We start from the raw sequence: 72,089 nt of genomic DNA, 5'->3' as shown, positions 1-72,089 counted from the left end.
TTGAGAATGGAGGAAGCAGCCGCGGGAGGCGGCTGCTTTTGGTTGACTTTCTCTCTGTCGGGAGGGCACCGTCGCCACCTAGCTGGTCGGTAAAATAGATTATACACATTCAATACTTCCAATATCTCCATAGGAGACGCGGGGGGCATTGATCCACGTAGCACCGTCAAAAAAAAAAAAAAACGATTTTTTTTTGACGTATTAATACGTCAATGGCAGTGAACCGCTGGATTTTTTTTGACGTATTCATACGTCAGTGGCAGTCAACGTGTTAATAATCGATTTTTGACATTTGTGAATCGATGCAGAATCGTGCACGTCCGCATCGCGATGCATCTTATAATCGATTATTTTTGACACCCCTAGTTGAAATAGACTAGGCCTACAGCCTGTGTTGAAATAGACTAGGCCTACAGCCTGTATGCTGAAATAGACTAGGCCTGTAACAGCCTGTGTGTTGAAATAGACTAGGCCTGCAGCCTGTGTGTTGAAATAGACTAGGCCTACAGCCTGTGTGTTGAAATAGACTAGGCCTACAGCCTGTGTGTTGAAATAGACTAGGCCTACAGCCGGTGTGTTGAAATAGACTAGGCCTACAGCCTGTGTGTTGAAATAGACTAGGCTTACAGCCCGTGTGTTGAAATAGACTAGACCTACAGCCTGTGTGTTGAAATAGACTAGGCCGACAGCCTGTGTGTTGAAATAGACTAGGCCTACAGCCTGTGTGTTGAAATAGACTAGGCCTACAGCCTGTGTGTTGAAATAGACTAGGCCGACAGCCTGTGTGTTGAAATAGACTAGGCCGACAGCCTGTGTGTTGAAATAGACTAGGCCTACAGCCTGTGTGTTGAAATAGACTAGGCCTACAGCCTAGTAAGAGGGAGGGGGGGTTGGTATTCGCAAAGAAGAATAAGAAAATATTCCTAGAACTAGGGTTATGCTCGTAACCTCCGTTACTCACTCAGTCCAGGAATTGGCACAGTTCAAGTTTCCACGAGCAGTCCGGGAGTTTGGCACAGTTCCAAGATGTGCGCGGACGGTCCGCAGGTGGCTATGATACAGGCGAGAGGAAAGGCTTGCTTCTTGGTTTACATTAGAGGCCTTGCTTCTGGTAGCTGCTTGGTCAGCACGAAATCCAACGTTGCCAGAGGAAGTTTGAGCATCCACAGGTGGCTCAAACCGCTATCTGGTGTGTCCGACTGTCCGTGAGGATCCTCTGTAGGCAGGCGTAACAGCAGCAGCGTATGTCTGCTGGGTTAACAGAGCGCTCCACGCTGATAGACGTCTTTAGCTAGCTTAGCCAACTAGCTTGCTAACAGTGCATTGACTGGGGAATAACTCTCAGTAACTTCTAGCCGAAGTCTACTATATATCCGCCAGTCTCACTTACAGTTTACACTCCCGATTAGTAGGTCACTAAACTGGTCAACGATAAGACTGTAGGAGGAAAAACGTGCGTTACGTTTTCTAAAAGTTTCTTAGATATTTGGCTGCTAGCAATTCACCATCATCTCATGTTCTCTCTTTTTCCCTCTCTCCCGATCACTTCCTCCTTCCGTTCCACTGAACCATCACCCTCGCTCCGGATTGGCCATTCTTCTTCATGGTAAGTAAACAAACTTTTATCATAACTCATACATATTCTGATAACAATGAATATTTCAACCATTTCAACATAATGCAATATAATACAACTGTTATTTTGGCAACATGAATATATTATTTCAAACGTACAACTGTACCCAAAATAACTTATTAACCCAAAACAATTTTTCAACTGGGTTACACTTACATTTAGCCGCCCGCACAGATAGAAGTGACTAAAAAGCAGAATGTAATGGAATGGGTGGTCAACAAGCGCATCGCTTCTTCTTCTACTAGTTTGTTATGGCGGTTGGCAAACAACGTATGGTGCATCACCGCCACCTTCTGAAATGGAGTGTGGATCAGAATGCACATCACTTCTTCTTCCCCTTCTGCTTCTTTTAGGTTTCATGGCGGCTGGCATCAATGTGTTGCATTACCGCCACCTACTGTATTGAAGCGATCCGCTCCCGGGACCGTTACGGGATGAAGAGAGGAGGCGATACTCGGTGGTACAGGTTCTTTATTCACAGTTAGGTAACTTTACAACTCTTTCGGTTGTCCCGCTCTCTGGTTAGCTACCGGCTTCCTAGCTCATAACACAGTCTCAGGCATGCGCAGTTAGACCGACAGACAGTTCCGGAGTCCCGCACTTATTATCGTTCCCCCCAGAAACCACCCCCCACATCAGTTCCTATCTAAAACCCAGGGTCGCCACATTATCCCCTCTCAACAAGAGCCAGCTTCCACGCTGGCACCCACAACCTACACACATCCCCTGTACCAAAATAACAACACATCAACACTATTTTTTTTTTCACTGCATCAAAATCCATTCCCCAGCAAACAGTCTCTTCCTTTTTTCTTTTAACACACCACTTATTTTCACTTAACATTCTGTACTTTTTTTTTTTTTTTTTTTTGCATTTCCATTACCACCATTTCCATCAACACTCCTCCCGAGTGGCACAGTAACCATGCAAGCCCACAACATCAACCATTACAATTTTTTTTTTTTTTAAACTAGTAAGGCACATAGTCCCGGTCCCGGTCTGGAGGCCTTCTCTGTCTCTGCGGCCTCCTCGACCCTGTGGGCCCACCTTGGAGGGCAGCAGGGAGAGGACTAAAGGGGCTAACACTCTCTGTCCCGGGGGATTCCACCACAACATCTCTCTGCAAGCGTGTTGGGCGGACAGCGTCCGTGGTGGGAAGACAATCCCCCCGGTACGGGGCCAGCCGGTCCCTGTGAAGCACCACCACCCTCCCCCCGAGTGGCATTTGGACCCTGTACACCACCTCCCCCAACCTTTCCAACAGCTTACATGGGCCCACCCAGTGACTGTCCAGCTTGGGACACCGACCCTTCTTCCTCCTAGGGCTATAGACCCAGACCAGCTCCCCTGCCTGGAACTGCCTTCCCCTGGCCCTCACATCATAGTTCCTCTTCTGCCTCCTACCCGCTTTCTCCTGCTGATCCCGGGCAAAGTTGTGGGCGGACTCCAACCGATCTTGGAGTCTCCTTGCGTACTCTCTTCCCGGAGGCGCGTCGGGTGTGTCCGGGGGTTTGCCAAACGCCATTTCCGCTGGCGTCCGCAGTTCCCGTCCCAACATGAGCAGGGCTGGGGTGCAGGAGGTGGACTCTTGAACAGCAGACCTGTAGGCCATGAGGATGAGGGGAAGGTGCGTGTCCCAGTCCTGCTGGTGTTCTTCGGTGAGGATGGCCATTTGTTTTCCCAGAGTCCTATTGAATCTCTCTACGAGGCCGTCACTCTGGGGGTGTAGCGCCGTGGTCCGCGTCTTGTTGATGTTCAGTCGTTCGCACATGGTGGCGAACACGCGTGACTCGAAGTTCCTCCCTTGGTCACTGTGGAGGGTCTCCGGCGCCCCGAACCTGCTGAACATGCCCCCCACCAGTGCGTCGACCACCGTTCCAGCCTCCTGATCTGGCAGCGCGTATGCTTCTGGCCATTTTGTAAAATAGTCCATGGCTGCCAGGACGTATCGATTCCCTTTTTCAGTGCATGGGAACGGTCCCATCACGTCCACCGCCACCCTCTCCATGGGGGCTCCCACCGCTAGTTGTTGGAGCGGGGCGTGAGATTGACCTAGCGGACCCTTGTAGGCCGAGCACAGGTCACAGCGGCGGCAAAAGTCCTCTATGTCCCTCCTCATTCGCCCCCAGTAGAAACCCTGTCGAAGGCGGCGGAGGGTTTTATTGACTCCGAAGTGTCCAGCCCCCGCGGTGCCATGGCAGCTCTTGAACACCTCCTCCCTCAATGTTGTTGGCACCACCTTCCGCCACTTGCTTTCTCCCGTCGCTGGCTCCTTCCAGGACCTCAGCAGCACACCGTCGCTCAGTCGCAGGGCCTCAAACTCCGACCACAGTCCTTTGGTTGTGGCGGTGGCCCCTGCCACCTCTCCCCAGGGCGGCTTCTGGCCGTTCTCTACCCACTGCAGGACTGGCCACAACTCCGCGTCTCGCTCCTGATGGGCTCTCCAATCCGCCGCTTCAGCCATCCTCAGCCCCCTGCACACCGGCCCGTTTCCCGTGTGGTTGGGACATATCCTCGCATCCTCCTGGAGCTCTCTCTCCCTCGCTTCTCTCTTCTCGCAGTACTGACACCCCCCTTCAGTGCAGGGGCGTCGTGACAGGGCGTCTGCGTTGATATGGCGTGCTCCGGCCCTGTGCTCGATGGTGAAGTTGTAGTCCGCTAGCTTTTCCAGCCAGCGACACACCTGCCCCTCTGGTTGTCGGAAGGACCACAGCCACTGCAAAGCTGAGTGGTCAGTCCTGATGGTGAATTGAGGCAGACCCAGGAGGTAGTAACGGAAGTGCTGTAGTGCCTCCACGACGGCGAGGAGCTCCCGGTGGGTGACGCAATAGTTCCGCTCCGCTTTATCAAAGGTTTTGCTAAAGTACGCCACCACTCTCTCTCCGTCTGGCCCCACCTGTGACAGCACGGCTCCCATACCCCCGTTGCTGGCGTCAGTGTCTAGTAGGAACGGCAGGGTGGGGTCTGGTGCTCTGAGCACAGGGGCCTCCGTCAGCGCCTTCTTGAGGGAGTCGAACGCCTGCTGGCATTCCGACGTCCAGTGGAAGTCGGTGTTCTTTTCTTTCAGCCGGAACAGGGGCTCAGCGATCTTAGAAAATCCCTTAACGAATCTCCTATAGTATGAGGCGAGCCCCACGAAGCTCTCGAGCTGTCCCTTGTCCCCGGGGGTGGGCCACTCCACTACCGCCCGTGTCTTCTCCTTTAGTGTACGGGTGCCCCCTGCGCCAATGCCGTGCCCCAGGAACTCCACCTCCCGCTTCATGAAATGGCACTTATCTGGGTGCAATTTCAGCCCCGCCCCCGCGATCTTCTCCAGCACCCTCCGTAACGACCCCAGTGCTGCCCGGAACGAGCTACCGTGTGCCAATATGTCGTCTAAGTACACGACACATTCTCTCTGGGGAATCTCCTCCAGCAGTTTCTCCATCAGTCTTTCAAACGTTGCTGGGGCGTTGCACAGCCCGAAAGCGAGGACTCGAAACTGCCACAGCCCCCTCTCAGTGCAGAAGGCAGTTTTCTGCTTGGCTTCATTACTGAGGGGCACCTGCCAGTAGCCACTGCGCAGGTCTAGTGAGGAGAACCAGGAGGAGTCCCCCACCACATCTAGCAGTTCATCAATGATGGGCATCGGGTACGCGTCTTTCTTCGTCACTTTGTTCAGTGACCTATAGTCCACGCAGAACCTCATTTTTGGGCTCTTTTTCTTTTTTACCATCACCACCCCTGATGCCCACGGGCTGTCGGACGGCTCGATGATCCCCCCTCGCAGCATTTCCTCGATGGCCTCATTCGCTGCTTCCTTATATGCTGCCGGGAGTCGACGGGGATGTGCTCTGATGGGATACGCCCCCTCGGTATCTATCTGGTGCTGCACCAGGTGTGTACGGCCCAGTTCTTCTTCCGAAAGGGCGAAACTCTCCTTAAACTCTAATAGCAACTCTAACAGCTCCTCTTGCTCCTCCGTCTCTAACCCGCTACGGTTGCGTTCCCACATCTCTCTTATCGCCGCCACCCTCTCTTCCCCCCCGCTTGTCTCTATCGAAGGGGGTCCCAGTGGCGTAAAGGGGGCTGCCGTTGCCGACAGGGGCTGGCTAGTGGCCGGGGGAAGGGGCTGATCGTCGGGGGAGGGGTTGAGGGGAAGTGAGGCTGGTGGTTCTTCGGTGACATAGCCCTGTGGGAAGCTAGGGCCGGTGGGGGAGGAGTTATCTCTGATGGACGGGAAAACTGCAGCGTCCCCGCATGTTTCTATAGCTCTCACCGTGAGTGGGTCTGTTCTCGGGGCTTGTGGGAGGGTCATTAACATCGCATCTTTCCCCTTTAACATCACTGTGGGGCCGCCAGGGAAACACAGGGTGTTTTCCCCTAGGTTCATTGTGCAGCGAGTAAACTTAAGAAAGTCTAAACCCAGTATGCAGCGCTCCTGCACTTCCGCTACCCATACCTGGAAACTCACTGACAGTCCCCCCACATTTATCGTGACCCTCGCCCTCCCCTTCATGGGAGCCAACTCACCGGTCACTGTCCGCAGTTCCTTCACTGTAGACTCCAACTGCACTCCCGCCGGAACGAGCTCAGGTCTCAGTATCGTTGCGGTGGACCCGGTGTCCACTAGGGCCTCATGCTGCACCCCCGCCAGGCTGACAGAGACGTAGCAGGACCCTAGAAAATCCCCCACCTTTGTCCACCCCACCACCATGTCCGATTCGGCATTGTTCTCCGCCCCGGGGGACAACGGAGCCTCACTCCCCCAGCTGTGCCATCTGGCTCCTTCTGCCGATGACCGGGCAGCATGGGACATGATGCCGGGGGTCCGCTCCGTCCCTTCTACACGAACCCCCCGTCGTTTCCCCGCCCCCTCCCTCGCCTGCGACATTCTCTTGCCAGATGTCCGGGGCGGTCACACTCCCAACAGCGCCTCACTTCCCGTTGCGGTGGTGTTGCACTGGGCGGAGATTGCAGCGTCACAGCCCGTATCAGCTCGGTCATCTGTTCTGTCAGCTTGTTCGCCCATGCTGGTTCGTCCTGGGCCGGGTTGTACTCCACTGTAGCCCTCACGGTGGGGTTGCCCCCCCCCGCTCTGTCCTCCATGGCCGTCGCCCCCACGATCTCTCTCTCTGATGCCAGCTCCAATGCCTCTGGCAGCGTCCTTGGGTGTGCCAGCTCGGTCTGGGCGCGCAGCCAAGGCGGGGTCAAAGCTCGGACAAACTGATCCCTGGCGAGTGCACTCTGTACCTCTGGTGACATTTCAGCATAAGCCCTTCTTGATAGAGTCTCAATGTCATTAGCCAAAACACGCAGTGACTCGCCAGGCTGTCGGCATCTGTTGTTCAGTTCGGCGCGTTGTATACTCGGCAGCTCACAGCGCCCGAATCTCCTCTGCAGGGCCCCCACCAGTGCTTCATAGTCACCTCTTTCTCTTGGGCTTAGCATTAGCAAGCATGATGAGGCGTCATTCGCTAGGCATCTAGCTAGCTTCATTCCTTTCTCTTGCTGTGTCCAGCCCTCATCAGCCGCTATCAGTTCGAATTGGGCCTGAAACGCCTCCCAACTATGTTCACCGGTGTACCTGTGTCTTGGCGGGGGCCCACCCGCTGGTCCTCGCTGGCGCCGGCTGCCTATGATCTCCTCCGGCCTCTGCTGCTCCACGCACGGGCCCCCATCCGCCCGCGGGGTCCGGCTCGGCGTTGAGTGCTGCCCGCTCGGCCTCCCTCATCCGTCTGTATTCCCTCTTTATCCTCTCCACCGCCTCGTTCCTCCCGGGCACCGGGTTTGCAGCCTCTTCCCTCTTTCTTAATCTTCGGTTTGGCTCCGTTCCCCTCCATCTCTCTTTCCTTTGTTGTTTTTTTTTTTTTTTTTTTTACGTTACCGCACAAGCCAGAGGCAAAGTTCGTAATCCCACTTCTGGACACCAATGAAGCGATCCGCTCCCGGGACCGTTACGGGATGAAGAGAGGAGGCGATACTCGGTGGTACAGGTTCTTTATTCACAGTTAGGTAACTTTACAACTCTTTCGGTTGTCCCGCTCTCTGGTTAGCTACCGGCTTCCTAGCTCATAACACAGTCTCAGGCATGCGCAGTTAGACCGACAGACAGTTCCGGAGTCCCGCACTTATTATCGTTCCCCCCAGAAACCACCCCCCACATCAGTTCCTATCTAAAACCCAGGGTCGCCACAGTATTATAAAAGCGTCACATTTCAAACTACTACAGTATGGCAATACTGTAACAAGAATGCCAGCGTCCAATTTGTCTTTTCATGTTTGGTTAGACCTTTTTCTTGAATCCATGTACGACTGTCTGTAGAGGTCTTGAGTGCTGAGGTACATAGAAAACGTTTGTTTTGCGTGGGTGTCTTGCCTTCAGAAACGGTGGCACAGCTGATTCAAATAACATCCCACTGTGCCACCCTGACTGACAATATATTCACAAACCATTATGGAAAACAACACTGAGTGGATTATTAATGAACGACATCAGCGATCACCTGCCTGTCTTTTCAATTCATGAATGTGATTATAGGAAGAAGAGGGAGTTTAATTAAGGAAAGAAAATACAAGAGAAGCAGAACTGACAAATCTATAGTTGCATTTATATGGAGGAATCTAAACCCACCTGTAGTTATAAAACCAGAGACACGTTGTTGGCTTGTTTCAGCTTGGCCGCAGGATTTATTCTACGATGAGGTCTCCGTGTAGTTTTGATGACCTCTCAAGCGCTAGGCGCCCTCTAGTGACCTAATGAGTTACTTAAGCTAGATGACAGAAAGTACAATGAAATGACATTTCCTTTGCTTATCAAACCAAAAAAACTTAAGGGGTGACTGTTTTTATCATTTTAACTTCACATTCTAATAATGCAGATCAATCTTTTTAAATTCACATTTTAAAAATGCAAATAACATTAACTTTATACTCTATGAATTGTTTGATCTCTTTTTAACCCATTTTATACTATGAGCTATAATTACATTTTTACCCCAAAACTATGAGCTAAACCATTTTATACTATGAGCTATAATTACATTTTTACCCCAAATCTATGAGCTAAACCATTTTATACTATGAGCTATAATTACATTTTTACCCCCATTACATGAACACAGCTTAAGCAGAATGGAATGGAACAAGGGTCAACAAGGCGTGATTTCTAACCCCACATAGGATAAGTGATAACCACGCCCTGTGGCGCCGGGATTGGCCAGGAGCAACACTGGAGGGCACGCAGCCCAGCGATTTCATGAACCAACTGAATAGCTCTTGAGAACAGACAGCGATATTGAGAGCGGACATTGAAATGAATTATGGTCACCTACCTTCCTTAGCATAGTAATAATAATAATAAGCATAATAATTGTAATCTACACAATGTACACAATCTACAAAAACATGCAATAATATAAACGGTGTTGTGTTCACGTTCATAGCTCATATAATATAATGTATCGTTCATTTCAAGCTCAATTCTTACCCAGAGAAAAGGTACAGCACTGAAAATGTAACAAGCAATAGTTTTTTAAACATCTTTATTTTAAAAGATGAAAAACCCCAGGGCCCAGTTGCACGAAGCACCTTAGGTTAAGGTTTCCCTTAGAGTCAGAGTTAAGGTGTCCATAAAATAGAAGGGGTTAGACAAAACACCCTTATATCTTCTCCATAAGGTTAAACATTTTGAGGAAAACATACGCACAAGATTTAAGGGTGTTTTGTGCAGCCGATCCTATTTTATGGACACCTTAACTCTGACTCTAAGGGAAAGGTGCTTTGTGCAACTGGGCCAGGTGCTTTAGTCCCAAACTTCAATGCTCCCGGTGCCACAGGGCGTGGTTATTGCTTATCCTATGTGGGGTTAGAAATCACGCGTCAACAAGCACACCACTTCTTCTTCCCCTTCTGCTTCTTCTTCTTCTTTTAGGTTTTATGGCGGTTGGCATCCATGTGTTGCATTACCGCCACCTACTGTATTATAAAAGCATCACATTTCAAACTACTACAGTATGTCAATACTGTATCAAGAATGCCAGCTTCCAATTTGTGTTTTCATGTTTGGTTAGACCTTTTTCTGTCTGTTGAGGTCTTGAGTGCTGAGGTACATAAAAAACGTTGTTTGTTTTACGTGGGTGTCTTGCCTTCAGAAACGGTGGCACAGCTGATTCAAATAACATCCCACTGTGCCACCCTGACTGACAATATATTCACAAACCATTATGGAAAACAACACTGAGTGGATTATTAATGAACGAAATCAGCGATCACCTGCCTGTCTTTTCAATTCATGAATGTGATTATAGGAAGAAGTTTAATTAAGGAAATAAAATACAAGAGAAGCAGAACTGACAAATCTATAGTTGCATTTAGAAATGATTTAATGATTTATAACGAATGGTGTATGTGAAGAATCTGACTTTGACAAAGGATAATATGCTTTATTTTTAGACATATTCAACACTTTTAGGGATGCACGATATATCGGCAATTATATCGGTATCAGCCGATGTTAGTCATTTTTTAACATATCGGCATTAAATCGGTCCGATGTTGCAATGTTAATATTGGTTATCGGAAGCCAAAATGTTCACATTGAGATTAAACAATGTGGTAAATCTATGAATTATATAATACAAAATTGTATTATCATAGAAATGTGTTATTATACAGATCATATCGACATCGGTAAATATCGGTTAGCGGCCGTAACAGCAATGTCAATATCGGTTATCGGTATCGGCCAAAATGTTCATATCGGTGCATCCCTAAACACTTTATATGAGAAAAACGGTCCATTAAAACAGTAGAGCAACAAGGATATTTACGCACTAGTAGGGACAGCGATATGGAGACAAATGGAGACACTAGTAGGGACAGCGATATGATAGATATGGAGACACTAGTAGGGACAGTGATATGATACATATGGAAAAAACTAGGGACAGTGATATGGAGACACTAGTAGGGACAGCGATATGATACATTTGGAGACACTAGTAGGGACAGTGATATGGAGACATATGGAGACACTAGGACAGTGATATGATACATATGGAGACACTAGTAGGGACAGTGATATGATACATATGGAGACACTAGGACAGTGATATGATACATATGGAGACACTAGTAGGGACAGTGATATGATACATATGGAGACACTAGGACAGTGATATGAGACATATGGAGACACTAGTAGGGACAGTGATATGATACATATGGAGACACTAGTAGGGACAGTGATATGATACATATGGAGACACTAGTAGGGACAGTGATATGATACATATGGAGACACTAGTAGGGACAGTGATATGATACATATGGAGACACTAGTAGGGACAGTGATATGAGACATATGGAGACACTAGTAGGGACAGTGATATGAGACATATGGAGACACTAGTAGGGACAGTGATATGGAGACATATGGAGACACTAGGACAGCGATATGGATACATCTGACCTTAATTATGATCGGTAAGCTGAAATCATTCGGGAAACTACGGGCAGCAAGTTCACCTGTTATTGCTTGGCAACTTCTGGTAGTGCACTAGTCCTAAGGGAACAATTTTTTATTGGCGGAGACAAATAACAGACAGAAAGCATCTGTTGTCTCAAATGACTTTAAAATGTGATTATTTCTTGATGAATAGCTTTGTTTACATCTGTACAACTGTTGTATAAAAGCAATATCACACTTGAGGTCGTGCTGTTTGTACTCTAACATCGTCATGGCTGTGATTATCTTCGGCACTCAGGCTGCGTCCTCGTGCCTACGAACGAATCGTAGCCGTGACGATATCACTGTACAACAGCCCTCCCTCTCGTGTGATAGTGCTTAAAGGGACAACTCACCCTAAAATCCAAAATGACATGTAGTGCTATTTATCCATCAACATCGTTTTGGAGTGAGTTGCTGAGTTTTGGAGATATCAGGCGTAGAGATTTCTGCCTTTTCTACAATACAATGGAACTGGATGGCACTCGGCTTGTGCTGCTCAAAACGGCAAAAACATACATTTGAAAAACTCAACAGCAATGTCTCTTTCCAGAAATCATGACCCGGTTACCCAAGATAACACAGACCTAGTTGTGAGCAGTTTCATGTAGGAACTAGCTAGTAGCTAGTGGGTGTAGTTCGGTCTAAAGAAAATAGTTCCTACATGAAACTGCATACAACAAGGTTTGTGGATTATCTTGAATAACCGGGTCATGATTTCTGGAAAGAGACATATTGCTGTTGAGTTTTTCAAATGTATGTTTTTGTCACTTCGACCACCACAAGCCGAGTGCCATCCAGTTCCATTGTATTTGAGAGAAGGCAGAAATCTTTAGGGTTGATATCTCCAAAACTCAGGCAACTAACACAAAATGATCTAGGTGGATAAATAGCACTACAGGTGAGAGGGAAAATATGTATTTTGGATTTTAGGGTGAGCTGTTCCTTTAAGTGAAGTTTGTCTTACACCCCGTCACACCATTATGGCTTCTCTCCAGTGTGAATGCATGAGGCTAGCCTGAACACTTTCTGTGAATGTGTTGTTGATGTGCTGCTAGGTCACTTGAGAGACTGAAGCTGCCCTCACATTGGTCACAGGAGTACGGCTTCTCTCCAGTGTGAATGCGTTGATGTTTTGTTAGTTGACCTGAGCAACTGAACATTCTCGGACATAGTTCACACCAGTATGGCTTCTCTCCAGTGTGAATGCGTTGATGTGTTTTTAGGTGAGTTAACCGACTGAAGCTCCTCCCACATTGGTCACAGGAGAATGGCTTCTCTCCAGTGTGAATGCGTTGATGTGTTTTTAGGTGACTTGAGTGACTGAAGCTGCTTCCACATTGGTCACAGGAGAATGGCTTCTCTCCAGTGTGAATGTGTTGATGTGTTTTTAGGGCATCTGACCGACTGAAGCTTCTCCCACATTGGTCACAGGAGAATGGCTTCTCTCCAGTGTGAATGCGTTGATGTGTTTTTAGGTGACTTGAGTGGCTGAAGCTGCTTCCACATTGGTCACAGGAGAATGGCTTCTCTCCAGTGTGAATGTGTTGATGTGTTTTTAGGGCATCTGACCGACTGAAGCTTCTCCCACATTGGTCACAGGAGAATGGCTTCTCTCCAGTGTGAATGCGTTGATGTATTTTTAGGTGACTTGAGTGGCTGAAGCTTCTTCCACATTGTTCACAGGAGAATGGCTTCTCTCCAGTGTGAATGTGTTGATGTGTTTTTAGGGCATCTGACCGACTGAAGCTTCTCCCACATTGGTCACAGGAGAATGGCTTCTCTCCAGTGTGAATGCGTTGATGTATTTTTAGGTGACTTGAGTGGCTGAAGCTTCTTCCACATTGTTCACAGGAGAATGGCTTCTCTCCAGTGTGAATGCGTTGATGTGTTTTTAGGTTAGTTAACAGACTGAAGCTCCTCCCACATTGGTCACAGGAGAATGGCTTCTCTCCAGTGTGAATGCGTTGATGTGTTTTTAGGTCACCTGACTGACTGAAAGATGTCCCACACTGCAGAGAGCGGTGGCGTTTTGGTCTGTTGGTGTCTCTCTGTTTCATGGAGAAAGATATAAAGGATATAAGTCATTACTATCTCTGACAAAGTATTTTATGATATGAAAGCATATGCTAACAGACAAACATATCTTGTTGTATGTACTGTGTAACCAGTGTTCGGGGGAAACACATTACAAAAGTAACACATTACAGGTAATAAAATAATATTTAAAAAAAAATATTATTTTATGCATATTGTCCTCCACTGTTGAGCACCAGGACCCTTTTTATTCCAAACCTGGCTGAAGCGCGCTGGACTCTATTACTAACATTACAGGTAATATATTACTTTTAGCAGTAACACAGTAATATAACGGCAATAGGATTTTGGTAATATTATACCAGTTACCGGTATGTCAAGTAATGTGAGTTACAACTTGAAACTGAGCTGCTGTCAGCTCTTCATTAGGGTGCATTGAGTTACATTATGATGCATTCATCTACTCAATAAAGTCAAGTATTGGGTGATGGTAAGTTATAACGTTATAACTTCACAAAAGAATATTAGAGGGAATTATGCCCTGTTTACTGTAACTTCCTACACTATAGTTCTAAGCACTAAGCAGCATATAATAATTAAAACTACCAATGCCAAGACTATTTTTTATTTTGATCAAAGCACATATTTAAATGAAGATATAATAATTTCCTAATCAAATTGTGTTTTTTATGCAAATAACTACTATAGATGACAATAACAAAGTGAAAGGATAACATTTAGAACTGTGGACGATTTACACTGACTTTAGGGTGGTTGACATTCTTTTTCGGGACGGTGGTGTCGTTCTGCGGTTATTTTGGTGAAAGCAACGCAAAAGTAGTGCGATAAGTAACAAGTTACTCTACACAGACAATAATATTGTAAAATAACGAATTACTTTCAAAAGAAAATAACTAGTTGATATCACATGATAAAATAAATGGCAGGTTATTTTATTTGATCCAGACCTGGACAACAGCAGCAGCTTTGCATTGTGAAATATCTCATCATAAATGTAGGAAGAACCAAGCTAACAGGGTAATGTTAGCAAAGTTAGTGAGGGAGAGAGAATACTTAGTAATCATTCAGACATACAGTACAACATCCTATAAATAGGTGAGCTAACAGATTACATTTACCAACAGATTCTAATGTTCTCACCTCTTGTGAAGAAGTCATCTTTGTCTCTTGCTCTCTTCCTCCACCAGATCTCTTCCTGCCAATCAGCTGTGACATAATCAAACAGAGACTGTTGGTAAGACAGGAAACACAATGATGATCATAACAATGCTGTGAAATCAGTGTAGTTGAGTAGAAAGTACAATATTTCCTTCTGAAATTATAAGTAGGAAGTATAAATTGATTTGTGTCCACATTCATGCCCAGGTTAATGTTAGGCCCAGAGCAGCCGCAGAGGAACCAGTCAGGAAGAGGTAGCCAGCCCTATCTGACTTATTTCCTGTGTTGAAATAGACTAGGCCTACAGCCTGTGTGTTGAAATAGACTAGGCCTACAGCCTCTGTGTTGAAATAGACTAGGCCTACAGCCTGTGTGTTGAAATAGACTAGGCCTACAGCCTGTGTGTTGAAATAGACTAGGCCTACAGCCTGTGTGTTGAAATAGACTAGGCCTACAGCCTCTGTGTTGAAATAGACTAGGCCTACAGCCTCTGTGTTGAAATAGACTAGGCCTACAGCCTCTGTGTTGAAATAGACTAGGCCTACAGCCTCTGTGTTGAAATACACAGCCTCTGTGTTGAAATAGACTAGACCTACAGCCTGTGTGTTGAAATAGACTAGGCCTACAGCCTGTGTTGAAATAGACTAGGCCTACAGCCTGTGTTGAAATAGACTAGGCCTACAGCCTGTGTTGAAATAGACTAGGCCTACAGCCTGTGTGTTGAAATAGACTAGGCCTACAGCCTGTGTGTTGAAATTAGGGCTGTGAATCTTCACTGGCCTCACGATTCGATTACGATTCAGAGGGCTACGATTCGATTACGATTATCGATGCATCTCGATGCATCTTAACACATTCACTGCCAGCCGTTTTTTTTTACTGTAGGTAGGTTTTGCCAGAGGGTTTTTTTGAGGATTCTGGCTCATTTTACAAGAGCCGAGGATTCTTTTCTGCTTTGACTTTGTGAACACAAAGTTCACAAAAGTACTAATAGAATGTGTGCTTTCTCTGTCTAAAAGAGTTAGTTTGTAGAGTTAGTAGTTATGTAGATATTAGCCGTTGAGTACAGCATGGTTTCAGCGTCTGAAAATTTATTTTGAGATAAATGGCTTTTTGTGAAATTCGATAGAACAGTCACTTTAACCATTCATTTTTGGCATCAGTAAGACCGTCAGACATCTAAACAATAGTTTTGAACAGTAATTTCCTCCATAACAGCAGGAAACACCCCTCTCCCTTCAAACTCCTCCCTCCGTGTGTCTTCTCCTCCTTCCTCCTGGCTCTGCAGCGGGCGTGTCAAGCGCGTTGCTGCTGCTGCTGCTGCTTGCCTGCCTGCGACGCTCCTTGTGCGAGTCAAGATGGGCCGGGGAATGCGTGGGCGATGGGCAGATGTTGATTCTGGCCTTTCTGCGGTGTTTCAAAGTGTGTTTCACCTATAATCTATTATGCAAATCGCTCTCCGCTCTCTGTGCTGCTGCTGCTGGCGCGGCCGCTCGGGCAAGTCTGGATGACTGTAAAATCGCCAAGCAATTTCCTTGAGAATGGCTTCCTCCCGCCGCTGTTTTTTCTTTGCTTTCGCTCGTCTGGGGGGAGCACTGTCAACACTTAGTCGGTCGGTAAAATAGATTATACACATTCAATACCTCCAATAATTGTATAGGAGACGTAAAAGGGATTGATCAACGCCCCACCGTCAAAAAAAAAAAATCGTGTTAACGTGTTAACACGTCGTTGGCAGTCAACAGCTGGATTCTGAAAACGTGTTAACACGTCATTGGCAGTGAACGTGTTAAAAGGATGCATCACTTTTTTCCACAATACATGATTTATTTTTTCTCACTTTCTTTTTTCTCACTGTGTGGCTACTTTTAAAATAAAAGTGCATTTGGAATTGCATTGTATTATGATCCACAATTAAAATAAACAACTGCATGTACTTCCATTATATTTTATTTGATTATATATATATATATATTTTTTTTATAATCGATTTTTGACATTTGTGAATCGATGCAGAAACGTGCACATCCGCATCGCGATGCATCTTATAATCGATTATTTTTGACACCCCTAGTTGAAATAGACTAGGCCTACAGCCTGTGTGTTGAAATAGACTAGCCCTACAGCCTGTGTGTTGCAATAGACTAGGCCTACAGCCTGTGTGTTGAAATAGACTAGGCCTACAGCCTGTGTTGAAATAGACTAGACCTACAGCCTGTGTGTTGAAATAGACTAGGCCTACAGCCTGTGTGTTGAAATAGACTAGGCCTACAGCCTGTGTTGAAATAGACTAATCCTACAGGCTGTGTGTTGAAATAGACTAGGCCTACAGCCTGTGTTGAAATAGACTAATCCTACAGCCTGTGTGTTGAAATAGACTAGGCCTACAGCCTGTGTTGAAATAGACTAGGCCTACAGCCTGTGAAACACCGACTGTGTTTTGAATTGTAACTTCTCTGATTATAAATTATCTCACATGCTGACATGGCCTCCACTACACTACAGCATGTCCTCTACACTACAGCACAGGGCTGTCACTTTTTCCCAAAATAAAATTCGAACGAACTTTAATTGCCCGAAATTTGTTCGAATATATTCGAAGTTTTTTGGTTAATTACATTTTTTTTTTTTTTTTTTTTTCAGTCCAGCAGCCTGTTGCACCAGCTGAACGTAAGTTCTGTCTTAAGTTAGGGTGTAAAGTCCACACTAACTGCTACGTTCAAACTAGTTAGTTTGACACTAAAGTTGTGTCTTTGTTTGGTTGCACCACGGAGACGTAAGGTACATCTTAACTAGTAGACCCTAAAGTCCATACTAACCAAAATAGTGTCGCAGACAATGACGTGTACAGTATCTGTGACCAATCAGTGAAAAGCACGGTGGAAACGGTGTTCATTTACGGTTGTTTAAGTAAGTGGAGTGAAAACAGGACATGTTGCCCACCGCAAATTAGTGCTTTCATATTTCATCAACACTAATCAAATGAGAACGTTATTGAGTAACGTTCGTTTAGGTTCATATTACTGTTAACGTTTATCTGTGAGCTCTTCATCAGTATTGTAGGCTATACCACCATCCTGCCTCACTAAATTGTTGCGGTTATTTTAATTTGTATGCAGTGCTGCAGCTTGTGGGAAACAAAAGCGTGAGTCATAAATATCAAAGGGTGTAATTTATCACGGAGAGCGCGTTGCGGACGCAAAACAACGATGCGCCACGGTGCCAAGTTGCAATCCGTGCCAACTGCTATTTTACGGAGGACTTTACACCTAGTAAGACGTAGGTGTAAATTTTAAGTTCTAACTTATGCCTACGTTGTAACTATTTCACTTGGTGCAACCCAAATATTTTTAGTAGTGCGTAAACTCGGACTTAGTGAGACTTTACGTTCAAACTAGCTTACGTTTCAACTTACGCACAGCTGGTGCAACCCACTGCAGGCCACCGGGCATCAGCCCGACGTGTTAGCTTGGACGCTCACAGTCACAACACTGCCTCACAAACTTGGCTGCATCCAACTCGAGACAACTTTTCAGACCCTGGAGACAATCTTTCTCAGAAGAGACTAACGCGACAAATCTGGAGACTTTTTCTGACATGGGATTAACATTACCAGCAAGCAGCAGTTGGTTAATTTTGGTTCATAAAAAAAAATAAAAAAAAAATCGAACAGCCAATTTACATATCGAACACGAACCCCTCCCCCACATTCGAAGTTGCATTCGAATTTTGAATGAAAAGTGACAGCCCTACTACAGCATGTCCACTACACTACAGCATGTCCACTACACTACAGCATGTCCTCTACACTACAGCATGTCCACTACACTACAGCATGTCCTCTACACTACAGCATGTCCTCTACACTACAGCATGTTCATATTATAACTCAATGGTCTCAATGCGCACTTCAGGCAAATGGTGCCATGTGAAACTTAACAGCTAACTGTAGCATCTAGCATGTAGCTCAGTACTAAACTCCCAGGTCCACTTAGCTTAGCACATTAGCATGCAGCTCCTGACCAGACGCAAACACAACACAGTCCCCACTACCACTACTTCGACTGGAACTGACAAACTACCAAGACAAGCAACATGCTTAACTACCAAATAACGTTGTGCTTTACATTTATGGAGGAATCTAAACCCACCTGTAGTTATAAAACCAGAGACACGGGCCCCGTTCCAATACCCATACTTGTACTTCTTTCTTGTAGTATGTACTGCCGCTGCCCTCACAAAGTATGGATTGTAGTGTGCAGCATGCATGCAAAATGCATACTATTGGGACACACTACATCTGTCGTCACGTGAGCTTCCTGAACTCCGACCTCTTGCTCACTTCCGCCGACGTCCGCAGCACCACATTTGAGTTTTTATTTTTATTTTTTATTCAATAAACAAAGTCTGGCAGTAACAAACAGTACATTATACAAAAAATTCAGACTAAACATTTACAAAATTGGGACAGACAATCAAATAAACAAAATAAAATAAATAAAGCAAAAACATTAAGTCAGAGATCTAAACAGGAATCAAGATATGCATGTTTTGGTACACACCATGCTTGTTTGGTTTTAACATATTTCAAGGCTTTCTTAAAGTTAATTATCTCATTCATGAACACGCAGCTCAGTCAGTGCGACGTAACTCCAGTAGGTGGCGGTAATGCACAAAAAGTTGTTTGCCAACCGCCATAAAACATTAGAAGAAGAAGAAGAAGACATAACTTCCTGCTGCGCAAAGGATTGTGGGGAAGTTTGGCTGAAGCAGCATGCATCGATGCATACTCCGAAATAGCAGCTGATGTAGTACAACATCCTGGTACTCTTGGCATACTGCATCTGACATACTATGTATTGGGACATACTAAATCTTTTTTTGCCTACTAAATAGTATGGAAGTATGGGTATTGGAACGGGGCCACGTTGTTGGCTTGTTTCAGCTTGGCCGCAGGATTTATTCTACGGTGAGGTCTCCGTGTAGTTTTGATGACCTCTCAAGCGCTAGGCGCCCTCTAGTGACCGAATGAGTTACTTACGCTAGATGACAGAAAGTACAATGAAATGACATTTCCTTTGCTTATCAAACCAAAAAAACTTAAGGGGTGACTGTTTTTATCATTTTAACTTCACATTCTAATAATGCAGATCAATCTTTTTAAAGGGGCCATATTATGCATTTCTTAATTTTGTATCATATATATGTTGTTACAATCTTGGATGGTCATATTAAACATGGGCTAAGCTTCAAATAAATATGTGAAAGTGTTTTAATGTTACCCCCATGAACCCCCCCTCCCGCCCATGAACTCTCGTAGACGAGATGACATGGATTTATGCTGATTTTGTGCGAGAACCATAGTTCTAGTGACGTCAGTAAGGACTTGTTACCATGGTGATGCCAACTTTGCCAAGCTTAGCCCGGGCCCGCGGCGCGAGCGCCCTGCCCCTCCCTTACCTGTTCTGACATTCCAGTAGACTGCCGCGACAGTGTGGGATTTCTGCATTCTGGCCTCATTTCAATCTAGTATTAAACATACTATTGGTTCATGTTGGAATAAAAACACTGCTTTTATCGATAAATATGCACCATTACTACTACAAAATGAAAAAATAATTTTGAAAAAGACCGAAATAACAACTTAAATCGATCTCTGTTTAGAGGGGGGAAATCAGCGTCAGGCTGCTTGGAGGAAAACGGCACACCAAACAAATCGTCACTCCTCGCCTTTGATCTCCAAGGCTGTGAGGAGTGAGGACGCTGTGTCTGCTGCAGCCAAACGTGCAGTGTCCCCTCCGTCTCCCTCTCCCTCTCTCTCCGTCTCTCTCTCTCTCTCTCTCTGCTGTTTTTGTTTGCAGTGGTTCTCAACGTGGGGTCCGGGTCCTCTGTCTGGGCAGAGGTTTGCGCAAACAGATTTTCACCCCGCTGCTCGCCTGGAGTATTTCGGAGGGTGGGGGTTCTTAAAGGGACAGGACCTAAACAGAGCGTTTCAGACAGAGGCTGAACTGAAGCGGGCAGTGAGAGCCAGTACAAGATAAACTGAGTTTTTTAAACTATGAATGATGCAATAAGTTACTCTACTGGAGGTCAACAATAAAATAATAATACATTATGTTAGCAAAATATGGGCCCTTTAAATTCACATTTTAATAATGCAAATAACATTAACTTTATACTCTATGAATTGTTTGATCTCTTTTTAACCCATTTTATACTATGAGCTATAATTACATTTTTACCCGAAAACTATGAGCTAAACCATTTTATACTATGAGCTATAATTACATTTTTACCCCAAAACTATGAGCTAAACCATTTCATACTATGAGCTATAATTACATTTTTACCCCCATTACATGAACACAGCTTAAGCAGAATGGAATGGAACAAGGGTCAACAAGCACACCACTTCTTCTTCCCCTTCTGCTTCTTCTTCTTCTTTTAGGTTTTATGGCGGTTGGCATCCATGTGTTGCATTACCGCCACCTACTGTATTATAAAAGCATCACATTTCAAACTACTACAGTATGTCAATACTGTATCAAGAATGCCAGATTCCAATTTGTGTTTTCATGTTTGGTTAGACCTTTTTCTGTCTGTTGAGGTCTTGAGTGCTGAGGTACATAAAAAACGTTGTTTGTTTTACGTGGGTGTCTTGCCTTCAGAAACGGTGGCACAGCTGATTCAAATAACATCCCACTGTGCCACCCTGACTGACAATATATTCACAAACCATTATGGAAAACAACACTGAGTGGATTATTAATGAACGACATCAGCGATCACCTGCCTGTCTTTTCAATTCATGAATGTGATTATAGGAAGAAGTTTAATTAAGGAAAGAAAATACAAGAGAAGCAGAACTGACAAATCTATAGTTGCATTTAGAAATGATTTAATGATTTATAACGAATGGTGTATGTGAAGAATCTGACTTTGACAAAGGATAATATGCTTTATTTTTAGACATATTCAACACTTTTAGAGATGCACGATATATCGGCAATTATATCGGTATCGGCCGATGTTAGTCATTTTTTAACATATCGGCATTAAATCGGTCCGATGTTGCAATGTTAATATTGGTTATCGGAAGCCAAAATTTTCACATTGAGATTAAACAATGTGGTAAATCTATGAATTATATAATACAAAATTGTATTATCATAGAAATGTGTTATTATACAGATCATATCGACATCGGTAAATATCGGTTAGCGGCCGTAACAGCAATGTCAATATCGGTTATCGGTATCGGCTAGGGGTGTCACGATACACTCAGTTCACGATACGATACGTATCACGATACTGGGTTCACGATAACGATACGATACGATACGATTTTAACAATATTTTTTTAAACTTGAATAATGACAATATATGACTGGAAAAGTAGTATTTTATTTGAAATGCACAAATACAAAACATGCTGTTGTGGGAAATTGTTATTACAATAACAACTAGAAAAAACATGAGATTGGAGATAAGGCTTATCTTGAAATAGAATGAGTTACACCGTCACTTAGATTTACTTTGAACTAAAAGGTTTCTCAGCAGTATAAATTCTCATTATGCATCTTCAGTTTTTCTTCAAACTCAAACAACAAGACTTTTCTTAGTCTATTTTTTATGCTTCAGTTTTTCCTGTCAAGTAAACAGTTTTGCCAGAAACTCAATTGAATGGTTTCTCTCCTGTATAACTTCTCATGTGTCTCTTCAGAGACTTGTTCAACTGAACTACTTTCCACACATTGAACTTCAACAAACAAAGACGTTTCTTAGTCTATTTTTGGAAAAAAAAAAAAAAAAAAAAAAAATTTTTTTTTTTTGGCGATATGAGATTTCATCTCAACGATACATATCGTGACGTTTTACTATCGCGAAATTTCGTGGGACGATATATTGTGACACCCCTAGTATCGGCCAAAATGTTCATATCGGTGCATCCCTAAACACTTTATATGAGAAAAACGGTCCATTAAAACAGTAGAGCAACAAGGATATTTACGCACTAGTAGGGACAGCGATATGGAGACAAATGGAGACACTAGTAGGGACAGCGATATGATAGATATGGAGACACTAGTAGGGACAGTGATATGATACATATGGAAAAAACTAGGGACAGTGATATGGAGACACTAGTAGGGATAGCGATATGATACATTTGGAGACACTAGTAGGGACAGTGATATGGAGACATATGGAGACACTAGTAGGGACAGTGATATGATACATATGGAGACACTAGTAGGGACAGTGATATGATACATATGGAGATACTAGTAGGGACAGTGATATGATACATATGGAGACACTAGTAGGGACAGTGATATGATACATATGGAGACACTAGTAGGGACAGTGATATGATACATATGGAGACACTAGTAGGGACAGTGATATGATACATATGGAGACACTAGTAGGGACAGTGATATGATACATATGGAGACACTAGTAGGGACAGTGATATGATACATATGGAGACACTAGTAGGGACAGTGATATGATACATATGGAGACACTAGTAGGGACAGCGATATGATACATATGGAGACACTAGTAGGGACAGTGATATGGAGACACTAGTAGGGACAGTGATATGATACATATGGAGACACTAGTAGGGACAGTGATATGATACATATGGAGACACTAGTAGGGACAGTGATATGGAGACACTAGTAGGGACAGTGATATGATACATATGGAGACACTAGTAGGGACAGTGATATGATACATATGGAGACACTAGTAGGGACAGTGATATGGAGACACTAGTAGGGACAGTGATATGATACATATGGAGACACTAGTAGGGACAGCGATATGATACATATGGAGACACTAGTAGGGACAGTGATATGGAGACACTAGTAGGGACAGTGATATGATACATATGGAGACACTAGTAGGGACAGTGATATGATACATATGGAGACACTAGTAGGGACAGCGATATGGAGACACTAGTAGGGACAGTGATATGATACATATGGAGACACTAGTAGGGACAGTGATATGATACATATGGAGACACTAGTAGGGACAGTGATATGATACATATGGAGACACTAGTAGGGACAGTGATATGAGACATATGGAGACACTAGTAGGGACAGTGATATGGAGACACTAGGACAGCGATATGGATACATCTGACCTTAATTATGATCGGTAAGCTGAAATCATTCGGAAAACTACGGGCAGCAAGTTCACCTGTTATTGCTTGGCAACTTCTGGTAGTGCACTCCTAAGGGAACTATTTTTTATTGGCGGAGACAAATAACAGACAGAAAGCATCTGTTGTCTCAAATGACTTTAAAATGTGATTATTTCTTGATGAATAGCTTTGTTTACATCTGTACAACTGTTGTATAAAAGCAATATCACACTTGAGGTCGTGCTGTTTGTACTCTAACATCGTCATGGCTGTGATTATCTTCGGCACTCAGGCTGCGTCCTCGTGCCTACGAACGAATCGTAGCCGTGACGATATCACTGTACAACAGCCCTCCCTCTCGTGTGATAGTGCTTAAAGGGACAACTCACCCTAAAATCCAAAATGACATGTAGTGCTATTTATCCATCAACATCGTTTTGGAGTGAGTTGCTGAGTTTTGGAGATATCAGGCGTAGAGATTTCTGCCTTTTCTACAATACAATGGAACTGGATGGCACTCGGCTTGTGGTGCTCAAAACGGCAAAAACATACATTTGAAAAACTCAACAGCAATGTCTCTTTCCAGAAATCATGACCCGGTTACCCAAGATAACACAGACCTAGTTGTGAGCAGTTTCATGTAGGAACTAGCTAGTAGCTAGTGGGTGTAGTTCGGTCTAAAGAAAATAGTTCCTACATGAAACTGCATACAACAAGGTTTGTGGATTATCTTGAATAACCGGGTCATGATTTCTGGAAAGAGACATATTGCTGTTGAGTTTTTCAAATGTATGTTTTTGTCACTTCGACCACCACAAGCCGAGTGCCATCCAGTTCCATTGTATTTGAGAGACGGCAGAAATCTTTAGGGTTGATATCTCCAAAACTCAGGCAACTAACACAAAATGATCTAGGTGGATAAATAGCACTACAGGTGAGAGGGAAAATGTGTATTTTGGATTGTAGGGTGAGCTGTCCCTTTAAGTGAAGTTTGTCTTACACCTCGTCACACCATTATGGCTTCTCTCCAGTGTGAATGCAAGAGGCTAGCCTGAACACTTTCTGTGAATGTGTTGTTGATGTGCTGCTAGGTCACTTGAGAGACTGAAGCTGCCCTCACATTGGTCACAGGAGTACGGCTTCTCTCCAGTGTGAATGCGTTGATGTTTTGTTAGTTGACCTGAGCAACTGAACATTCTCGGACATAGTTCACACCAGTATGGCTTCTCTCCAGTGTGAATGCGTTGATGTGTTTTTAGGTGAGTTAACCGACTGAAGCTCCTCCCACATTGGTCACAGGAGAATGGCTTCTCTCCAGTGTGAATGCGTTGATGTGTTTTTAGGTGACTTGAGTGACTGAAGCTGCTTCCACATTGGTCACAGGAGAATGGCTTCTCTCCAGTGTGAATGTGTTGATGTGTTTTTAGGGCATCTGACCGACTGAAGCTTCTCCCACATTGGTCACAGGAGAATGGCTTCTCTCCAGTGTGAATGCGTTGATGTGTTTTTAGGTGACTTGAGTGGCTGAAGCTGCTTCCACATTGGTCACAGGAGAATGGCTTCTCTCCAGTGTGAATGTGTTGATGTGTTTTTAGGGCATCTGACCGACTGAAGCTTCTCCCACATTGGTCACAGGAGAATGGCTTCTCTCCAGTGTGAATGCGTTGATGTATTTTTAGGTGACTTGAGTGGCTGAAGCTTCTTCCACATTGTTCACAGGAGAATGGCTTCTCTCCAGTGTGAATGTGTTGATGTGTTTTTAGGGCATCTGACCGACTGAAGCTTCTCCCACATTGGTCACAGGAGAATGGCTTCTCTCCAGTGTGAATGCGTTGATGTATTTTTAGGTGACTTGAGTGGCTGAAGCTTCTTCCACATTGTTCACAGGAGAATGGCTTCTCTCCAGTGTGAATGCGTTGATGTGTTTTTAGGTTAGTTAACAGACTGAAGCTCCTCCCACATTGGTCACAGGAGAATGGCTTCTCTCCAGTGTGAATGCGTTGATGTGTTTTTAGGTCACCTGACTGACTGAAAGATGTCCCACACTGCAGAGAGCGGTGGCGTTTTGGTCTGTTGGTGTCTCTCTGTTTCATGGAGAAAGATATAAAGGATATAAGTCATTACTATCTCTGACAAAGTATTTTATGATATGAAAGCATATGCTAACAGACAAACATATCTTGTTGTATGTACTGTGTAACCAGTGTTCGGGGGAAACACATTACAAAAGTAACACATTACAGGTAATAAAATAATATTAAAATTTTTATTTTATTTTATGCATATTGTCCTCCACTGCTGAGCACCAGGACCCTTTTTATTCCAAACCTGGCTGAAGCGCGCTGGACTCTATTACTAACATTACAGGTAATATATTACTTTTAGCAGTAACACAGTAATATAACGGCAATAGGATTTTGGTAATATTATACCAGTTACCGGTACTGTACTATGTCAAGTAATGTGAGTTACAACTTGAAACTGAGCTGCTGTCAGCTCTTCATTAGGGTGCATTGAGTTACATTATGATGCATTCATCTACTCAATAAAGTCAAGTATTGGGTGATGGTAAGTTATAACGTTATAACTTCACAAAAGAATATTAGAGGGAATTATGCCCTGTTTACTGTAACTTCCTACACTATAGTTCTAAGCAGCATATAATAATTAAAACTACCAATGCCAAGACTATTTTTTATTTTGATCAAAGCACATATTTAAATGAAGATATAATAATTTCCTAATCAAATTGTGTTTTTTATGCAAATAACTACTATAGATGACAATAACAAAGTGAAAGGATAACATTTAGAACTGTGGACGATTTACACTGACTTTAGGGTGGTTGACATTCTTTTTCGGGACGGTGGTGTCGTTCTGCGGTTATTTTGGTGAAAGCAACGCAAAAGTAGTGCGATAAGTAACAAGTTACTCTACACAGACAATAATATTGTAAAATAACGTATTACTTTCAAAAGAAAATAACTAGTTGATATCACATGATAAAATAAATGGCAGGTTATTTTATTTGATCCAGACCTGGACAACAGCAGCAGCTTTGCATTGTGAAATATCTCATCATAAATGTAGGAAGAACCACGTCAACAGGCTAATGTTAGCAAAGTTAGCGAGGGAGAGAGAATACTTAGCAATCATTCTGACATACAGTACAACATCCTATAAATAGGTGAGCTAACAGATTACATTTACCAACAGATTCTAATGTTCTCACCTCTTGTGAAGAAGTCATCTTTGTCTCTTGCTCTCTTCCTCCACCAGATCTCTTCCTGCCAATCAGCTGTGACATAATCAAACAGAGACTGTTGGTAAGACAGGAAACACAATGATGATCATAACAATGCTGTGAAATCAGTGTAGTGGAGTAGAAAGTACAATATTTCCTTCTGAAATTATAAGTAGGAAGTATAAATTGATTTGTGTCCACATTCATGCCCAGGTTAATGTTAGGCCCAGAGCAGCCGCAGAGGAACCAGTCAGGAAGAGGTAGCCAGCCCTATCTGACTTATTTCCTGTGTTGAAATAGACTAGGCCTACAGCCTGTGTGTTGAAATAGACTAGGCCTACAGCCTCTGTGTTGAAATAGACTAGGCCTACAGCCTGTGTGTTGAAATAGACTAGGCCTACAGCCTGTGTGTTGAAATAGACTAGGCCTACAGCCTGTGTGTTGAAATAGACTAGGCCTACAGCCTCTGTGTTGAAATAGACTAGGCCTACAGCCTCTGTGTTGAAATAGACTAGGCCTACAGCCTCTGTGTTGAAATAGACTAGGCCTACAGCCTCTGTGTTGAAATACACAGCCTCTGTGTTGAAATAGACTAGACCTACAGTACAGCCTGTGTGTTGAAATAGACTAGGCCTACAGCCTGTGTTGAAATAGACTAGGCCTACAGCCTGTGTTGAAATAGACTAGGCCTACAGCCTGTGTTGAAATAGACTAGGCCTACAGCCTGTGTGTTGAAATAGACTAGGCCTACAGCCTGTGTGTTGAAATAGACTAGGCCTACAGCCTGTGTGTTGAAATTAGGGCTGTGAATCTTCACTGGCCTCACGATTCGATTACGATTCAGAGGGCTACGATTCGATTACGATTATCGATGCATCTCAATGCATCTTAACACATTCACTGCCAGCCGTTTTTTTTTACTGTAGGTAGGTTTTGCCAGAGGGTTTTTTTGAGGATTCTGGCTCATTTTACAAGAGCCGAGGATTCTTTTCTGCTTTGACTTTGTGAACACAAAGTTCACAAAAGTACTAATAGAATGTGTGCTTTCTCTGTCTAAAAGAGTTAGTTTGTAGAGTTAGTAGTTATGTAGATATTAGCCGTTGAGTACAGCATGGTTTCAGCGTCTGAAAATTTATTTTGAGATAAATGGCTTTTTGTGAAATTCGATAGAACAGTCACTTTAACCATTCATTTTTGGCATCAGTAAGACCGTCAGACATCTAAACAATAGTTTTGAACAGTAATTTCCTCCATAACAGCAGGAAACACCCCTCTCCCTTCAAACTCCTCCCTCCGTGTGTCTTCTCCTCCTTCCTCCTGGCTCTGCAGCGGGCGTGTCAAGCGCGTTGCTGCTGCTGCTGCTGCTTGCCTGCCTGCGACGCTCCTTGTGCGAGTCAAGATGGGCCGGGGAATGCGTGGGCGATGGGCAGATGTTGATTCTGGCCTTTCTGCGGTGTTTCAAAGTGTGTTTCACCTATAATCTATTATGCAAATCGCTCTCCGCTCTCTGTGCTGCTGCTGCTGGCGCGGCCGCTCGGGCAAGTCTGGATGACTGTAAAATCGGCAAGCAATTTCCTTGAGAATGGCTTCCTCCCGCCGCTGTTTTTTCTTTGCTTTCGCTCGTCTGGGGGGAGCACTGTCAACACTTAGTCGGTCGGTAAAATAGATTATACACATTCAATACCTCCAATAATTGTATAGGAGACGTAAAAGGGATTGATCAACGCCCCACCGTCAAAAAAAAAAAATCGTGTTAACGTGTTAACACGTCGTTGGCAGTCAACAGCTGGATTCTGAAAACGTGTTAACACGTCATTGGCAGTGAACGTGTTAAAAGGATGCATCACTTTTTTCCACAATACATGATTTATTTTTTCTCACTTTCTTTTTTCTCACTGTGTGGCTACTTTTAAAATAAAAGTGCATTTGGAATTGCATTGTATTATGATCCACAATTAAAATAAACAACTGCATGTACTTCCATTATATTTTATTTGATTATATATATATATTTTTTTTTTTTATAATCGATTTTTGACATTTGTGAATCGATGCAGAAACGTGCACATCCGCATCGCGATGCATCTTATAATCGATTATTTTTGACACCCCTAGTTGAAATAGACTAGGCCTACAGCCTGTGTGTTGAAATAGACTAGCCCTACAGCCTGTGTGTTGCAATAGACTAGGCCTACAGCCTGTGTGTTGAAATAGACTAGGCCTACAGCCTGTGTTGAAATAGACTAGACCTACAGCCTGTGTGTTGAAATAGACTAGGCCTACAGCCTGTGTGTTGAAATAGACTAGGCCTACAGCCTGTGTTGAAATAGACTAATCCTACAGGCTGTGTGTTGAAATAGACTAGGCCTACAGCCTGTGTTGAAATAGACTAATCCTACAGCCTGTGTGTTGAAATAGACTAGGCCTACAGCCTGTGTTGAAATAGACTAGGCCTACAGCCTGTGAAACACCGACTGTGTTTTGAATTGTAACTTCTCTGATTATAAATTATATCACATGCTGACATGGCCTCCACTACACTACAGCATGTCCTCTACACTACAGCACAGGGCTGTCACTTTTTCCCAAAATAAAATTCGAACGAACTTTAATTGCCCGAAATTCGTTCGAATATATTCGAAGTTTTTTGGTTAATTACATTTTTTTTTTTTTTTTTTTTTTTCAGTCCAGCAGCCTGTTGCACCAGCTGAACGTAAGTTCTGTCTTAAGTTAGGGTGTAAAGTCCACACTAACTGCTACGTTCAAACTAGTTAGTTTGACACTAAAGTTGTGTCTTTGTTTGGTTGCACCACGGAGACGTAAGGTACATCTTAACTAGTAGACCCTAAAGTCCATACTAACCAAAATAGTGTCGCAGACAATGACGTGTACAGTATCTGTGACCAATCAGTGAAAAGCACGGTGGAAACGGTGTTCATTTACGGTTGTTTAAGTAAGTGGAGTGAAAACAGGACATGTTGCCCACCGCAAATTAGTGCTTTCATATTTCATCAACACTAATCAAATGAGAACGTTATTGAGTAACGTTCGTTTAGGTTCATATACTGTTAACGTTTATCTGTGAGCTCTTCATCAGTATTGTAGGCTATACCACCATCCTGCCTCACTAAATTGTTGCGGTTATTTTAATTTGTATGCAGTGCTGCAGCTTGTGGGAAACAAAAGCGTGAGTCATAAATATCAAAGGGTGTAATTTATCACGGAGAGCGCGTTGCGGACGCAAAACAACGATGCGCCACGGTGCCAAGTTGCAATCCGTGCCAACTGCTATTTTACGGAGGACTTTACACCTAGTAAGACGTAGGTGTAAATTTTAAGTTCTAACTTATGCCTACGTTGTAACTATTTCACTTGGTGCAACCCAAATATTTTTAGTAGTGCGTAAACTCGGACTTAGTGAGACTTTACGTTCAAACTAGCTTACGTTTCAACTTACGCACAGCTGGTGCAACCCACTGCAGGCCACCGGGCATCAGCCCGACGTGTTAGCTTGGACGCTCACAGTCACAACACTGCCTCACAAACTTGGCTGCATCCAACTCGAGACAACTTTTCAGACCCTGGAGACAATCCTTCTCAGAAGAGACTAACGCGACAAATCTGGAGACTTTTTCTGACATGGGATTAACATTACCAGCAAGCAGCAGTTGGTTAATTTTGGTTCATAAAAAAAAATTATAAAAAAAAAAAAAAAAAATCGAACAGCCAATTTACATATCGAACACGAACCCCTCCCCCACATTCGAAGTTGCATTCGAATTTTGAATGAAAAGTGACAGCCCTACTACAGCATGTCCACTACACTACAGCATGTCCACTACACTACAGCATGTCCTCTACACTACAGCATGTCCTCTACACTACAGCATGTCCACTACACTACAGCATGTTCATATTATAACTCAATGGTCTCAATGCGCACTTCAGGCAAATGGTGCCATGTGAAACTTAACAGCTAACTGTAGCATCTAGCATGTAGCTCAGTACTAAACTCCCAGGTCCACTTAGCTTAGCACATTAGCATGCAGCTCCTGACCAGACGCAAACACAACACAGTCCCCACTACCACTACTTCGACTGGAACTGACAAACTACCAAGACAAGCAACATGCTTAACTACCAAATAACGTTGTGCTTTACATTTATGGAGGAATCTAAACCCACCTGTAGTTATAAAACCAGAGACACGTTGTTGGCTTGTTTCAGCTTGGCCGCAGGATTTATTCTACGGTGAGGTCTCCGTGTAGTTTTGATGACCTCTCAAGCGCTAGGCGCCCTCTAGTGACCGAATGAGTTACTTACGCTAGATGACAGAAAGTACAATGAAATGACATTTCCTTTGCTTATCAAACCAAAAAAACTTAAGGGGTGACTGTTTTTATCATTTTAACTTCACATTCTAATAATGCAGATCAATCTTTTTAAATTCACATTTTAATAATGCAAATACCATTAACTTTATACTCTATGAATTGTTTGATCTCTTTTTAACCCATTTTATACTATGAGCTATAATTACATTTTTACCCGAAAACTATGAGCTAAACCATTTTATACTATGAGCTATAATTACATTTTTACCCCAAAACTATGAGCTAAACCATTTCATACTATGAGCTATAATTACATTTTTACCCCCATTACATGAACACAGCTTAAGCAGAATGGAATGGAACAAGGGTCAACAAGCACACCACTTCTTCTTCCCCTTCTGCTTCTTCTTCTTCTTTTAGGTTTTATGGCGGTTGGCATCCATGTGTTGCATTACCACCACCTACTGTATTATAAAAGCATCACATTTCAAACTACTACAGTATGTCAATACTGTATCAAGAATGCCAGCTTCCAATTTGTGTTTTCATGTTTGGTTAGACCTTTTTCTGTCTGTTGAGGTCTTGAGTGCTGAGGTACATAAAAAACGTTGTTTGTTTTACGTGGGTGTCTTGCCTTCAGAAACGGTGGCACAGCTGATTCAAATAACATCCCACTGTGCCACCCTGACTGACAATATATTCACAAACCATTATGGAAAACAACACTGAGTGGATTATTAATGAACGACATCAGCGATCACCTGCCTGTCTTTTCAATTCATGAATGTGATTATAGGAATTAGTTTATTTAAGGAAAGAAAATACAAGAGAAGCAGAACTGACAAATCTATAGTTACATTTAGAAATGATTTAATGATTTATAACTGGAATGGAGTATGTGAAGAATCTGACTTTGACAAAGGATAATGCTTTATTTTTAGACATATTCAACACTTTTAGGGATGCACGATATATCGGCAATCATATCGGTATCGGCCGATGTTAGTCATTTTTTAACATATCGGCATTAAATCGGTCCGATGTTGCAATGTTAATATTGGTTATCGGTAGCCAAAATTTTCACATTGAGATTAAACAATGTGGTAAATTTATGAATGATGGGCTTTTCCAAATGTTTGGGAAATAAATAAATGCATTCCTTTTTCAAAACCACAGTGTTTACATGTGTTTTTCACTATGTACAAAATTGTATTATCATAGAAATGTGTTATTATACAGATCATATCGACATCGGTAAATATCGGTTAGCGGCCGTAACAGCAATGTCAATATCTGTTATCGGCCAAAATGTTCATATCGGTGCATCCCTAAACACTTTATATGAGAAAAACGGTCCATTAAAACAGTAGAGCAACAAGGATATTTACGCACTAGTAGGGACAGCGATATGGAGACAAATGGAGACACTAGTAGGGAGAGCGATATGATAGATATGGAGACACTAGTAGGGACAGTGATATGATACATATGGGAAAAAACTAGTAGGGACAGTGATATGGAGACACTAGTAGGGACAGCGATATGATACATATGGAGACACTAGTAGGGACAGTGATATGATACATATGGAGACACTAGTAGGGACAGTGATATGATACATATGGAGACACTAGTAGGGACAGTGATATGAAGACATATGGGGACACTAGTAGGGACAGTGATATGATATGGAGACACTAGTAGGGACAGCGATATGATACATATGGAGACACTAGTAGGGACAGTGATATAGAGACATATGGAGACACTAGTAGGGACAGTGATATGAGACATATGGAGACATTAGTAGGGACAGTGATATGATACATATGGAGACACTAGTAGGGACAGTGATATGATACATATGGAGACACTAGTAGGGACAGTGATATGATACATATGGAGACACTAGTAGGGACAGTGATATAGAGACATATGGAGACACTAGTAGGGACAGTGATATGATACATATGGAGACATTAGTAGGGACAGTGATATGATACATATGGAGACACTAGTAGGGACAGTGATATGATACATATGGAGAGACTAGTAGGGACAGCGATATGATACATATGGAGACACTAGTAGGGACAGTGATATGATACATATGGAGACACTAGTAGGGACAGTGATATGATACATATGGAGACACTAGTAGGGACAGTGATATGATACATATGGAGACACTAGTAGGGACAGTGATATGATACATATGGAGACACTAGTAGGGACAGTGATATGATACATATGGAGACACTAGTAGGGACAGTGATATGATACATATGGAGACACTAGTAGGGACAGCGATATGATACATATGGAGACACTAGTAGGGACAGTGATATAGAGACATATGGAGACACTAGTAGGGACAGTGATATGATACATATGGAGACATTAGTAGGGACAGTGATATGATACATATGGAGACACTAGTAGGGACAGTGATATGATACATATGGAGACACTAGTAGGGACAGTGATATGATACATATGGAGACACTAGTAGGGACAGTGATATAGAGACATATGGAGACACTAGTAGGGACAGTGATATGATACATATGGAGACATTAGTAGGGACAGTGATATGATACATATGGAGACACTAGTAGGGACAGTGATATGATACATATGGAGACACTAGTAGGGACAGCGATATGATACATATGGAGACACTAGTAGGGACAGTGATATGATACATATGGAGACACTAGTAGGGACAGTGATATGATACATATGGAGACACTAGTAGGGACAGTGATATGATACATATGGAGACACTAGTAGGGACAGTGATATGATACATATGGAGACACTAGTAGGGACAGTGATATGATACATATGGAGACACTAGTAGGGACAGCGATATGGAGACATATGGAGACACTAGTAGGGAGGGACAGCGATATGATATAGTGAATAGTGCTTAAAGGGACAGCTCACCCTAAAATCCAAAATGACATGTTTTTCCTCTTACATGTAGCGCTATTTATCCATCAACATCGTTTTGGAGATATCAGGCGTAGAGATTTCTGCCTTTTCTACAATACAATGGAACTGGATGGCACTCGGCTTGTGCTGCTCAAAACGGCAAAAACATACATTTGAAAAACTCAACAGCAATGTCTCTTTCCAGAAATAATGACCCGGTAACCCAAGATAACACAGACCTAGTTGTGAGCAGTTTCATGTAGGAACTAACTAGTAGCTAGTGGGTGTAGTTCGGTCTAAAGAAAATAGTTCCTACATGAAACTGCATACAACAAGGTTTGTGGATTATCTTGAATAACCGGGTCATGATTTCTGGAAAGAGACATATTGCTGTTGAGTTTTTCTGAGTGCCATCCAATGCCAAAAATGTATGTTTTTGTCACTTCGACCACCACAAGCCGAGTGCATCCAGTTCCATTGTATTTGAGAGAAGGCAGAAATCTTTAGGGTTGATATCTCCAAAACTCAGGCAACTAACACAAAATGATCTAGGTGGATAAATAGCACTACAGGTGAGAGGGAAAATATGTATTTTGGATTTTAGGGTGAGCTGTCCCTTTAAGTGAAGTTTGTCTTACACCCGTCACACCATTATGGCTTCTCTCCAGTGTGAATGCGTGAGGCTAGCCTGAACACTTTCTGTGAATGTGTTGTTGATGTTCTGCTAGGTCACTTGAGAGACTGAAGCTGCCCTCACATTGGTCACAGGAGTACGGCTTCTCTCCAGTGTGACTTCGTTGATGTGATGTTAGGTCACCTGACAGACTGAAGCTCCTCCCACATTGGTCACAGGAGTACGGCTTCTCTCCAGTGTGAATGCGTTGATGTCTTGTTAGATCAGGTGACTGACTGAAGCTCCTCCCACATTGGTCACAGGAGTACGGCTTCGCTCCAGTGTGAATACGTTGATGTGTTTTCAGGTTAATTGAGCGACTGAAGCTGCTTCCACATTGGTCACAGGAGAATGGCTTCTCTCCAGTGTGAATGATTTGATGTGCTTTTAGGTTAATTGAGCGACTGAAGCTCCTCCCACATTGGTCACAGGAGAATGGCTTCTCTCCAGTGTGAATGCGTTGATGTGTTTTTAGGTTAGTTAACCGACTGAAGCTCCTCCCACATTGGTCACAGGAGAATGGCTTCTCTCCAGTGTGAATGCGTTGATGTGTTGTTAGGTTAGTTAACCGACTGAAGCTCCTCCCACATTGGTCACAGGAGAATGGCTTCTCTCCAGTGTGAATGCGTTGATGTGTTTTTAGGTCACCTGACTGACTGAAAGATGTCCCACACTGCAGAGAGCGGTGGCGTTTTGGTCTGTTGGTGTCTCTCTGTTTCATGGAGAAAGATATAAAGGATATAAGTCATTATTATCTCTGACAAAGTATTTTATGATATGAAAGCATATGCTAACAGACAAACATATCTTGTTGTATGTACTGTGTAACCAGTGTTTGGGGGAAACACATTACAAAAGTAACACATTACAGGTAATATGTTACTTTTAGCAGTAACACAGTAATATAACGCCAATAGGATTTTGCTAATATTATACCAGTTACTGTACTATGTCAAGTAATGTGAGTTACAACTTGAAACTGAGCTGCTGTCAGCTCTTCATTAGGGTGCATTGAGTTACATTATGATGCATTCATCTACTCAATAAAGTAAAGTATTGGGTGAAGGTAAGTTATAACGTTATAACTTCACAAAAGAATATTAGAGGGAATTATGCCCTGTTTACTGTAACTTCCTACACTATAGTTCTAAGCAGCTTATAATAATTAAAACTACCAATGCCAAGACTTTATTTTTTATTTTGATCAAAGCACATATTTAAATGAAGATATAATCATTTCCTAATCAAATTGTGTTTTTTATGCAAATAACTACTATAGATGACAATAACAAAGTGAAAGGATAACATTTAGAACTGTGGACGATTTACATTGACTTTAGGGTGGTTGACATTCTTTTTCGGGACGGTGGTGTCGTTCTGCGGTTATTTTGGTGAAAGCAACGCAAAAGTAGTGTGATAAGTAACAAGTTACTCTACACAGACAATAATATTGTAAAATAACATATTACTTTCAAAAGAAAATAACTAGTATGTACATTTTGAATGTAACTTGCCCAACACTGTGTGTAACATATCAGAAAATGTCACATGATAAAATAAATGGCAGGTTATGTTATTTGATCCAGACCTGGACAACAGCAGCAGCTTTGCATTGTGAAATATCTCATCATAAATGTAGGAAGAACCACGTCAACAGGCTAATGTTAGCAAAGTTAGCGAGGGAGAGAGAATACTTAGCAATCATTCAGACATACAGTACAACATCCTATAAATAGGTGAGCTAACAGATTACATTTACCAACAGATTCTAATGTTCTCACCTCTTGTGAAGAAGTCATCTTTGTCTCTTGCTCTCTTCCTCCACCAGATCTCTTCCTGCCAATCAGCTGTGACATAATCAAACAGAGACTGTTGGTAAGACAGGGAACACAATGATGATCATAACAATGCTGTGAAATCAGTGTAGTGGTGTAGAAAGTACAATATTTCCTTCTGAAATTATAAGTAGGAAGTATAAATTGATTTGTGTCCACATTCATGCCCAGGTTAATGTTAGGCCCAGAGCAGCCGCAGAGGAACGAGCCAGGGAGAAGCCAGCCCTACCTGACTTATTTCCTGTGTTGAAATAGACTAGGCCTACAGCCTGTGTGTTGAAATAGACTAGGCCTACAGCCTGTGTGTTGAAATAGCCTAGGCCTACAGCCGGTGTGTTGAAATAGACTAGGCCTACAGCCTGTGTGTTGAAATAGACTAGGCCTACAGCCTGTGTGTTGAAATAGACTAGGCCTACAGCCTGTGTGTTGAAATAGACTATGCCTACAGCCTGTGTGTTGAAATAGACTAGAATAGAATACTTATCAATCATAGTGACATACAGTACAACATCCTATAAATAGACGACCTAACAGATTAAATTGACCAACAGATTCTAATGTTCTCACCTCTTGTGAAGAAGTCATTAGAGATCAGAAGAGATTAGAGGCGTTGCTTCTGGTAGCTGTTTGGTCAGCACGAAATCCAACGTTGCCAGAGGAAGTTTGAGCATCCACAGGTGGCTCAAACCGCTATCTGGTGTGTCCGACTGTCCGTGATGATCCTCTGTAGGCAGGCGTAGCAGCAGCGTATGTCTGCTGAGTTAACAGAGCGCTCCACGCTGATAGACGTCTTTAGCTAGCTTAGCCAACTAGCTTGCTAACAGTGCATTGACTGGAGAATAACTCTCAGTAACTTCTAGCCGAAGTCTACTTCCGCCAGTCTCACTTACAGTTTACACTCCCGATTAGTAGGTCACTAAACTGGTCAACGATAAGACTGTAGGAGCAAAAACGTGCGTTACGTTTTCTAAAAGTTTCTTAGATATCTGGCTGCTAGCAATTCACCATCATCTCATGTTGTTTTCTTTTTCTCTCTCTCCCGATCACTTCCTCCTTCCGTTCCACTGAACCATCACCCTCGCTCCGGATTGGCCATTCTTCTTCATAGGTAAGTAAACTTTTATCATATTAAACTCATACATATTCTGAATGAATATTTCAACCATTTCAACATAATGCAATATAATACAACTGTTATTTTGGCAACATGAATATATTATTTCAAACGTACAACTGTACCCAAAATAACTTATTAACCCAAATCACTTTTTCAACTGGGTTACACTTACATTTAGCCGCCCGCACAGATAGAAGTGACTAAAAAGCAGAATGGAATGGAATGGGTGGTCAACAAGCGCCAAAGAACTTTTATGGAAAGAAATGACAGCTCCATATTGCCCCATTGCAACATCAGCGCCCAGCAGCCTCCGCCATTTTTTATTTTTGGAAGCGTGACAGCGCCAAAAGAACCTCGCACAGGCTCGCAGTGGTCAGCTGCGGTAGCGCGGGCCCCTATAATCAGCCTCTCTAAACAGTAACTCAACGGGAGAACACTCTAAATTTCGTGGATTCACATCTTTTCTGGGCTACTGCAAATCTTGATTGAAGTGGTGTAGTGCAGGGATGTAAAACAACAACCATATTGTGGAAACTAAGCAAAATTTTTCGTTTTCTTTGTTTAGTTTTTTCAAGATAAATAGCTAATGCGGCTGTCGTCCACTCCGTCAGAAGTGCGTTGCCGTGGTTTTAACCTCGGGTCCTTTGCATTTACTATTTATCTTGAAAAAACTAAAAGAAAAAAAAGAAAAATGTTGCTTAGTTTCCACAATATGGTTGTTGTTTTACATCCCTGCACTACACCACTTCAATCAAGATTTACAGTACGCCCAGAAAAGATGTGAATCCACGAAATTTAGAGTGTTCTCCCGTTGAGTTACTGTTTAGAGAGGCTGATTATAGGGGCCCGCGCTACCGCAGCTGACCACTGCGAGGCGCATTCTGTTTCCAAAAATGGCCGGAGTGTCGTCTCTTTCCTTCCATGCTCTTTGCAAGCGCATGCTTCTTCTTCTTCTACTAGTGTTTTATGGAGGTTGGCAAACACATAGACATATATAAAGGCTAGATGGCTTACCCGCGCTGCCGGTCAATGGAGAGAGACGTCGTCGCATGGTGGCCATCTTGCTACGGCACCACAGCTTTATATATATTTATGGGTTAAAAAAACGCTAACATTTTATTATTATTTTTGGCTCCAAATTACACCAAACTTAAACTGCAGCATCATCATCATGAGATGAATTCACGCACCTAGTTTCATGCAGTTTCATCCATTTTGCTAGGAGCTATGAGCATCTGTTGTTGGGTTAGTATTATCACATCAGATGATCATAACTCCTAGGGAAATGGATGAAACTGCATGAAACTTTGTGCCTGAATCCCTCTCATGGCATAGATGCTTCGGTTTAATTTTGGTGTAATTTGGAGCCCATCAAAAAAATAGTGTTTTTAGTTTTTTTTTTGTTGTTGTTGCCATATCTCGGGAACGGAATATGCTTGTAATAAACCAAACCGTTTGTAAATCCGTCAAGATTTCAGCGAGTTATGAGTATTTTTGTCTGTGCACCCTCCAACAGCTACCATAGAACGTACCAGAAAGCCTGCCGTAGCAAGATGGCAGCGCTTCAACGACGCTGGTGACTCCGCCTTAAGCCATCTAGCCTTATATATGTCTATGGGCAAACAACTTATGGTGCATCACCGCCACCTTCTGAAATGGAGTGTGGATCAGAATATCAGAATGCACATCACTTCTTCTTCCCCTTCTGCTTCCTCTTCTTCTTTTAGGTTTTATGGCGGCTGGCATCCATGTGTTGCATTACCGCCACCTACTGTATTATAAAAGCGTCACATTTCAAACTACTACAGTATGGTAATACTGTAACAAGAATGCCAGCTTCCAATTTGTCTTTTCATGTTTGGTTAGACCTTTTTCTTGAATCCATGTATGACTGTCTGTTTAGGTCTTGAGTGCTGAGGTACATAAAAAACGTTGTTTGTTTTACGTGGGTGTCTTGCCTTCAGAAACGGTGGCACAGCTGATTCAAATAACATCCCACTGTGCCACCCTGACTGACAATATATTCACAAACCATTATGGAAAACAACACTGAGTGGATTATTAATGAACGACATCAGCGATCACCTGCCTGTCTTTTCAATTCATGAATGTGATTATAGGAAGAAGTTTAATTAAGGAAATAAAATACAAGAGAAGCAGAACTGACAAATCTATAGTTACATTTAGAAATGATTTAATGATTTATAACGAATGGTGTATGTGAAGAATCTGACTTTGACAAAGGATAATATGGTTTATTTCTAGACATATCCAACACTTTATATGAGAAAAACTGTCCATTAAAACAGTATAGCAACAAGGATATTTACGCACTAGTAGGGACAGCGATATGATACACATGGAGATACTAGTAGGGACAGTGATATGATACATATGGAGACACTAGTAGGGACAGTGATATGATACATATGGAGACACTAGTAGGGACAGTGATATGAGACAGAGACACTAGTAGGGACAGTGATATGATACATATGGAGACACTAGTAGGGACAGTGATATGAGACAGAGACACTAGTAGGGACAGTGATATGATACATATGGAGACACTAGTAGGGACAGTGATATGATACATATGGAGACACTAGTAGGGACAGTGATATGATACATATGGAGACACTAGTAGGGACAGTGATATGATACATATGGAGACACTAGTAGGGACAGTGATATGATACATATGGAGACACTAGGACAGCGATATGATACATATGGAGACACTAGTAGGGACAGTGATATGGAGACATATGGAGACACTAGGACAGTGATATGATACATATGGAGACACTAGTAGGGACAGTGATATGATACATATGGAGACACTAGTAGGGACAGTGATATGAGACATATGGAGACACTAGGACAGTGATATGGATACATTTGACCTTAATTATGATCGGTAAGCTGAAATCATTCGGGAAACTGCGGGCAGCAAGTTCACCTGTTATTGCTTGGCAACTTCTGGTAGTGCACTCCTAAGGGAACTACTTTTTATTGGCGGAGACAAATAACAGACAGAAAGCATCTGTTGTCTCAAATGACTTTAAAATGTGATTATTTCTTGATGAATAGCTTTGTTTACATCTGTACAACTGTTGTATAAAAGCAATATCACACTCGAGGTCGTGCTGTTTGTACTCTAACATCGTCACGGCTGTGATTATCTTCGGCACTCAGGCTGCGTCCTCGTGCCTACGAACGAATCGTAGCCGTGACGATATCACAGTACAACAGCCCTCCCTCTCGTGTGATAGTGCTTAAAGGGACAGCTCACCCTAAAATCCAAAATTACATGTTTTTCCTCTTACATGTAGTGCTATTTATCCATCGACATCGTTTTAGTGTGAGTTGCTGAGTTTTGGAGATATCAGGCGTAGAGATTTCTGCCTTCTCTCCAATACAATGGAACTGGATGGCACTCGGCTTGTGCTGCTCAAAATGGCAAAAACATACATTTGAAAAACTCAACAGCAATGTCTCTTTCCAGAAATAATGACCCGGTTACCCAAGATAACACAGACCTAGTTGTGAGCAGTTTCATGTAGGAACTAGCTAGCATCTAGTGGGTGTAGTTCGGTCTAAAGAAAATAGTTACTACATGAAACTGCATACAACAAGGTTTGTGGATTATCTTGAATAACCGGCCATGATTTCTGGAAAGAGACATATTGCTGTTGAGTTTTTCAAATGTAGGTTTTTGTCACTTCGACCAGCACAAGCCGAGTGCCATCCAGTTCCATTGTATTTGAGAGAAGGCAGAAATCTTTAGGGTTGATATCTTCAAAACTCAGGCAACTAACACAAAAACGATCTAGGTGGAAAAATAGCACTACAGGTGAGAGGAAAAATATGTATTTTGGATTTTAGGGTGAGCTGTCCCTTTAAGTGAAGTTTGTCTTATACCCCGTCACACCATTATGGCTTCTCTCCAGTGTGAATGCATGAGGCTAGCCTGAACACTTTCTGTGAATGTGTTGTTGATGTTCTGCTAGGTCACTTGAGAGAGTGAAGCTGCCCTCACATTGGTCACAGGAGTACGGCTTCTCTCCAGTGTGAATGTGTTGATGTGATGTTAGGTGACTTGACTGACTGAACATTCTCAGACATAGTTCACACCAGTATGGCTTCTCTCCAGTGTGAATGCGTTGATGTCTTTTTAGGTTCATTGATTGACTGAAGCTCCTCCCACATTGGTCACAGGAGTACAGCTTCTCTCCAGTGTGAATGCGTTTATGTGTTTTTAGGTTCGTTGATTGACTGAAGCTCCTCCCACATTGGTCACAGGAGTACAGCTTCTCTCCAGTGTGAATGCGTTGATGTCTTTTTAGGGTAGTTAACTGACTGAAGCTCCTCCCACATTGGTCACAGGAGTATGGCTTCTCTCCAGTGTGAATGCGTTGATGTCTTTTTAGGTTCATTGATTGACTGAAGCTCCTCCCACATTGGTCACAGGAGTACAGCTTCTCTCCAGTGTGAATGCGTTGATGTGTTTTTAGGGTAGTTAACTGACTGAAGCTCCTCCCACATTGGTCACAGGAGAATGGCTTCTCTCCAGTGTGAATGCGTTGATGTGTTTTTAGGTCACCTGACAGACTGAAGCTTCTCCCACATTGGTCACAGGAGAATGGCTTCTCTCCAGTGTGAATGCGTTGATGTGTTTTTAGGTTAGTTAACCGACTGAAGCTCCTCCCACATTGGTCACAGGAGAATGGCTTCTCTCCAGTGTGAATGCGTTGATGTGTTTTTAGGCCACCTGACTGACTGAAGCTCCTCCCACATTGGTCACAGGAGAATGGCTTCTCTCCAGTGTGAATGCGTTGATGTGTTTTTAGGTCACCTGAACGACTGAAAGATGTCCCACACTGCAGAGAGCGGTTGCGTTTTGGTCTGTTGGTGTCTCTGTTTCATGGAGAAAGATATAAAGGATATAAGTCATTACTATCTCTGACAAAGTATTTTATGATATGAAAGCATATGCTAACAGACAAACATATCTTGTTGTATGTACTGTGGAACCAGTGTTTGGGGGAAACACATTACAAAAGTAACACATTACAGGTAATATATTACTTTTAGCAGTAACACAGTAATATAACGCCAATAGGATTTTGGTAATATTATACCAGTTACTGTACTATGTCAAGTAATGTGAGTTACAACTTGAAACTGAGCTGCTGTCAGCTCTTCATTAGGGTGCATTGAGTTACATTATGATGCATTCATCTACTCAGTAAAGTCAAGTATTGGGTGAAGGTAAATTATAATGTTATGACTTCACAAAAGAATATTAGAGGGAATTATGCCCTGTTTACTGTAACTTCCTACACTATAGTTCTAAGCAGCTTATAATAATTAAAACTACCAATGCCAAGACTTTATTTTTTATTTTGATCAAAGCACATATTTAAATGAAGATATAATAATTTCCTAATCAAATTGTGTTTTTTATGCAAATAACTACTATAGATGACAATAACAAAGTGAAAGGATAACATTTAGAACTGTGGACGATTTACACTGACTTTAGGGTGGTTGACATTCTTTTTCGGGACGGTGGTGTCGTTCTGCGGTTATTTGGGTGAAAGCAACGCAAAAGTAGTGCGATAAGTAACAAGTTACTCTACACAGACAATAATATTGTAAAATAACGTATTACTTTCAAAAGAAAATAACTAGTACCGTAAATTCCGGACTATAAGGCGCACCGGTCTATAAGCCGCACCTTCAAAGGTGACTATTTTTTTCTTCTATAAGCCGCACCGGTCTATAAGCCGCGGGTGTTTTGATGTTTAATTACCATATGTAAGGCTTCGTGCACAGAGGGGATTGTCGGGAAAGAGATGGCTGTTTGGGGAAGCTCCCATTTATTAACATTTCAACAAAACAAAAGTCAGGTCACTAATCCCCAGACAAAATCACACATTGTGAGATGCTTAAAAATCACCATCGGCGGGAGCTGCTGTGCAGCCAAGAACACAAGTGAAATTTGTTCTCTCGTGACCTGTGGTTCTCAACGTGATGGACGATTCACCTTTCTTGTTAACAGTCCTAGTGAGAGGCAGGTCGAACGTCAAAGGCACTTCATCCATATTTATGATCTGCTCCGGTCCGATGGAATATTCCTTGATCTTTCTTTGTGTGAATTCGCCGAAGTTTGTAATTTTCTCCTGGTAGTCGGGAGGGAGTTGCTGACACACAGTCGTCCGCGCCCTGACGGACAGTCCCTTTCGTCTCGGGTTTGTGCATGATCCTTTGCTGCTGCTGCTGTTGTTGTTCCTGTCTCGCTACTGTCTCAGACATGGCTTTCAGGCTCAATCGCCGCCATCGTCGTAACACAGCCAGTTCTCCATCTTTTGAAGCATGATGTTAGATTACAACGAGCTAGTTGTGTGGCTTAGCCTTCCAAAATGTTGCTGTTAGTTTTTTAGAATGTAATACATAGAATTGGGAATGTTACATTCAATTTCATTCAGACTGTCTTTCTGGCTCAATCGCTGCCTTTTTCCCCCCGGAGCGAGGGAGGAGGGAGGGAGGGTGTTTTACCGCAGTGGCTGAGAGAGAGTAGTGGCACAGTGCTCCAATCAGGTCGCGAGGCACATTTTTTGCAACATCATCCAATCAGGGTCTCGCTCTCATAATGTCTGTCTTGCTCTCGTTCTGCCTCATACCAACATCCATAGATTTTGGAGGTTCCCGAGTGGCCGTTTGCTGGAAAAATCCATAGATAAGACGCACCGTTATATAAGCCGCAGGGGGCAAAAAAGGCCAAAAAACGGGAAAAAAGCCGCGGCTTATAGTCCGGAATTTACGGTATGTACATTTTGAATGTAACTTGCCCAACACTGTTTGTAACATATCAGAAAATGTCACATGATAAAATAAATGGCAGGTTATTTTATTTGATCCAGACCTGGACAACAGCAGCAGCTTTGCATTGTGAAATATCTCATCATAAATGTAGGAAGAACCACGTCAACAGGCTAATGTTAGCAAAGTTAGCGAGGGAGAGAGAATACTTAGCAATCATTCAGACATACAGTACAACATCCTATAAATAGGTGAGCTAACAGATTACATTTACCAACAGATTCTAATGTTCTCACCTCTTGTGAAGAAGTCATCTTTGCCTCTTGCTCTCTTCCTCCACCAGATCTCTTCCTGCCAATCAGCTGTGACATAATCAAACAGAGACTGTTGGTAAGACAGGAAACACAATGATGATCATAACAATGCTGTGAAATCAGTGTAGTGGTGTAGAAAGTACAATATTTCCTTCTGAAATTATAAGTAGGAAGTATAAATTGATTTGTGTCCACATTCATGCCCAGGTTAATGTTAGGCCCAGAGCAGCCGCAGAGGAACCAGTCAGGAAGAGCCAGGAGGAAGCCAGCCCTATCTGACTTATTTCCTGTGTTGAAATAGACTAGGCCTACAGCCTGTGTGTTGAAATAGACTAGGCCTACAGCCTGTGTTGAAATAGACTAGGCCTACAGCCTGTGTGTTGAAATAGACTAGGCCTACAGCCTGTGTGTTGAAATAGACTAGGCCTACAGCCTGTGTTGAAATAGACTAGGCCTACAGCCTGTGTGTTGAAATAGACTAGGCCTACAGCCTGTGTGTTGAAATAGACTAGGCCTACAGCCTGTGTGTTGAAATAGACTAGGCCTACAGCCTGTGTGTTGAAATAGACTAGGCCTACAGCCTGTGTGTTGAAATAGACTAGGCCTACAGCCTGTGTGTTGAAATAGACTAGGCCTACAGCCTGTGTGTTGAAATAGACTAGGCCTACAGCCTGTGTGTTGTGTCAAAGACAAAGGAGCTAGTGGTGGACCTGAGGAGGGTCAAGGCTCCGGTGACCCCTGTTTCAATCCACGGGGTCAGTGTTGACATAGTGGAGGATTACAAGTACCTTGGAGTGTACATTGACAATAAACTAGACTGGGCTAAGAACTCTGATGCACTCTACAAGAAGGGGCAAAGCCGTCTCTACTTTCTGAGACGGCTGAGGTCCTTCAACGTCTGCCGGACCATGCTGAGGATGTTCTATGAGTCGGTAGTGGCTAGTGCCTTCCTGTATGCTATTGTGTGCTGGGGCAGCAGGCTGAAGGCAGCGGATGCCAACAGACTCAACAAACTGATCCGTAAGGCCAGGGACATTGTGGGGCTGGATCTGGGCTCTCTGACTGCGGTGTCAGAGAAGAGAATGTTGTCCAGGCTACGCTCCATCATGAACAATGACTCGCACCCACTCCACGGCGTGCTAGTCAAACACAGGAGTACGTTCAGTGAGAGACTGATTCCACCTAGATGCAATACGGAGAGGCACAGGAAATCATTCCTGCCTGTGGCCATTGGTCTATTTAATGCCTCTCTTAAAAGAGCACATCGGAGACGCTCAGTCTCCCTGAGACTGAGCCAGCCGATAGGTTAACTGTGCCTGGCTGAGCCACATGTAACGTATAGGGCAAGCAGACTTAATATAAGTCCAGGGTGCAATAATGATAATTGACACGGAATGTATACCGTAAATTCCGGACTATAAGACGCACCGGTCTATAAGCCGCACCTTCAAAGGAGACTATTTTTTTCTTCTATAAGCCGCACCGGTCTATAAGCCGCGGGTGTTTTGATGTTTAATTACCATATGTAAGGCTTCGTGCACAGAGGGGATTGTCGGGAAAGAGATGGCTGTTTGGGGAAGCTCCCATTTATTAACATTTCAACAAAACAAAAGTCAGGTCACTAATCCCCAGACAAAATCACACATTGTGGTATTTTTTGTTTTTTTTACAGTGCACACAGTGTCCGCGGTGTGGTGAAAAGAGGGCAAGAGAGGAAATTAAAACAGAAGTGGATTTATAGTTAGAAAGAGTGCTAAAGAAGAGAGAATTCCGTTTTTTATTTTTTTATTTTAGTTACTCACAGTACTATTGACCAGTCCAACTCAAAAGATATTCGGCAGTTTCACTTTGAGCTCTTGTTCCGCCGCTGTCCAGCAATGGTTATGACGAGTCTCGCTGGGTACAGTACGCCAAAGCGATATCCATTGACTCGATGATGCTGTTGTATGTTGCGCGTTTCTGTTGCACCAACGCGGAGAGGTCCTGCCGGACGAAAAAGCGCGTACCCTCCCAGGTGAGGGGCTTCTTCCCCGCAGCCTGGAGGATGAGTTGACGGTCGGGCCAGCGGAGTAGGCAGATGAAGATGGCCCTCGGTGGCAGGCCGGGGTCTGGACGTGGCCGAGGCGCCCGGTGTGCCCTGTCCACCTCTGGTGGTTTCTCGCCTTCCTTCAGGTCCAGGATGTAACACAGGATTTTGCCACGAAAGCGTCCATGTCACCAATCTCAGCTCCCTCTTTTACATTGATCAGGCGAATGTTATTTCTTTTACTCCTGCTGATTAAGTCATCAACCTGCGTGTGCAGCGTTTCGATGTTTTTGCATTTTATCCACTTTCGGACTCACTGTGTTGTTTTTGTCCTCCAGTGCGCTGATGCGCTTTTTTTAGAAACTCTGTTCACGGTTGCATTATTTTCTTTAGTGAGTGAGTGGATGGACTTCTGCACGTTTTCAAACTTGTTTTCAAGCTGCTCAAACCTCTGAGCGATGTCGGACTTAATCGATAGTGTTTCACGGAGTAAAAGTTTAGCCCAAGCCGTGAATCTCCAGCCTCCAGCAGGTGAGTCATTTCCTCATTCATGGCGGTGATTGCTTCTTTCTTTCTTTCGTCTTTTTCTTTCTGCTTACCTGTGTTGTGTTATGTTATGTTATGTTATGTTATGTTGTTAAAAGAGGGCAAGAGAGGAAATTAAAACAGAAGTGGATTTATAGTTAGAAAGAGTGCTAAAAAAGAGAGATTTTTTTTTTTTTTGGGAAAAAATCCATAGATAAGACGCACCGTTATATAAGCCGCAGGGGCCAAAAAAGGCCAAAAAACGGGAAAAAAGCCGCGGCTTATAGTCCGGAATTTACGGTACTTACTCTACATATTTTGTATTTTGCTACTTAGACATTCTACTTATTTTTTGCTTCTATCGCATTTACTAGTTATTCTATGCTATGTTGTGTTTTTCTGCTTATTTGCTTAAAGGCCGGCTTTACCGTGGGGAATATGAATATATATTAATTCTTAAAAAATCTTAAATTTCGAATCCGTTGAAATTTTTGAAATTGCTTGTTCACAGCCAGAGAAAAAAATAAATGAAAAAAAAAAAAAAAAAAAAAATTGGGCCAGGTGACGCGTTTCGCGTCGAAACGCGTCACCTGGCCCTTTTTTTTTTTTTTTTTTTTCCCCTCTGGCTGTGAACAAGCAATTTCAAAAATTTCAACGGATTCGAAATTTAAGATTTTTTAAGAATTAATATATATTCATATTCCCCACGGTAAAGCCGGCCTTTAATATTGCATTTACTACTGTTTATTTTATGCCATGTGTGTTCTGTGAGCGAGCTACTGTAACTTGTCCCAATTTCCCCCCGGGGATCATTAAAGTCTTTCTGATTCTGATTGCAGCCAGTGAATCATCACTGGCCTCACGATTCGATTACGATTATCGATGCATCTCGATGCATCTTAAATCGATCCATCACTTTTTTCCGCAATACATGATTTATTTTTTCTCACTTTCTTTTTTCTCACTGTGTGGCTACTTTTAAAATAAAAGTGCATTTGGAATTGCATTGTATTATGATCCACAATTAAAATAAACAACTGCATGTACTTCCATTATATTTTATTTGATTATATATATATATATATACGGTATATATATTTTTTTAACACATTGAGTGCCAGCGACGCCATGTGGCGTCATTAGAAATTTACCGTAGGCTGCCAGCGACGCCAAATGGCGTCAGTAACTCCAAATTGTTTTTTTGACGGGGGGGGGGGGGGGGGGGGGGTGTCGATCTAAGCTTCTTACATATCCTCTTACAATATTGTAGCTATTGGAGGTCTACAAACCCATTAGGTGGCGACAGCACTCTCCTGATAAGAGAAAGTGGAGCCAAACACACAGAAGAAGTCGCTGGGGAAAAAGGAAATCGCATCGCATCCGTCCGTATGCATCGACATGCATGAAGCCAAACGCCAGCTGTGCCCGCAGCAGCTGCATCCGCTGTCACAACTGAGCACCTCCGTGTCCGCTGCGACAGCACATACGCATAATCAGCCTTATTATTCTCAACTGGAAGCATGAGAGCCCGTGACAAACACACGCGGAACCAAAAAGCTGGATGTCGCGCACCCTTTACTGTGTGTGCACAGCAAACTCAGCAGAGAGCCAACAGACACACCCAGGAGGAGGCGTGTGCAGTTGAGGGGGGAGGGGGGCACGCAGAGCACGCAGAGCAGCATACACTTCACCCAGACAGACCCAGACATCAGAAAATTAGCTTCAGAGTCAGTGATGTGCTTGAAATGTTTAATTTCACAAAAGGCTCATTATCTCAGCTCGTAGAAAAAAAGGGCTGTTTTTGGTTCAATCAAGCTATCTTCTCCGGCTCATAACTAAAGAACGGAAAATGGGATCAATAAACTTTTTTTTGCAGGTGATAGAAGAGAGTCTCATCGTTATTTGTGCGTGTTCAGTGTTTACATAGTAATTATTAAAGAAATTATATGACTGTTTTAAAATGCATTGCGGCCTATGTGGCACAGCAAGCAACCTTTTGCCCAAGGGCCGTGGCACTCAAAGTGTTAACACATTCACTGCCAACAACGTGTAAACACGTTTTCAGAATCCAGCTGTTGACTGCCAACAACGTGTAAACACGTCCTTGGCATCGATTTTTTTTTTTTAACGGGGGGTTGTGCATCTAACCCTTTTACATATCTTATATAAGTATTGGACGTGTACAACCCATTCCACCGACCCACTAAGTGGCGACAAGGAAGTAGGAAGGCAAGCAAAAAGCAGTGTGATCCATTTCCATTCTCATGAAAATGGATTGGCGGAGGCGCTTTCGTTTTCGCGTTGATTGCTGGCGGTGCGGGATTGCAAACTTGCATCGTGGATTGCGGATGGAGCACACTTTGAGGCACGCAGCGTAAATATGACCAGAGTCGCAGGGGCTTCATCGGAGCTCTCGGCCAGGGCTCCGGGAGGCGGGCGAGTCCAGCCGGGCTTCCTCGGGGAGCGGCCACGCAGACAGGCACAGCCAGGCACAGCGGCAGCGGGGCAGTGAGGCTGGTGACAAGCAGCAGGCCATTTTGCCTTGCAAAATAGCACCAAATTGGAAACAGCCATAAAAGGCTTTTAGAATGGGATTTTCAACCCATTCTTTTTTGTTTCTTTTTCGCTCTAATTTAGAGTAATTTAATTTCTATTCAGAAATTTATTTGAGAGGTCGAGAGTATGAGAAAGTGAATTTGCACAGGTAGGAAAGTGCTTGTTACACGGCGCTGCAGCCAAGAAGAACGCCCACGGAGGGAGGAGTTGAAGCAACTCTCCCTCTCGCTCTCTCCCTCTCTCTCTCTCTCTCTCCCTCCCTCCCTCCCTCTCTCTCTCTCCCTCTCCCCCTCTCACTAGGATTAAACCTAGTGCGTCTCCCTCCCTCTCGGGAGGGAGAGAGAGAGAGAGGGAGGGAGAGCGAGAGGGAGAGAGAGAGAGAGAGGGAGGGAGAGCGAGAGGGAGGGAGAGAGAGAGAGAGAGCGAGAGGGGGAGGGAGAGAGAGAGAGAGAGAGCCAAAAATGAATGGTTAAAGTGACTGTTCTATCCAATTTCACAAAAAGCCGTTTATCTCTGAATATTTTTTCTGACGCTAAAACCATGCTGTATTCAACTGCTAATGCTTACATAACTACTAACTCTACAAACTAACTCTTTTAGACAGAGAAAGTACACATTCTATTAGTACTTTTGAGATATTGTATGTTCACAAAGTCCAAGCTGAAACGAATCCTCGGCTCTTGTAAAATGAGCCAGAATCCTCAAAAAACGGCTTGGCAGAAGCTACCTACAGCAAAAAAAAACGGCTGGCAGTCAATGTGTTAATAATCGATTTTTGACATTTGTGAATCGATGCAGAATCGTGCACGTCCGCATCGCGATGCATCTTATAATCGATTATTTTTGACACCCCTAGTTGAAATAGACTAGGCCTAAAGCCTGTGTTGAAATAGACTAGGCCTACAGCCTGTATGCTGAAATAGACTAGGCCTGTAACAGCCTGTGTGTTGAAATAGACTAGGCCTAAAGCCTGTGTTGAAATAGACTAGGCCTACAGCCTGTATGCTGAAATAGACTAGGCCTGTAACAGCCTGTGTGTTGAAATAGACTAGGCCTGCAGCCTGTGTGTTGAAATAGACTAGGCCTACAGCCTGTGTGTTGAAATAGACTAGGCCGACAGCCTGTGTGTTGAAATAGACTAGGCCTACAGCCTGTGTGTTGAAATAGACTAGGCCTACAGCCTGTGTGTTGAAATAGACTAGGCCGACAGCCTGTGTGTTGAAATAGACTAGGCCTACAGCCTAGTTAACACATTGACTGCCAGCCGTTTTTTTTTTGCTGTAGGTAGCTTCTGCCAGGCCGTTTTTTGAGGATTCTGGCTCATTTTAAAAGAGCCGAGGATTCTTTTCTGCTTGGAGTTTGTGAACACAAAGTTCAGAAAAGTACTAATAGAATGTGTGCTTTCTCTGTCTAAAAGAGTTAGTTTGTAGAGTTAGTAGTTATGTAGATATTAGCCGTTGAGTACAGCATGGTTTCAGCTGTCTGAGAGTGAAAGCTGAGATAATCGCAGTTTTGTGAAATTCAATCAAACAGGCAGAACAGTCACTTTAACCATTTATTTTTGGCATCAGTGAGAGATCAGACATCCAAACAATATAGTTCCGAACGCCCTCTCCTTCAACTCCTCCCTCCATGGGCGTGTCTAGTGGCTTTCAGCCTGCGTTTGTCACAAGCGAGTGCTCTGCTGCTGCTGCAGCGAGTTCGAGCAGCCTCCCTCCCTGGCAGCGAGTTCGAGCAGCCTCCCTCCCTGGCAGCGAGTGTGGATAGGTCTCACTCGTCTCTTGGGTTTGAGAGCCCCGATGAAGCCCCGTGCGACTCTAGGCTTATGCAAATTTGCAATCCCCCGTGTGCTGCTGCTGGCGCGGCCCGAGAGCGGCGAGTCTGGTGACTGATGACTGTAAAATCGGCAAGCCATTTCCTTGAGAATGGAGGAAGCAGCCGCGGGAGGCGGCTGCTTTTGGTTGACTTTCTCTCTGTCGGGAGGGCACCGTCGCCACCTAGCTGGTCGGTAAAATAGTAGGCAGTAATGGCAGTGAACCGCTGGATTTTTTTTGACGTATTCATACGTCAGTGGCAGTCAACGTGTTAATAATCGATTTTTGACATTTGTGAATCGATGCAGAATCGTGCACGTCCGCATCGCGATGCATCTTATAATCGATTATTTTTGACACCCCTAGTTGAAATAGACTAGGCCTACAGCCTGTGTTGAAATAGACTAGGCCTACAGCCTGTATGCTGAAATAGACTAGGCCTGTAACAGCCTGTGTGTTGAAATAGACTAGGCCTGCAGCCTGTGTGTTGAAATAGACTAGGCCTACAGCCTGTGTGTTGAAATAGACTAGGCCGACAGCCTGTGTGTTGAAATAGACTAGGCCTACAGCCTGTGTGTTGAAATAGACTAGGCCTACAGCCTGTGTGTTGAAATAGACTAGGCCGACAGCCTGTGTGTTGAAATAGACTAGGCCGACAGCCTGTGTGTTGAAATAGACTAGGCCTACAGCCTGTGTGTTGAAATAGACTAGGCCTACAGCCTGTGTGTTGAAATAGACTAGGCCTACAGCCTGTGTGTTGAAATAGACTAGGCCTACAGCCTGTGTGTTGAAATAGACTAGGCCTACAGCCTAGTAAGAGGGAGGGGGGGTTGGTATTCGCAAAGAAGAATAAGAAAATATTCCTAGAACTAGGGTTATGCTCGTAACCTCCGTTACTCACTCAGTCCAGGAATTGGCACAGTTCAAGTTTCCACGAGCAGTCCGGGAGTTTGGCACAGTTCCAAGATGTGCGCGGACGGTCCGCAGGTGGCTATATGATACAGGCGAGAGGAAAGGCTTGCTTCTTGGTTTACATTAGAGGCCTTGCTTCTGGTAGCTGCTTGGTCAGCACGAAATCCAACGTTGCCAGAGGAAGTTTGAGCATCCACAGGTGGCTCAAACCGCTATCTGGTGTGTCCGACTGTCCGTGATGATCCTCTGTAGGCAGGCGTAACAGCAGCAGCGTATGTCTGCTGGGTTAACAGAGCGCTCCACGCTGATAGACGTCTTTAGCTAGCTTAGCCAACTAGCTTGCTAACAGTGCATTGACTGGGGAATAACTCTCAGTAACTTCTAGCCGAAGTCTACTATATATCCGCCAGTCTCACTTACAGTTTACACTCCCGATTAGTAGGTCACTAAACTGGTCAACGATAAGACTGTAGGAGGAAAAACGTGCGTTACGTTTTCTAAAAGTTTCTTAGATATTTGGCTGCTAGCAATTCACCATCATCTCATGTTGTTTTCTTTTTCCCTCTCTCCCGATCACTTCCTCCTTCCGTTCCACTGAACCATCACCCTCGCTCCGGATTGGCCATTCTTAACCTCGCGTCACCAGGCTCTTCTCGGCGAGAAAGAGCCTGGCTCCCGCCCACAATTGATTTTGTCACCCTACTGGTTCCAGCCTAGAGCCCGCCCTAGACCGGATGGCAGCGTTTCTAGCTCGTCAACTTTCACGTTAACTTGACAATTTGACCCAAGTATCAGAATCCTCTTCCACCGTTTTGACCGGTGTGTCAGGCGGTGGTGGCGGAGATGCCATATTGCATGAACGTTTTGTTTTATGTAACGCTAGCTTTGTTTTGATCAGACTCTAGTTTAGGTAACATCACCGCGTCAAGCTAACGGCAACAAAGACGTTGTTAGGCGCATTGCCATCCGGTGTTAATTCTGGGTCCGGGGTTTACGCCCCCATGACAAAAAGCGGGGTGGAAGGTGCCCAGACTAGGCCATTCTTCTTCATGGTAAGTAAACAAACTTTTATCATAACTCATACATATTCTGATAACAATGAATATTTCAACCATTTCAACATAATGCAATATAATACAACTGTTATTTTGGCAACATGAATATATTATTTCAAACGTACAAATGTACCCAAAATAACTTAACCCAAAACAATTTTTCAACTGGGTTACACTTACATTTAGCCGCCCGCACAGATAGAAGTGACTAAAAAGCAGAATGTAATGGAATGGGTGGTCAACAAGCGCATCGCTTCTTCTTCTACTAGTTTGTTATGGCGGTTGGCAAACAACGTATGGTGCATCACCACCACCTTCTGAAATGGAGTGTGGATCAGAATGCACATCACTTCTTCTTCCCCTTCTGCTTCTTTTAGGTTTCATGGCGGCTGGCATCAATGTGTTGCATTACCGCCACCTACTGTATTGAAGCGATCCGCTCCCGGGACCGTTACGGGATGAAGAGAGGAGGCGATACTCGGTGGTACAGGTTCTTTATTCACAGTTAGGTAACTTTACAACTCTTTCGGTTGTCCCGCTCTCTGGTTAGCTACCGGCTTCCTAGCTCATAACACAGTCTCAGGCATGCGCAGTTAGACCGACAGACAGTTCCGGAGTCCCGCACTTATTATCGTTCCCCCCAGAAACCACCCCCCACATCAGTTCCTATCTAAAACCCAGGGTCGCCACATTACCCCCTCTCAACAAGAGCCAGCTTCCACGCTGGCACCCACAACCTACACACACCCCCTGTACCAAAATAACAACACATCAACACTATTTTTTTTTTCACTGCATCAAAATCCATTCCCCAGCAAACAGTCTCTTCCTTTTTTCTTTTAACACACCACTTATTTTCACTTAACATTCTGTACTTTTTTTTTTTTTTGCATTTCCATTACCACCATTTCCCTCAACACTCCTCCCGAGTGGCACAGTAACCATGCAAGCCCACAACATCAACCATTACAATTTTTTTTTTTTTAAACTAGTAAGGCACATAGTCCCGGTCCCGGTCTGGAGGCCTTCTCTGTCTCTGCGGCCTCCTCGACCCTGTGGGCCCACCTTGGAGGGCAGCAGGGAGAGGACTAAAGGGGCTAACACTCTCTGTCCCGGGGGATTCCACCACAACATCTCTCCGCAAGCGTGTTGGGCGGACAGCGTCCATGGTGGGAAGACAATCCCCCCGGTACGGGGCCAGCCGGTCCCTGTGAAGCACCACCACCCTCCCCCCGAGTGGCATTTGGACCCTGTACACCACCTCCCCCAACCTTTCCAACAGCTTACATGGGCCCGCCCAGTGACTGTCCAGCTTGGGACACCGACCCTTCTTCCTCCTAGGGCTATAGACCCAGACCAGCTCCCCTGCCTGGAACTGCCTTCCCCTGGCCCTCACATCATAGTTCCTCTTCTGCCTCCTACCCGCTTTCTCCTGCTGATCCCGGGCAAAGTTGTGGGCGGACTCCAACCGATCTTGGAGTCTCCTTGCGTACTCTCTTCCCGGAGGCGCGTCGGGTGTGTCCGGGGGTTTGCCAAACGCCATTTCCGCTGGCGTCCGCATTTCTCGTCCCAACATGAGCAGGGCTGGGGTGCAGGAGGTGGACTCTTGAACAGCAGACCTGTAGGCCATGAGGATGAGGGGAAGGTGCGTGTCCCAGTCCTGCTGGTGTTCTTCGGTGAGGATGGCCATTTGTTTTCCCAGAGTCCTATTGAATCTCTCTACGAGGCCGTCACTCTGGGGGTGTAGCGCCGTGGTCCGCGTCTTGTTGATGTTCAGTCGTTCGCACATGGTGGCGAACACGCGTGACTCGAAGTTCCTCCCTTGGTCACTGTGGAGGGTCTCCGGCGCCCCGAACCTGCTGAACATGCCCCCCACCAGTGCGTCGACCACCGTTCCAGCCTCCTGATCTGGCAGCGCGTATGCTTCTGGCCATTTTGTAAAATAGTCCATGGCTGCCAGGACGTATCGATTCCCTTTTTCAGTGCATGGGAACGGTCCCATCACGTCCACCGCCACCCTCTCCATGGGGGCTCCCACCGCTAGTTGTTGGAGCGGGGCGTGAGATTGACCTAGCGGACCCTTGTAGGCCGAGCACAGGTCACAGCGGCGGCAAAAGTCCTCTATGTCCCTCCTCATTCGCCCCCAGTAGAAACCCTGTCGAAGGCGGCAGAGGGTTTTATTGACTCCGAAGTGTCCAGCCCCCGCGGTGCCATGGCAGCTCTTGAACACCTCCTCCCTCAATGTTGTTGGCACCACCTTCCGCCACTTGCTTTCTCCCGTCGCTGGCTCCTTCCAGGACCTCAGCAGCACACCGTCGCTCAGTCGCAGGGCCTCAAACTCCGACCACAGTCCTTTGGTTGTGGCGGTGGCCCCTGTCACCTCTCCCCAGGGCGGCTTCTGGCCGTTCTCTACCCACTGCAGGACTGGCCACAACTCCGCGTCTCGCTCCTGATGGGCTCTCCAATCCGCCGCTTCAGCCATCCTCAGCCCCCTGCACACCGGCCCGTTTCCCGTGTGGTTGGGACATATCCTCGCATCCTCCTGGAGCTCTCTCTCCCTCGCTTCTCTCTTCTCGCAGTACTGACACCCCCTTTCAGTGCAGGGGCGTCATGACAGGGCGTCTGCGTTGATATGGCGTGCTCCGGCCCTGTGCTCGATGGTGAAGTTGTAGTCCGCTAGCTTTTCCAGCCAGCGACACACCTGCCCCTCTGGTTGTCGGAAGGACCACAGCCACTGCAAAGCTGAGTGGTCAGTCCTGATGGTGAATTGAGGCAGACCCAGGAGGTAGTAACGGAAGTGCTGTAGTGCCTCCACGACGGCGAGGAGCTCCCGGCGGGTGACGCAATAGTTCCGCTCCGCTTTATCAAAGGTTTTGCTAAAGTACGCCACCACTCTCTCTCCGTCTGGCCCCACCTGTGACAGCACGGCTCCCATACCCCCGTTGCTGGCGTCAGTGTCTAGTAGGAACGGCAGGGTGGGGTCTGGTGCTCTGAGCACAGGGGCCTCCGTCAGCGCCTTCTTGAGGGAGTCGAACGCCTGCTGGCATTCCGACGTCCAGTGGAAGTCGGTGTTCTTTTCTTTCAGCCGGAACAGGGGCTCAGCGATCTTAGAAAATCCCTTTACGAATCTCCTATAGTATGAGGCGAGCCCCACGAAGCTCTCGAGCTGTCCCTTGTCCCCGGGGGTGGGCCACTCCACTACCGCCCGTGTCTTCTCCTTTAGTGTACGGGTGCCCCCTGCGCCAATGCCGTGCCCCAGGAACTCCACCTCCCGCTTCATGAAATGGCACTTATCTGGGTGCAATTTCAGCCCCGCCCCCGCGATCTTCTCCAGCACCCTCCGTAACGACCCCAGTGCTGCCCGGAACGAGCTACCGTGTGCCAATATGTCGTCTAAGTACACGACACATTCTCTCTGGGGAATCTCCTCCAGCAGTTTCTCCATCAGTCTTTCAAACGTTGCTGGGGCGTTGCACAGCCCGAAAGCGAGGACTCGAAACTGCCACAGCCCCCTCTCAGTGCAGATGGCAGTTTTCTGCTTGGCTTCATTACTGAGGGGCACCTGCCAGTAGCCACTGTGCAGGTCTAGTGAGGAGAACCAGGAGGAGTCCCCCACCACATCTAGCAGTTCATCAATGATGGGCATCGGGTACGCGTCTTTCTTCGTCACTTTGTTCAGTGACCTATAGTCCACGCAGAACCTAATTTTTGGGCTCTTTTTCTTTTTTACCATCACCACCCCTGATGCCCACGGGCTGTCGGACGGCTCGATGATCCCCCCTCGCAGCATTTCCTCGATGGCCTCATTCGCTGCTTCCTTATATGCTGCCGGGAGTCGACGGGGACGTGCTCTGATGGGATACGCCCCCTCGGTATCTATCTGGTGCTGCACCAGGTGTGTACGGCCCAGTTCTTCTTCCGAAAGGGCGAAACTCTCCTTAAACTCTAATAGCAACTCTAACAGCTCCTCTTGCTCCTCCGTCTCTAACCCGCTACGGTTGCGTTCCCACATCTCTCTTATCGCCGCCACCCTCTCTTCCCCCCCGCTTGTCTCTATCGAAGGGGGTCCCAGTGGCGTAAAGGGGGCTGCCGTTGCCGACAGGGGCTGGCTAGTGGCCGGGGGAAGGGGCTGATCGTCGGGGGAGGGGTTGAGGGGAAGTGAGGCTGGTGGTTCTTCGGTGACATAGCCCTGTGGGAAGCTAGGGCCGGTGGGGGAGGAGTTATCTCTGATGGACGGGAAAACTGCAGCGTCCCCGCATGTTTCTATAGCTCTCACCGTGAGTGGGTCTGTTCTCGGGGCTTGTGGGAGGGTCATTAACATCGCATCTTTCCCCTTTAACATCACTGTGGGGCCGCCAGGGAAACACAGGGTGTTTTCCCCTAGGTTCATTGTGCAGCGAGTAAACTTAAGAAAGTCTAAACCCAGTATGCAGCGCTCCTGCACTTCCGCTACCCATACCTGGAAACTCACTGACAGTCCCCCCACATTTATCGTGACCCTCGCCCTCCCCTTCATGGGAGCCAACTCACCGGTCACTGTCCGCAGTTCCTTCACTGTAGACTCCAACTGCACTCCCGCCGGAACGAGCTCAGGTCTCAGTATCGTTGCGGTGGACCCGGTGTCCACTAGGGCCTCATGCTGCACCCCCGCCAGGCTGACAGAGACGTAGCAGGACCCTAGAAAATCCCCCACCTTTGTCCACCCCACCACCATGTCCGATTCGGCGTTGTTCTCCGCCCCGGGGGACAACGGAGCCTCACTCCCCCAGCTGTGCCATCTGGCTCCTTCTGCCGATGACCGGGCAGCATGGGACATGATGCCGGGGGTCCGCTCCGTCCCTTCTACACGAACCCCCCGTCGTTTCCCCGCCCCCTCCCTCGCCTGCGACATTCTCTTGCCAGATGTCCGGGGCGGTCACACTCCCAACAGCGCCTCACTTCCCGTTGCGGTGGTGTTGCACTGGGCGGAGATTGCAGCGTCACAGCCCGTATCAGCTCGGTCATCTGTTCTGTCAGCTTGTTCGCCCATGCTGGTTCGTCCTGGGCCGGGTTGTACTCCACTGTAGCCCTCACGGTGGGGTTGCCCCCCCCCGCTCTGTCCTCCATGGCCGTCGCCCCCACGATCTCTCTCTCTGATGCCAGCTCCAATGCCTCTGGCAGCGTCCTTGGGTGTGCCAGCTCGGTCTGGGCGCGCAGCCAAGGCGGGGTCAAAGCTCGGACAAACTGATCCCTGGCGAGTGAACTCTGTACCTCTGGTGACATTTCAGCATAAGCCCTTCTTGATAGAGTCTCAATGTCATTAGCCAAAACACGCAGTGACTCGCCAGGCTGTCGGCGTCTGTTGTTCAGTTCGGCGCGTTGTATACTCGGCAGCTCACAGCGCCCGAATCTCCTCTGCAGGGCCCCCACCAGTGCTTCATAGTCACCTCTTTCTCTTGGGCTTAGCATTAGCAAGCATGATGAGGCGTCATTCGCTAGGCACCTAGCTAGCTTCATTCCTTTCTCTTGCTGTGTCCAGCCCTCATCAGCCGCTATCAGTTCGAATTGGGCCTGAAACGCCTCCCAACTATGTTCACCGGTGTACCTGTGTCTTGGCGGGGGCCCACCCGCTGGTCCTCGCTGGCGCCGGCTGCCTATGATCTCCTCCGGCCTCTGCTGCTCCACGCACGGGCCCCCATCCGCCCGCGGGGTCCGGCTCGGCGTTGAGTGCTGCCCGCTCGGCCTCCCTCATCCGTCTGTATTCCCTCTTTATCCTCTCCACCGCCTCGTTCCTCCCGGGCACCGGGTTTGCAGCCTCTTCCCTCTTTCTTAATCTTCGGTTTGGCTCCGTTCCCCTCCATCTCTCTTTCCTTTGTTGTTGTTTTTTTTTTTTTTTTTTACGTTACCGCACAAGCCAGAGGCAAAGTTCGTAATCCCACTTCTGGACACCAATGAAGCGATCCGCTCCCGGGACCGTTACGGGATGAAGAGAGGAGGCGATACTCGGTGGTACAGGTTCTTTATTCACAGTTAGGTAACTTTACAACTCTTTCGGTTGTCCCGCTCTCTGGTTAGCTACCGGCTTCCTAGCTCATAACACAGTCTCAGGCATGCGCAGTTAGACCGACAGACAGTTCCGGAGTCCCGCACTTATTATCGTTCCCCCCAGAAACCACCCCCCACATCAGTTCCTATCTAAAACCCAGGGTCGCCACAGTATTATAAAAGCGTCACATTTCAAACTACTACAGTATGGCAATACTGTAACAAGAATGCCAGCGTCCAATTTGTCTTTTCATGTTTGGTTAGACCTTTTTCTTGAATCCGTGTACGACTGTCTGTTTAGGTCTTGAGTGCTGAGGTACATAGAAAACGTTTGTTTTACGTGGGTGTCTTGCCTTCAGAAACGGTGGCACAGCTGATTCAAATAACATCCCACTGTGCCACCCTGACTGACAATATATTCATAAACCATTATGGAAAACAACACTGAGTAGATTATTAATGAACGACATCAGCGATCACCTGCCTGTCTTTTCAATTCATGAATGTGATTATAGGAAGAAGAGGGAGTTTAATTAAGGAAAGAAAATACAAGAGAAGCAGAACTGACAAATCTATAGTTGCATTTATATGGAGGAATCTAAACCCACCTGTAGTTATAAAACCAGAGACACGTTGTTGGCTTGTTTCAGCTTGGCCGCAGGATTTATTCTACGATGAGGTCTCCGTGTAGTTTTGATGACCTCTCAAGCGCTAGGCGCCCTCTAGTGACCTAATGAGTTACTTAAGCTAGATGACAGAAAGTACAATGAAATGACATTTCCTTTGCTTATCAAACCAAAAAAACTTAAGGGGTGACTGTTTTTATCATTTTAACTTCACATTCTAATAATGCAGATCAATCTTTTTAAATTCACATTTTAAAAATGCAAATAACATTAACTTTATACTCTATGAATTGTTTGATCTCTTTTTAACCCATTTTATACTATGAGCTATAATTACATTTTTACCCCAAAACTATGAGCTAAACCATTTTATACTATGAGCTATAATTACATTTTTACCCCAAATCTATGAGCTAAACCATTTTATACTATGAGCTATAATTACATTTTTACCCCCATTACATGAACACAGCTTAACACGTTAACTGCCAACGACGTACTGATACGTCAAGCAGAATCCAACCGTTGACTGCCAGCGACGTATGGATACGTCAAAAAAAATCGTTTTTTTTTTTTTGACGGTGGGGCGTTGATCAATCCCTTTTACGTCTCCTATACAATTATTGGAGGTATTGAATGTGTATAATCTATTTTACCGACCCACTAAGTGTTGACAGTGCTCCCCCAGACGAGCGAAATCAAAGAAAAAGGGAGCAAGCCATTCAAGGAAATGGCGAGGCGATTTTACAGTATTACATTCTCATGAAAATGGTTGGGGGAAAACGCTCTCGTTTTCGCGCTGATTGCTGGCGATGCGGGATTGCAAATTTACATAATACATTACAGGTGGAACACACTTTGAAACACGCAGCATAAATATGACCAGAATCGCAAAAGCTTCTCTCAACCAAAACTCCCAAGAAGCAGCGAGTCCATGCCGACTTCCTCAAACAGCAGCCTGCAGACAGGCACAGGACAGCAGCAAAAGCACTGAGACTGTGACGGCCGCTGCAGCCAAGAAGAGGGAGGAGTTGAAGCAACTCTGCCTCTCGCTCTCTCCCTCTCTCTCTCTCTCTCTCTCTCCCTCCCTCCCTCTCTCTCTCTCTCTCTCTCTCTCCCTCTCCCCCTCTCACTAGGATTAAACCTAGTGCGTCTCCCTCCCGAGAGGGAGGGAGAGAGAGAGAGAGGGAGGGAGAGCGAGAGGGAGGGAGAGAGAGAGAGAGAGAGAGAGAGAGGGAGGGAGAGCGAGGGGAAGGGAGAGAGAGAGAGAGAGAGAGAGCGAGAGGGGGAGGGAGAGAGAGAGAGAGAGAGAGCCAAAAATGAATGGTTAAAGTGACAGCTCTATCGAATTTCACAAAAAGCCGTTTATCTCTGAATATTTTTTCTGATGCTAAAACCATGCTGTATTCAACTGCTAATGCTTACATAACTACTAACTCTACAAACTAACTCTTTTAGAGAGAGAAAGTACACATTCTATTAGTACTTTTGAGATATTGTATGTTCACAAACTCCAAGCAGAAAATAATCCTCGGCGCTTGTAAAATGAGCCACAATCCTCAAAAAACGGCTTGGCAGAAGCTACCTACAGCAAGAAAAAAACGGCTGGCAGTCAATGTGTTAAGCAGAATGGAATGGAACAAGGGTCAACAAGGCGTGATTTCTAACCCCACATAGGATAAGTGATAACCACGCCCTGTGGCGCCGGGATTGGCCAGGAGCAACACTGGAGGGCACGCAGCCCAGCGATTTCATGAACCAACTGAATAGCTCTTGAGAACAGACAGCGATATTGAGAGCGGACATTGAAATGAATTATGGTCACCTACCTTCCTTAGCATAGTAATAATAATAATAAGCATAATAATTGTAATCTACACAATGTACACAATCTACAAAAACATGCAATAATATAAACGGTGTTGTGTTCACGTTCATAGCTCATATAATATAATGTATCGTTCATTTCAAGCTCAATTCTTACCCAGAGAAAAGGTACAGCACTGAAAATGTAACAAGCAATAGTTTTTTAAACATCTTTATTTTAAAAGATGAAAAACCCCAGGGCCCAGTTGCACAAAGCACCTTAGGTTAAAGGAGAACTAACCTCCAAAACACTTTTTTTCAGCTTTTAACCAATATATATGACTTTGGGGGTGATGTGTGAAGAATTCTGGTCAGAATTTCCACATTTGACACCAAACTGTTGCCATTTTACCATTTGTATCATTTTTCAGCAGCATATCTGGCATAAGCGCCCTCTTAGGGTCAAAGACTGCTTTTTTTTTTTTTCTCAAATGAATGGGAGATTAGGAACACTTTGACGTCACAGTGTTCCCAAAGACTATGGGATTTCAAGATAATTACTCCCCTACCCCCCCTGTACCCTTTCAGCTCCTCAGAACTCCAAGCCTATTCTTATTGAAGTTTGCTCTTAAAATACTGAACCAAACGTTGTCAAAGTTGGCACATGTCTTAATTATAGTTAGTTTCCCGCTGAATGTGTCACTACTTTATTAATATCTTACCTGAATAAGCTCGAATGATGATGTATATATTATCAGTCCGAGTTGCAAGCAGCTGTCTCCAGCCCAGGCATGCGGGAGAGAGTCGTACTGTAACCTCATGCACTAGCTCCAAGCTCCGCGGGCGCGCGCAGCAGAGCAGAGCTCTCTGTGCTCTGAGAGTAGAGAGAGCAGTCTGATATTTCCGCAAACAAATATGGTCGCAGTTTAGCGCACATGTAAAATATAACGCTATACTACGACGTGACAACGTGACAAAGCTTCTCTAAACACATCGGCTACTATCATTTCCCTGCATCCCTCCTACTGAGATTATATCGGTAATGATTTTGGACAGACTGAATGCGGGGAGGAGGAGGAGGAAAGATCTGCAGCTGTGCCCTGAGTAGAGACACTCGCCTCGCTCCGACTACTGTGCCTGTCTGTGAAAAGCGTCCTGTCCAGTCGCACCTTCGCAAACAGATGCGGGATTCCCTCAATCCTGTACCCAATCTCAGACTGTATTCTCTAAATCGCACACCAGCTATTTCTGTCTGTTTGTTTGTTGCTCCGTGAGGTTACAAGCGCCCCATGCATGCAGCAGGCTGTTTCGCAAGCCGGGGTCTGGCAGGAGGGAGGAGGCGCAGGCAGCCTGCACTGCGCTGAGAGGAAAAAACTTTTGCACAACTTTTAACAAGAATCACGAAAAGTTCCCAAACTAAAATGAAAAAGGGACTATATGGCAACTTGGACGAGGGAATGACGTAGAGAAATCTCGCATTGTGTTACCCCAGAACGGGGGGTTTGTCGTATTGTGCAGTGTGCTGCTGTAACGAGCCCATGCCACTTTGCTCTCGTAACGTAGGTTAACACACTGCCATAGAGTTACATGCAGAAAAATAATTAAATTTCTAGTTCGCCACTGAATTACCAAATTGATATAACTTTCAACCATTTTGAGCAAAGCTCTTTCCATACAGGCCACCAGCGTTGGCTAATTGTTGATATTTATACAGATATGGCCCCTCTCAAATAAATTATTTTTGAGGCAATAGGCAAACTGTAATGGCGTCGATTTCAGAAAAAAAATCTGGACTTCAACACAGCCAAAGAGTCCAGTATAGACAAGAGCATATGTCATTTCTTGGTTTTTTCCATAGGTATTTTCAAATCACTGTTCTAATACATATCTAGGGGGTTAGTCCCCCTTTAAGGTTTCCCTTAGAGTCAGAGTTAAGGTGTCCATAAAATAGAATCGGTTAGACAAAACACCCTTATATCTTCTCCATAAGGTTAAACATTTTGAGGAAAACATACGCACAAGATTTAAGGGTGTTTTGTGCAGCCGATCCTATTTTATGGACACCTTAACTCTGACTCTAAGGGAAAGGTGCTTTGTGCAACTGGGCCAGGTGCTTTAGTCCCAAACTTCAATGCTCCCGGTGCCACAGGGCGTGGTTATTGCTTATCCTATGTGGGGTTAGAAATCACGCGTCAACAAGCACACCACTTCTTCCCCTTCTGCTTCTTCTTTTAGGTTTTATGGCGGTTGGCATCCATGTGTTGCATTACCGCCACCTACTGTATTATAAAAGCATCACATTTCAAACTACTACAGTATGTCAATACTGTATCAAGAATGCCAGCTTCCAATTTGTGTTTTCATGTTTGGTTAGACCTTTTTCTGTCTGTTTAGGTCTTGAGTGCTGAGGTACATAAAAAACGTTGTTTGTTTTACGTGGGTGTCTTGCCTTCAGAAACGGTGGCACAGCTGATTCAAATAACATCCCACTGTGCCACCCTGACTGACAATATATTCACAAACCATTATGGAAAACAACACTGAGTGGATTATTAATGAACGACATCAGCGATCACCTGCCTGTCTTTTCAATTCATGAATGTGATTATAGGAAGAAGTTTAATTAAGGAAAGAAAATACAAGAGAAGCAGAACTGACAAATCTATAGTTGCATTTAGAAATGATTTAATGATTTATAACGAATGGTGTATGTGAAGAATCTGACTTTGACAAAGGATAATATGCTTTATTTTTAGACATATTCAACACTTTTAGAGATGCACGATATATCGGCAATTATATCGGTATCGGCCGATGTTAGTCATTTTTTAACATATCGGCATTAAATCGGTCCGATGTTGCAATGTTAATATTGGTTATCGGAAGCCAAAATTTTCACATTGAGATTAAACAATGTGGTAAATCTATGAATTATATAATACAAAATTGTATTATCATAGAAATGTGTTATTATACAGATCATATCGACATCGGTAAATATCGGTTAGCGGCCGTAACAGCAATGTCAATATCGGTTATCGGTATCGGCCAAAATGTTCATATCGGTGCATCCCTAAACACTTTATATGAGAAAAACGGTCCATTAAAACAGTAGAGCAACAAGGATATTTACGCACTAGTAGGGACAGCGATATGGAGACAAATGGAGACACTAGTAGGGACAGCGATATGATAGATATGGAGACACTAGTAGGGACAGTGATATGATACATATGGAAAAAACTAGGGACAGTGATATGGAGACACTAGTAGGGACAGCGATATGATACATTTGGAGACACTAGTAGGGACAGTGATATGGAGACATATGGAGACACTAGTAGGGACAGTGATATGATACATATGGAGACACTAGTAGGGACAGTGATATGATACATATGGAGACACTAGTAGGGACAGTGATATGATACATATGGAGACACTAGTAGGGACAGTGATATGATACATATGGAGACACTAGTAGGGACAGTGATATGATACATATGGAGACACTAGTAGGGACAGTGATATGATACATATGGAGACACTAGTAGGGACAGTGATATGATACATATGGAGACACTAGTAGGGACAGTGATATGAGACATATGAGACACTAGTAGGGACAGTGATATGATACATATGGAGACACTAGTAGGGACAGTGATATGATACATATGGAGACACTAGTAGGGACAGTGATATGATACATATGGAGACACTAGTAGGGACAGTGATATGATACATATGGAGACACTAGTAGGGACAGTGATATGATACATATGGAGACACTAGTAGGGACAGTGATATGATACATATGGAGACACTAGTAGGGACAGTGATATGAGACATATGGAGACACTAGTAGGGACAGCGATATGATACATATGGAGACACTAGTAGGGACAGTGATATGGAGACACTAGTAGGGACAGTGATATGATACATATGGAGACACTAGTAGGGACAGTGATATGATACATATGGAGACACTAGTAGGGACAGCGATATGATACATATGGAGACACTAGTAGGGACAGTGATATGGAGACACTAGTAGGGACAGTGATATGATACATATGGAGACACTAGTAGGGACAGTGATATGATACATATGGAGACACTAGTAGGGACAGTGATATGGAGACACTAGTAGGGACAGTGATATGATACATATGGAGACACTAGTAGGGACAGTGATATGATACATATGGAGACACTAGTAGGGACAGTGATATGGAGACACTAGTAGGGACAGTGATATGATACATATGGAGACACTAGTAGGGACAGCGATATGATACATATGGAGACACTAGTAGGGACAGTGATATGGAGACACTAGTAGGGACAGTGATATGATACATATGGAGACACTAGTAGGGACAGTGATATGATACATATGGAGACACTAGTAGGGACAGCGATATGGAGACACTAGTAGGGACAGTGATATGATACATATGGAGACACTAGTAGGGACAGTGATATGATACATATGGAGACACTAGTAGGGACAGTGATATGAGACATATGGAGACACTAGTAGGGACAGTGATATGGAGACACTAGGACAGCGATATGGATACATCTGACCTTAATTATGATCGGTAAGCTGAAATCATTCGGAAAACTACGGGCAGCAAGTTCACCTGTTATTGCTTGGCAACTTCTGGTAGTGCACTCCTAAGGGAACTATTTTTTATTGGCGGAGACAAATAACAGACAGAAAGCATCTGTTGTCTCAAATGACTTTAAAATGTGATTATTTCTTGATGAATAGCTTTGTTTACATCTGTACAACTGTTGTATAAAAGCAATATCACACTTGAGGTCGTGCTGTTTGTACTCTAACATCGTCATGGCTGTGATTATCTTCGGCACTCAGGCTGCGTCCTCGTGCCTACGAACGAATCGTAGCCGTGACGATATCACTGTACAACAGCCCTCCCTCTCGTGTGATAGTGCTTAAAGGGACAACTCACCCTAAAATCCAAAATGACATGTAGTGCTATTTATCCATCAACATCGTTTTGGAGTGAGTTGCTGAGTTTTGGAGATATCAGGCGTAGAGATTTCTGCCTTTTCTACAATACAATGGAACTGGATGGCACTCGGCTTGTGGTGCTCAAAACGGCAAAAACATACATTTGAAAAACTCAACAGCAATGTCTCTTTCCAGAAATCATGACCCGGTTACCCAAGATAACACAGACCTAGTTGTGAGCAGTTTCATGTAGGAACTAGCTAGTAGCTAGTGGGTGTAGTTCGGTCTAAAGAAAATAGTTCCTACATGAAACTGCATACAACAAGGTTTGTGGATTATCTTGAATAACCGGGTCATGATTTCTGGAAAGAGACATATTGCTGTTGAGTTTTTCAAATGTATGTTTTTGTCACTTCGACCACCACAAGCCGAGTGCCATCCAGTTCCATTGTATTTGAGAGAAGGCAGAAATCTTTACGGTTGATATCTCCAAAACTCAGGCAACTAACACAAAATGATCTAGGTGGATAAATAGCACTACAGGTGAGAGGGAAAATGTGTATTTTGGATTGTAGGGTGAGCTGTCCCTTTAAGTGAAGTTTGTCTTACACCCCGTCACACCATTATGGCTTCTCTCCAGTGTGAATGCAAGAGGCTAGCCTGAACACTTTCTGTGAATGTGTTGTTGATGTGCTGCTAGGTCACTTGAGAGACTGAAGCTGCCCTCACATTGGTCACAGGAGTACGGCTTCTCTCCAGTGTGAATGCGTTGATGTTTTGTTAGTTGACCTGAGCAACTGAACATTCTCGGACATAGTTCACACCAGTATGGCTTCTCTCCAGTGTGAATGCGTTGATGTGTTTTTAGGTGAGTTAACCGACTGAAGCTCCTCCCACATTGGTCACAGGAGAATGGCTTCTCTCCAGTGTGAATGCGTTGATGTGTTTTTAGGTGACTTGAGTGACTGAAGCTGCTTCCACATTGGTCACAGGAGAATGGCTTCTCTCCAGTGTGAATGTGTTGATGTGTTTTTAGGGCATCTGACCGACTGAAGCTTCTCCCACATTGGTCACAGGAGAATGGCTTCTCTCCAGTGTGAATGCGTTGATGTGTTTTTAGGTGACTTGAGTGGCTGAAGCTGCTTCCACATTGGTCACAGGAGAATGGCTTCTCTCCAGTGTGAATGTGTTGATGTGTTTTTAGGGCATCTGACCGACTGAAGCTTCTCCCACATTGGTCACAGGAGAATGGCTTCTCTCCAGTGTGAATGCGTTGATGTATTTTTAGGTGACTTGAGTGGCTGAAGCTTCTTCCACATTGTTCACAGGAGAATGGCTTCTCTCCAGTGTGAATGTGTTGATGTGTTTTTAGGGCATCTGACCGACTGAAGCTTCTCCCACATTGGTCACAGGAGAATGGCTTCTCTCCAGTGTGAATGCGTTGATGTATTTTTAGGTGACTTGAGTGGCTGAAGCTTCTTCCACATTGTTCACAGGAGAATGGCTTCTCTCCAGTGTGAATGCGTTGATGTGTTTTTAGGTTAGTTAACAGACTGAAGCTCCTCCCACATTGGTCACAGGAGAATGGCTTCTCTCCAGTGTGAATGCGTTGATGTGTTTTTAGGTCACCTGACTGACTGAAAGATGTCCCACACTGCAGAGAGCGGTGGCGTTTTGGTCTGTTGGTGTCTCTCTGTTTCATGGAGAAAGATATTTTTATTTTTTTATTTAACCTTTATTTATACAGGGAAGAGCCCTTGAGAGCAAGCTCTCATTTTCAAGGGAGCCCTGTTACAGTGAGAACATTTACAATAGTTACAATATTACAGACAACTTACAAATACAAATATTACACTATATAGAAAACATTCAAGATTCTAGATAGAAATAAACAAAAAAACAAAAAAAAAAAAAAAAAAAAACAAGGTAAGAGCAGATCAAATAAAACAAGAGCATTCATTTTGCAGAGTACCGTCAAGAAGCACTCTGAAGGATTCCAGGGGAATCAGCTGATTCAATTTCAGAATGTTTTGCAACAAATTCCATTTATCAGCAGCATAATAAGAAAATGCACTTTTTCCTAATTCAGTCCTTGCTCGTGGAACAGACAACCTGATATGTGAATGCGATCGGGTTTGATAGTTTGTGTTCACTTGACTAATGAGTGAGGACATGTACAGGGGGAGATATAGGGACATATAAAGGATATAAGTCATTACTATCTCTGACAAAGTATTTTATGATATGAAAGCATATGCTAACAGACAAACATATCTTGTTGTATGTACTGTGTAACCAGTGTTCGGGGGAAACACATTACAAAAGTAACACATTACAGGTAATAAAATAATATTTAAAAAAAAATATTATTTTATGCATATTGTCCTCCACTGTTGAGCACCAGGACCCTTTTTATTCCAAACCTGGCTGAAGCGCGCTGGACTCTATTACTAACATTACAGGTAATATATTACTTTTAGCAGTAACACAGTAATATAACGGCAATAGGATTTTGGTAATATTATACCAGTTACCGGTACTGTACTATGTCAAGTAATGTGAGTTACAACTTGAAACTGAGCTGCTGTCAGCTCTTCATTAGGGTGCATTGAGTTACATTATGATGCATTCATCTACTCAATAAAGTCAAGTATTGGGTGAAGGTAAGTTATAACGTTATAACTTCACAAAAGAATATTAGAGGGAATTATGCCCTGTTTACTGTAACTTCCTACACTATAGTTCTAAGCAGCATATAATAATTAAAACTACCAATGCCAAGACTATTTTTTATTTTGATCAAAGCACATATTTAAATGAAGATATAATAATTTCCTAATCAAATTGTGTTTTTTATGCAAATAACTACTATAGATGACAATAACAAAGTGAAAGGATAACATTTAGAACTGTGGACGATTTACACTGACTTTAGGGTGGTTGACATTCTTTTTCGGGACGGTGGTGTCGTTCTGCGGTTATTTTGGTGAAAGCAACGCAAAAGTAGTGCGATAAGTAACAAGTTACGGTACTCTACACAGACAATAATATTGTAAAATAACGTATTACTTTCAAAAGAAAATAACTAGTTGATATCACATGATAAAATAAATGGCAGGTTATTTTATTTGATCCAGACCTGGACAACAGCAGCAGCTTTGCATTGTGAAATATCTCATCATAAATGTAGGAAGAACCACGTCAACAGGCTAATGTTAGCAAAGTTAGCGAGGGAGAGAGAATACTTAGTAATCATTCAGACATACAGTACAACATCCTATAAATAGGTGAGCTAACAGATTACATTTACCAACAGATTCTAATGTTCTCACCTCTTGTGAAGAAGTCATCTTTGTCTCTTGCTCTCTTCCTCCACCAGATCTCTTCCTGCCAATCAGCTGTGACATAATCAAACAGAGACTGTTGGTAAGACAGGAAACACAATGATGATCATAACAATGCTGTGAAATCAGTGTAGTGGAGTAGAAAGTACAATATTTCCTTCTGAAATTATAAGTAGGAAGTATAAATTGATTTGTGTCCACATTCATGCCCAGGTTAATGTTAGGCCCAGAGCAGCCGCAGAGGAACCAGTCAGGAAGAGGTAGCCAGCCCTATCTGACTTATTTCCTGTGTTGAAATAGACTAGGCCTACAGCCTGTGTGTTGAAATAGACTAGGCCTACAGCCTCTGTGTTGAAATAGACTAGGCCTACAGCCTGTGTGTTGAAATAGACTAGGCCTACAGCCTGTGTGTTGAAATAGACTAGGCCTACAGCCTCTGTGTTGAAATAGACTAGGCCTACAGCCTCTGTGTTGAAATAGACTAGGCCTACAGCCTCTGTGTTGAAATAGACTAGGCCTACAGCCTCTGTGTTGAAATACACAGCCTCTGTGTTGAAATAGACTAGACCTACAGCCTGTGTGTTGAAATAGACTAGGCCTACAGCCTGTGTTGAAATAGACTAGGCCTACAGCCTGTGTTGAAATAGACTAGGCCTACAGCCTGTGTTGAAATAGACTAGGCCTACAGCCTGTGTGTTGAAATAGACTAGGCCTACAGCCTGTGTGTTGAAATTAGGGCTGTGAATCTTCACTGGCCTCACGATTCGATTACGATTCAGAGGGCTACGATTCGATTACGATTATCGATGCATCTCGATGCATCTTAACACATTCACTGCCAGCCGTTTTTTTTTACTGTAGGTAGGTTTTGCCAGAGGGTTTTTTTGAGGATTCTGGCTCATTTTACAAGAGCCGAGGATTCTTTTCTGCTTTGACTTTGTGAACACAAAGTTCACAAAAGTACTAATAGAATGTGTGCTTTCTCTGTCTAAAAGAGTTAGTTTGTAGAGTTAGTAGTTATGTAGATATTAGCCGTTGAGTACAGCATGGTTTCAGCGTCTGAAAATTTATTTTGAGATAAATGGCTTTTTGTGAAATTCGATAGAACAGTCACTTTAACCATTCATTTTTGGCATCAGTAAGACCGTCAGACATCTAAACAATAGTTTTGAACAGTAATTTCCTCCATAACAGCAGGAAACACCCCTCTCCCTTCAAACTCCTCCCTCCGTGTGTCTTCTCCTCCTTCCTCCTGGCTCTGCAGCGGGCGTGTCAAGCGCGTTGCTGCTGCTGCTGCTGCTTGCCTGCCTGCGACGCTCCTTGTGCGAGTCAAGATGGGCCGGGGAATGCGTGGGCGATGGGCAGATGTTGATTCTGGCCTTTCTGCGGTGTTTCAAAGTGTGTTTCACCTATAATCTATTATGCAAATCGCTCTCCGCTCTCTGTGCTGCTGCTGCTGGCGCGGCCGCTCGGGCAAGTCTGGATGACTGTAAAATCGCCAAGCAATTTCCTTGAGAATGGCTTCCTCCCGCCGCTGTTTTTTCTTTGCTTTCGCTCGTCTGGGGGGAGCACTGTCAACACTTAGTCGGTCGGTAAAATAGATTATACACATTCAATACCTCC

The 72,089-nt window shown here is 44.1% G+C and overlaps 2 protein-coding genes across 2 annotated transcripts; both read right to left on the bottom strand.

The window, feature by feature from the left end:
• Positions 1-20,695: 20,695 nt before the first annotated feature.
• LOC310799048 (uncharacterized protein) lies at positions 20,696-40,816 on the bottom strand (the record flags this gene model as incomplete). The annotated part of the gene is made up of 4 exons (XM_083661616.1): positions 20,696-20,709; positions 25,395-25,518; positions 34,795-35,275; positions 40,788-40,816. 4 exons carry the CDS (start codon positions 40,814-40,816, stop codon positions 20,696-20,698), a joined length of 648 nt encoding a protein of 215 aa, XP_083517742.1.
• On the bottom strand, positions 39,975-53,250 carry LOC310799047 (uncharacterized protein; the record flags this gene model as incomplete). Its single annotated transcript, XM_083661615.1, has 2 exons — positions 39,975-42,569; positions 53,231-53,250. 2 exons carry the CDS (start codon positions 53,248-53,250, stop codon positions 41,618-41,620), a joined length of 972 nt encoding a protein of 323 aa, XP_083517741.1. The 3' UTR covers positions 39,975-41,617.
• Between the last annotated feature and the right edge of the window lie 18,839 nt (positions 53,251-72,089).

The sequence above is a fragment of the Poromitra crassiceps genome (genome assembly GCF_964638095.1).
Source record: "Poromitra crassiceps genome assembly, chromosome: 27".
NCBI lineage: Eukaryota > Metazoa > Chordata > Actinopteri > Beryciformes > Melamphaidae > Poromitra > Poromitra crassiceps.
The sequence above is the reverse complement of the archived record's forward strand: the minus strand, read 5'-3'. Positions and strand labels throughout refer to the sequence as shown.